This window comes from Apium graveolens, chromosome 2 (genome assembly GCF_009905375.1).
Source record: "Apium graveolens cultivar Ventura chromosome 2, ASM990537v1, whole genome shotgun sequence".
In the NCBI taxonomy this organism is placed as follows: domain Eukaryota; kingdom Viridiplantae; phylum Streptophyta; class Magnoliopsida; order Apiales; family Apiaceae; genus Apium; species Apium graveolens.
The window spans coordinates 13,730,688-13,802,776 of record NC_133648.1 but is presented as its reverse complement, the minus strand read 5'-3'; the positions used below and the strand labels follow the sequence as shown (position 1 = coordinate 13,802,776).

The window sequence follows — 72,089 nt, the reverse complement described above, 5'->3', positions numbered from 1 at the left end:
GTTTTGAGACGGTATATTGCAAATTTTTCTCATATCTGAAAAGATGAGTACTCGAAAAGTTAGTAGTATTAAGGTTCCTCAGTTTGATAAATCGAGATATAATCTATGAAAGAAGAAAATGCTTTCATATATTCGGGCTTCAAATCCAAATTATATGAAGGTATTGAGAAATGAAAGACATGTGCCTATGAAGGAGCATCCAGAGATCCCTGGATCCAGTATGTCATGTCCAGAATCAGAATGGACTATTGTTGATAAGGAATTGATTGTTTTGGATGAAGGCATGCAGCTTACTTTGGTGGATTCGATGGATGATGATATGAGTCACCAAATCATGGTCTGTTAAAGTGCCAAGCACATGTGGGATAGCAGAGAATTGCTTATGGAAAGAACTGAAGATGTCAGGAAAAATCGACCGGATATCTTGACTACACAATTTGAGGCTTTTAAGTCCTTTCCTGGAGAAAGCATAACACAAGTCTTCGACAGACTTAACAAATTGTTGAATGAATTGAGTATTCATGACAAGACTTACCCTCAAAGAGAAGTCAACAGGAAGTTTATGGTTGTCTTACCTCACCATCAAGAGAACAAAGCTTCATCTATTCGTGAATATGTTGATTTTGAGACCATGACACTTGAGAAGTTGTATGGTAAACTGAATACTCATGAAATGGAGCAGGAACAAAGGACAATCATCTATGGTGGTGGTACAGTTGATAGCAAGAATGTTGAACTACTCAAGACAACTGCTCTTGTAGCTAGTGAATTCAAAGAGCTTGACATTACTGCTGAAAAGCCTAAGTCTAAAGCCGCTGTGATGTTCAGTAACATCAGGTTTAGAAGGAAGCAAGGCTTTATGGGTTCTAGAAGCAGCAATCGTGGTCAAAGGTCAAGTTCATCTTTTGAATCTGGTCACAAGACATGGATGGTTGATGGAAATAAGTTCAGATGCTTTAACTGTGATGAGGTTGGGCACTTTTCCACTGAATGTAGAAAGTCTCAGCAAGCAAAGGATAAAGGAAATATTTATCAGAAGAAGGACACAGGTAGCTCAAGAAAGTACCGAATGAAATCTTACATAGCTGAAGGGAAGAGCTGGGATGACATTGATGATGAAGAAGAGAAAAATGAAAATCTTGCATTGATGGCAAAATCTTCTTCTAAGGTAAAATTCTCAATTGTTTGTGCTTTACCTCCTGATAATTTGTGTGATAATGAACACTGTGTTGCTTTTAGACAAACTGTCTTAGTGTACGAAATTGTAGTTTTTTATCACTATCTTAGGGCACAATACAAAATAAAGGAATGCATTGAGCAACATGATGCCTTAAAAGAAATGTATAGAAATGTTAGTATCTACTAGAATGTAATCTGGCTCATGTTGAGGACCTAAAAGTAGAACTAAAGAAGGTTAAAGATGAAAATGATAAGTTAGTTCTTGATAGGGTCGGTGTGAAAAATCTTAAGCAAACTAATGCTTATTTAGAGCTTAAGATTAAGAAGCACATTGAGACAGAGGAAGAGCTTAAGAGCAATAATGCAGAATTAGACATTAAATTGCATGCTTTTACTGATTTTGTAAATCTTGCTAAGAATCTCATAGCTTATTAAATAGTAGGTGGAAAGGTTGGGATAGATCTAGACTAAGACGAACATAGACAAGCTTCTATGAAACGAGTAGTTGAAAATGACCCTGTTGAGAAATTTGTGAATTCCCCTAGTACACCTCATGTTCTTAAAGAAGCTAAGAAGCCTCTATTTAAGAAAGCTATTGTTGAGCCTTTGTGGTGCCCTCCAAACCCGGGTCAGAAGTTTGGGGTCAACAACACATACACAATATATAAACCTGTATATGAAATATTATTTGCAATGACCCTACTTTACATAACCACGGATCGCAACAGGTTAAAGTATGAAAACAAGCCACAACTTAACTTTTATTACAACGTATCAAATCCCAACTAATTTAACTTACAACTGATAATGAAATCATTCTTACAATCTTACTATCTCGCTACCATAATAAGCTCCTGCTAGCTCACTCCAACTCAATCTGGAATCCTAGCTCGTGCATTGAACTGGGAAACCCCGCTATCAACTGTATCCTTCTTAACTGTATAATATATAAAAAGATTCGCAAGAGTGAGTTAACTAGCTCAGCAAGTCACACTAACAGTAACTGAGGTTAATCAATGATCAAATGAGATGATTCAGAGGAATCAAGTTTTTTTGTTAAACAATCATTAGAATTGGATATTCATTTTAAATTTTAAAACCAAGGTTAGGCTGTTAATCAGTCATGCACTAACCCCGAGCAAGGCACACGGCTCTGCTCTATAAACTGGAACACATTGGCCTAATTCGACCACGAATATGGTCTGACCACGAATTTGGTACACATAAAGAAAACTATGCAATTCTAAAGTAAATTAATATGAATAACAATATAACTTAGTAAAATAAGATCATAATCAACAGTGATGAAACATTTGTATAAAGGCATGATGCATTTCATGAGTATCACATGGGTGTATCAAAGTATGTATAAGAAATGGCCTTCAGCCTGTAGGAGAATTGGGTATTAGATGAACAATGATCTTACAAGGTTTAGTTCTTTGATGTCACAAGGTATGGTGGAGTATAAAAGTTTCTGTATGTTTAAGTAATTTTGTTCCAGTGTTTGGTATATGATGGGTATATATGTGTGGAGTAGTACCGTATTTGTGTGGTTTAGTATCTGGTAAATCAACAAGAAATGGTTTACAAAGAATAAGGCTGACGGCTCAAAGATCAAATGATGTGGCTCAGGTTCAAGGCTGAAGGATTCAAAGTACTTACAATATAAAACAGAACTATTTTGACTACTTAAAAATTTACCACGAGAGAATTTAGAAATATTTGCATTATATCTCGAAAAAGGTTTAGAAGTACTTGCCTTATCATAATGGATTCCAACTTCACTCGTACTTGTCTACTGACTTTATTCAATAACCACTCGTCTACTTTTCTATGCCTTGCTTCCATTCACTAATCACCTGCTGTATTTTCTACGCATCGATTTCATTTTCTGATCACCTGCTTCCCTTTTCTACGCCTTGTCAACTCTGTTAGGCATCATAAGTATCTATCAATATTCATCTCACATTATTCTAATTGTCACATGGATGTCATAAGGTTTCATCTACCCTTCGTTTCACTCAAATCCGATTTACGGATTAAAAGTTATGCTAAAACAGGTAAACACTGATCACATAGACCGACAGTCAAACAATTAAGTCACATATAGCACAGAGCACGTCAAACAATCAATGAAATTTTATTTATAAGGAAGTCTCGGGCCATAAACAGTCTGTCGGGTATTTAATATGATTTTTAAAATATTTTTCGGAGTCAAAACGGGTCATTGGATCAATTTTAAAACAATAAATAGGGTTCGGTTAGCCAAATCTGGCTTTAAAATAATTTTTTATTAATTATCGAGCCTGGAAAATAATTTAAAATAATATTTTAAAGCTCGAAACTATTTTTCGGAATTTTTAAATCATTTATAAATAATTAAATCTAATTAAATAATTAATTAAAATCAATTAATAATCAATTAATCAATTAATTATTAACAAAAATTAATTAACTAATTAATTCAGATTTATTTTTGAATTAAAAATAATTTTTAGAATTAAAATAATGTTTGGGATTTTCAGTAATTAAAAACGAATTTTTATAATTAAAATAAATAGAAAATATGATTTTTAAATAATTTATAAACAGGAATACTAATTTTGCAAAGTCTGGAAAGGTCAGGGACTAAACTGTTTCTCTTTCAAAACCACAGGTACTAAACTGAAATTTTTTACAGGGGTTTGCCGGAAAATGTCCTGTCTCGCCGGAGAAGACGATTCTGGCATCCTCACCCCACCATCACCTCCAGATTACAACTATGGCTCACCAGGAACATAACCCATCAATCAATTCATTCTAACAATCCCTGAGTTGGCCGGCAATTGGCCGAGAAGTTCGCCGATTTCCGGTGAACTCGAAGAAACTTCAAATGACAACTCCCTTCGAACCAGGGATCGTCTGTTAACATACGATACACCAATCGATTGCAAATTTCAATGGGAACAAAACCCACCCATCTAGAACATCTGTTAATCCCTAAATAAGAAACCCCCAAATTCAATCAAGAACATTCATATGGGTTATAAACCCTAATTTCAAAATTCGAAAATCAAACTCAATTTTGAACATGTTGTTGAACTCCAAATCAGTCATATGATATATCAAAATCATCAGGAAGAAAAGTTCTACAACATACAAGCATCAAATCATTCAAACAATCATCTGAACAGAAATTTATATTTTTAATCAAAATAATTCGAAATTAATAAAAATTATAGAAAAATACCCTTTGATTCTGCAGTTGAAAGGCTTATTGATTCTGATAGAACACCTCAAGGCCTTCGTTTTGAGTACTCGAGCTTTCCAATCGGAATCCGGTAACGCCTTGAAAATGCAGTTTGATTCTCAGAAGTTTATATGAATATAAGTATTTTCTCTGTAAAATTATATAATTTACTGGCTGCAAATGATTTTCTGTACGAAATAAAATACGGTAAAGGCTATTTATAATTACGGGAAATTAGTATCCCGCTGGATCATTCCGAATATAAAATAGTACGCTTATTTATAAAAACGAATCCAAACGGTACCGGTTTTCGCGATAATTATCCAGATATGTACAATTTGTACTGCGGTCTTGGTCTCAGCGCCTGGTTACACGTATTACGAGGTGATAATTATAATAGTTTAATAAAAAGATCCCGTTTATCAAAAATACGAGTTTTATTGATTTACCGAAACGAATATTGTATCGAAAATATTGCGTCGGGACCCGCACAGGACACACCGTACGCCGAATCGAAAATGTCGAAACATGGAAAATGCTCGTAATATTACAATTTGGTTAGGAAGGAGTTCTCGGAAGAGTTTCGGGTTATAAAAACGTAAAAATGGTTGAGGTCGGCTGGTTCCCGATTATATAAAATTGTTTGTAATTACTCGGAAAAAGAAATTATAAAATCCATAAATGTCCAATAAAATCATAAATCATCATAAAAATAAATAGGAAGATATGACAATTATCTATATTTTATTTTGGACATATAAAAATTAAAATACCCAAATTATATCATGTTTACATATCCAAACACAGATACCACTTCACAGATAATTACCAAAATTCATATAATAATCACATAATATTTATTATTAACAAAAATATAAACACGTCAAATCCTGGATATTACAGCCTTTTGATGAAAATAATCTTTATATTCATCATGATATGTTTATAGTATCTCGAGCTTTTTAGGAGACAAAAGGCAAAGAAACCTATGTTTGTTGCTAGTGATTCTAACTTATCTTTTGTCAGGCTAGGTTTTACTTCCAAGACTAAGAGAAATAGAAATAAAATTGGCAGGATAGGAGCTAATGGCCCTAGGAAGGTATGTAATAATTGTGGTTCTGCTGGTCACTGATAAGTGGATTTTATATCCACTTGGAACGCTTTATTACAAGCTTAAATTGGTGTTTTCGACTCAAGTTATTGGTATTTTGATGTGTTTTTGTGTTATTGCATTTCAGGTATCAGTTAAATGAAGAAATGAGCTGTTAAAGGAAATATGATAAAAAGTGATCATATTTGGAAGCCAAGACCATTGTCAAGTTGTAGAGAATCTCGTTAGCTTCGCGTGGGCAGTTGAATCGCCTAATTCTGACGAGTAGAACTCAAGTTATGGCCAAAACAAGATTCATCAGAATTTTTTCCAAACAGGCTCCAGGCGCCCGCCTGGGATGTGGGAAGGCCGCTTGGGAGCTGAGGCGCCCGCTTGGAGAGCTGAGGCGGCTGCCTGAGGCGCGGTTGGTCGCTGATTTCGCTGAAAAACCCTATTTGAGTGGAATTTGACAATTTTAAGGGTCGAGGTCCACTAGGGGCGTATATATACTTAAAAAACGGGTTTTTATCATCCGGGAAGATTGGGATACCAAGGAGAAGACCTAAAAGCACAAAACAACTCCGAAAAAGAAGATCTTGTTTTCAACTTGTGATTCTTTAAATTAGTTGTAACTTTGGATGTTTGTTTTCGTTCTTGTTGAACCTAGATCTCGTTTATTCGTACTTTAATTATTATTCAGTTTATTAAGACCTTGTTTATACCATGCTTTCATTAGAACCCATGGTGACGATGAGTTCAATTATGGGCTAATCGTTGTCATGGGATTCTAGCAGATTTACTTATGGATTTCAATAGTTAATTTTTTCGATATCTTGGTGTGTGGTGATTGATTGATATCCTAATATTGGTTGTGCTTGTTTGTATTATGTGCGTAGCTAACATATAAGATAGCGTGTTAATCTCTATTGAAGCGACAGTGAATATAGAGGTTTAGAACTTGCCATGCTAGCATAGGTTCATGTATTGTATGCATGATTAGTAGGTAATTTTAACCATCTTACTTACCCTATGTAATCACGATAGATAACTTGCGCATTAAACCGTTATATTGTCAAATTCTATAGACATATTGGGTCTCAATATAATTGGTGCCTATTCAGCTTCTATTTCTTTTGTGGATATCTGGTAGATAGGTACTCGTGCAACAAAAGTTGGCGTTTATCAGTTTCGTGTTATCTGATTAGTGTCATCACCATTACATGCTAAAGTTAAGAACAATAAGGTTATTAAATGAAGTAGTAATGAAGTTAGAATCCCATGTTTGTCATATAAGTAATTCAACCTCAGTTCTCTTAGTTAATATTATTTAGTATAATCTCTTAGTTAATAAAAACCCAATTTGTTATTTGTCTTAGCATTGAGCGATAACCATACATTGTTGCATAGGTGCATAAATTGAACTTAACCTAAACCAGTCTCTGTGGGAACGAATCTAATTTATATCTTATACTACTTGCGTGAATATTAGCGCGTGTTTTCACCCTAACAAGTTTTTGGCGCCGCTGCCGGGGACTCAATGTTAATTTTTAGTTTATGTGCTTGTCATCAGTGGTCGTTAAAGTTCACTGACTCAGACTCTTTTACTATCATAATTTATTTGTGTGTTTTCAGGTACTCAGTACAATGGGAGATCCAGCAGCACGAACGAAATCCTTGATGGATTTTTCTCAACCCAAGATCAATGACATTCAATCTAGCATTGTCAGGCCAGCTATCACAGCTAGTACCTTTGAGATTAAGCCTGGCATAATTCATTGGGTATAGAATTCAGTCCAGTTTGGGGGTTCTCCAATGGAAGATCCCAATATGCACATTAGGGATTTCATTGAGATTTGCGACACCTTCAAGTTCAACGGTGTTTCTGAAGATGCTATGAAGCTGAGACTGTTCCCATTCTCTCTGAGGGACAAGGCTAAGAGCTGGTTACACTCTCTACCATCTGGTTCGATTACTACTTGGGAAGATCTTGCTTAGAAGGTTCTTACTAAATTCTTCCCTATGGCGAAGACAGCTGCAATCAGGAATGCTCTTACTCAATTTGCGCAGCAATTAGGAGAATCTTTATATGAAGCTTGGGAGCGCTACAAGGAGATGCTTAGGAAGTATCCTCATCATGGAATGCCTGATTGGATGATCATCAATTATTTTTATAATGGGTTGGGAGCACAGTCGGAGCATTATGGGCAAAGAGCTATGAGGAAGCTTATGATCTAATTGAACTGATGGCTGTTAATGAATATCAGTATCCAACCCAGAGATGTCCACAGGGCAAGGTAGCAGGAGTTCTTGAAGTGGATACAGCTACGGCTATCACTACTCAACTAAAGGCGTTGTTTATAAAGATCGATTATCTGGCTAACTATGGTGTTAAATAGATAATTAGTGTTTGTGAGCTGTGTGCCGCTCCGCATGTGACGGAGCAATGCGGTATATCTGGTGACAGCTCAGTTTGTGAGCAACTTTCAGAGATCGCAGTAACCAGTTCCAGACACTTATCATCCTGACAATTGGAATCATCCTAACTTCAGTTGGAGCAACAATCAGAATGTGATGCAACAGCCGTTCCAGCATTTTGGAAATAAGCTATTCAACCCTCCTCGTTTTCAGCAACAAATTACACCAAAACAACAAACTCATGGTGCATGTCTATCTTCGAATTAAAAATCTGAATTGGAGGAGTTGAGGCTTATGTGCAAAAACCAGGCTCTTATATGCCAAAGCCAGGCTGTTTCTATCCAGAATCTGGAAAACCAAATAGGAAAAATTAATAACGCCTTATTGAATCGACTACCAGAAACGCTTCCTAGTGATACAGAAACAAATCCAGGCAAGAGGGAAGTTGAAGAACAGGTGAACGCCATCACCTTAAGGTCTGGAAAGGTCGCAAGCCCCCAAATTCAATAAGACGAAGAGCCTGAAAAATCTCAAGTTTCAGAAAATGCAGTTTTGGCTGAAGAAGAAGTGCAGAAGGAAGCGGAAGTGGAACCAAGGAAGACTATTGTTGAGCACACTCCTCCTGAGGGTAATACAGGGGAGAAATAGATCTATCCTCCACCTCCTTTTCCTAAGAAGCTGCAGAACAAAAAGTTGGATAAGTAGTTTGAGAAGTTTTTGGAGGTGTTCAAGAAACTTCATATCAACATACCTTTCGCTGAAGCTCTTGAACAGATGCCTAGCTATGCGAGGTTTATGAAAGGTATTCTCTCTCGGAAAGTGAAGCTCGATGACCTAGAGACCGTTGCTCTAACGGAGGAATGCAGTGCTGTGCTGCAACAGAAGTTGCCTCCGAAGCTTAAAGATCCTGGAAGCTTCACTATTCCTTGCACCATCGGAAACTTGTCATTCGACAAATGTTTATGTGATTTGGGAGCTAGCATCAATCTGATGCCCTTGTCTATCTTCAAGAAGCTTGGTCTGCCTGATCAGAAACCAACATACATGTCATTGCAACTAGCTGATCGTTCCATCGCTTATCCACGAGGTATAGTGGAGTGTTAGATATATTTGATAATGTCATGACTAATATGATTTATGTTTAGTTTTCAAATCTTACTTAAACAGGACAAATCAGTACTTAACTGAAATCAGTACTTATACTGAAGTCAGAACTTAAGTCATCAGTACTTAAGGTTCAAGAGATATTTATCAGAAGATAATATCAGGACTTAAAGGAAACGTTCAGATAAGGAAGGCGGCTGATTAAAGGAAGAGAAGATCGAGACAAACGTTAGAAGAGATATGCATGAAGAAGGAATTCTATGAAGAATAGAATACTTGGAAGAAAAGATAACTGATTGATATATTTTAGGAAGCAGAATTATATTCCATATCAATTAGCGATTATCTTGTAACTGTGTAGTATATAAACACAGACATAGGGTTTACACAATAAGTGTTATCATTATCGAGAATATTATTCATTGTAATCCTAGCAGCTCTCGTGACAATTGAAGTAAACGTAGGCTTAATGACTAAGAAGCAGCTTAAGCATAAGTTGAAAGATGTTAAGAATGCAAATAAGGTAAAATCACCTAGGAAAAATAGGAATGGAAAGGAAGGTGTGAATAAAAGCAATGATTATAAGCCTGTTCCTGATGCTCCTAGAAAAACGTGTCATAACTGTGGAAGTTCTAACCATCTGGCTTCTTTTTGCAGGAAGAATAAGAACATAAACTCCTTACCTTCAAAGTCAGGAGTTAAGAGTCAGTCTGTTAGATATAAGCCACAAGATCCTTGTTTTCATTGTGGTAGTTTATGGCATTCCATTTATACTTGTAAGGAATATCATAGTTTGTACTATGATTATTATCAATTAAAACCTTCTTTAAAGAAAGTTAGCATTGTTCCTTCTAGTATAAGTTCTGATACAAAGTCTGATAGTGTAAATGCTGATAAGAAAAATGTTAACATAAACTCTGATGCTAAATCCGCTGCAAATGTTAACAAACTTAATAAGGCCACATGATCCAAGCAAGTCTGGGTCCTTAAAACTAATCATTAGTGGTCGTTGTGATTGCAGGGCAACAGGAAAAACATCCTAGTTCTGGATAGTGGATGTTCAGGACATATGACTGGAAATAAAGCCCTGCTATCGGACTTTATGGAGAAGGCTGGCCCAAGTGTTTCTTATGGAGATGGCAACATTGGAAAAATATTGAGATATGGCAATATCAATCTTGGGAATGTCATAATTAAAGAAGTAGCTCTGGTCTCAGGACTTAAACACAATCTGTTGAGTGTTAGTCAAATCTGTGACAGAGGTTATCATGTGGATTTCTTTGAAGAATACTGTGAAGTTGTAAGTAAATCTACAGGCAAAGTTGTTCTGCAAGGTTACAGGCGTGGTAACATTTATGAAGCCAAGCTTTCAACAAGTACTGATGGTTCTGCAATCTGTCTGATAAGTAGAGCATCAATTGAAGAAAGCTGGAATTGGCACAAGAAACTCTCTCATTTAAATTTCAACAATATAAATGAACTAGTCAAGAAAGATCTTGTGAGAGGACTGCCAAAATCAGTATTTGCTCCTGATGGCCTTTGTGATTCCTGTTAGAAGGCTAAACAAAGGAAATCTTCATTCAAGAGCAAGACTGAATCATCAATTCTTGAGCCTTATCACCTACTACATGTTGATCTAGTTGGTCCAGTGAATGTCATGTCTATTGCAAAGAAGAAATATGCTATGGTCATAGTGGATGAGTTCACCAGATACACATGGGTGTATTTCTTGCACACTAAAACTGAAACTCCATCTATCTTGATTGATCATGTCAAGCAACTGGATAAATTGGTCAAAGATTCTATGAAGATAATAAGAAGTGATAATGGCACTGAGTTCAAGAATTTGATCATGGAAGAGTTCTGCAAAGACCATGGAATTAAGCAGGAATTCTCTGCTCCTGGAACTCCACGGAAAAATGGAGTTGTTGAAAGAAAGAATAGAACTCTCATTGAAGCTGCATGAACTATGCTTGATGAAGCAAAGCTTCCAACCTATTTTTGGGTTGAAACTGTGCAGATTGCTTGTTTTACTCAGAATGCAACACTCATTAACAAGCATGGAAAGACACCATATGAGATGGTGAAGAAAAAAAAACCAAATCTGAAGTATTTTCATGTATTTGGATGCAAGTGTTTTGTTCTTAAGACTCACCTTGAACAGCTATCCAAATTTGACTTAAAAGCTGATGAAGGAATTTTTGTTGGATATCCACTTTCCACAAAAGCCTTCAGAGTCTACAATTTAAGAACAAGGGTGGTCATGGAATCTATCAATGTCTCCTTTGATGATAAGAAGATTACTGGACTTGAAGATTTCAATGATCATGATCAGCTGAGATTTGAAAATAAAGACTTATATTCTGATACTGAAAATCCTGAAAGTCTAAATCCTGATAATGCAAACTCTGATGGATTAAACTCTGATGTTATTGAAACTGTGGTGACTACGTCAAAGGAAGATGCACCTGTGCAGGGGGAGCATACTGAAGATATATCCACATCTCAAGAAGCATCGGAACATACAACTGGCTCTTCAAGTTCTGATTCGTCATGTTTTGATAAGCCAAGTTCTGATAGTACTGAAAATCTAAATTCTGAAGAATCCAACTCAGAGAGCATAGTTTCAGGGGGAGCATCAGAAAATGAAATTGAAGACAGCATGGATCATGGGGGAGCATCCAGTTCTAGAGAAAACCTTCCATCTGCCAGAAAGTGGATTAAATCACATACACCTGATTTGATAATTGGAAATCCTGATATAGGTGTCAGAACTAGAACAGGTACTTCAAATGAATGTCTTTAAAATTCTTTTCTCTCTCAGACTGAGCCAAAGAAAGTGGAAGAAGCTCTTCAAGATGCAGATTGGGTGCAAGCAATGCAGGAAGAGTTGAATGAATTTGAAAGAAACAAAGTCTGGACCCTAGTGCCAAGACCAAAGAATAGATCTGTTGTTGGTACAAAGTGGGTGTTAAGAAATAAAACTGATAGTGATGGAATAATTACAAGGAATAAGGCAAGGTTGGTTGCAAAAGGATATTCTCAACATGAGGGAATTAATTATGATGAAACATTTGCACCAGTTGCTAGATTGGAAGCCATAAGGATATTTTTGGCTTATGCTGCTCACAAAAAGATTACTATCTTTCAAATGGATGTGAAAAGTGCTTTTCTTAATGGAGAATTGGAGGAGGAGGTATATGTGGAACAACCTCCAGGCTTTGTAGATCCCAAATATCCAGATCATGTCTACAGGCTTGATAAAGCACTTTATGGCCTTAAGCAAGCTCCAAGAGCATGGTATGAGACTTTAGCTCAGTTTCTTCTGGAAAGTGGATTTAACAGAGGAACTATAGACAAAACATTGTTCTACCTCAACCATGGAAAGGACTTACTTCTGGTTCAGATATATGTTGATGATATCATCTTTGGTTCTATAAATGACATACTTTGCAAAAAGTTTGCCAAACTGATGCAGTCAAGATATCAAATGAGTATGATGGGAGAACTTAGCTATTTTCTGGGCCTTCAAGTCAAGCAGAATGAAGAAGGCACAATTATTTTTCAAACCAAGTACACCAGAAACTTGCTGAAGAGATTTGGAATGCAAGATTGTACAAGTGCATCCACTCTCATGGCCACTGCAACAAAACTGGATAAGGATACTGGTAAATCAGTAGATATTACTAATTATAGAGGTATGATTGGCTCTTTACTTTATCTAACTGCTAGTAGACCTGATATCATGTATGCTACCTGTCTTTGTGCAAGATTTCAAGCAGATCCAAGAGAACCTCACTTAACAGCTGTGAAAAGAATATTCAAGTATCTTAAGGGAACAGCTGATCTGGGATTGTGGTATCCCAGAGAATCAGATTTTAAACTAATAGGTTACTCAGATGCAGATTTTGCAGGTTGTAAAATTGACAGGAAGAGCACAAGTGGAAGCTACCAATTTCTTGGGGGCAGATTGGTTTCTTGGTTTAGCAAGAAACAAAAGTCAATTTTCACATCAACTGCAGAAGCAGAATACATTGCTGCAGGAAGCTGCTGTACACAAATTCTTTGGATGAAGAATCAGTTACTGGATTATGGGTTAACATATTTTAAAATCCTTATTTATTGTGATAATCAAAGTGTTATTGCTATGACAGGTAATCCAATTCAACACTCAATGACAAAGCACATCAGCATTAGGTACCACTTTATAAGGGAACATGTGGATGAAGGTACAGTGGAATTGCACTTTGTTCCAAAAGATCAACAACTAGCAGATATCTTCACAAAACCACTATGTGAAGCTACTTTTACAAGATTGGTAAATGAACTTGGAATGGTTTCAGGTTCTTTCTCTAAATCTGCTTAGTTTTGTTTTGATGCATCAGACTTTATGATCAGTATTTACAGATATTACTCTCTTTGTGTATTCTGTGCCTAATTGAAAATTACTTAAGTACTGATTGTTGTCTGATGTGAATTTCTAAACTCTGATAGTGAAATGACTGTTTCTGTGACTATTCAATCCTATGAGGTTAACTGTGCTAGATGCTGACCAAGTAGCCTTCAATATACTAAAGATCCCATGTTTGAAGTAATTATTTATGTGGAAATCTCTTAACACAAGCAAACTCTGATATTGAGCTCAGTTCAATTTACTTTGTGTATCTTATTACTAAGTCAAAAACTAAAATAGTGCTTCTTATCTATTAAGTTCTGATGTTAGTAAATCTGATGGATGTACTAATTGCTGATAAACCTCACTTATCAAAAGAAAAAGTAAAAGAAAAGGGAATAAAAATCAGGTACTCCTTTGAGATCTAGAGTAAAAATGTGGAAGGGACGACCCAAGTGCATTGCTGGTATTAAGTAATATGCATCAGAAAAAGCAAAAATAAATATTTTTCTTGGTGACTTTTCACACTCTATGATTATTGGAGAAATACTCTGATAATAGCATAAATTCTGATAAGCAGTCGTGACTCACTTACACTGAGAAGCCACTGTAAAATGAAATTTCAAAAGATGCATAAAATACGCACAAAACAGTTGAGGTGGACTCATGCATGAACTCATTCAATAGTAGGCTTCAGAATAATGACAGATTTTAAGTAAAGTTCTTAGTTATGCCTTATTTCTAAGATGTACTGAAGTGAATCAGACTTTACTCTTTGTCTGATATTTAGCTTAATGCACACACTTACACTCCATATGAATGATAAAAAATACTGTGGCGATCAATGTTGTTTTAGATGAACAGTTTATGTGTCAGATTGCATAAATTCTGAGGACAGGTTCTGATGGAAGTTCTAATGATTAAGTTCTGAAGAACCGAAATCAGAATTTGTGTGAAGAATTACAGAAATAGGCATTCAACTTTTTGAGTTAAGAAATCATGTTCTGATGACTGTTAAGTTCTGATATAAGTCTAAGTGCTGATATTAAATTCTGATTCTTTACTTGACTTATTTGTGGTTAAAATATGAAATAGTCTTATTTTCAATCAGAATATGTTTGGGTGGAATATTAACAGTCAATACAATTAGGGTTAGTGGTACACTTCCATGCACAATAATATTTACTTGTTTCTTGTGCGCATTAAACCCTGTTTTACACTTCCAATGGCTGTTTTTATTCTCCTCAGTCTAGGGAGACGAGGTAGAATTATTTCTATCTGTCAGCATTAAATTTTCCTTGCGTCTCCTGGATATCTATTGCCTATATAAACCAACACTTCACTCCAGTCAGTACATCTCTCATTATCTCTCATTTTCTCTCATTTTCTCTCAAACTCTCAAGCTCTCACTCTCATCTATTTCTCTCTCATCACAATCATGGTGAACTACAACTTAGCTCTAAACTATGATACTTTCTCTCTCACCATGAGCTGTCCAGATTGACAGCAGGAATGGCATGTTACTTCCATTCCTGATGAGGTTTGGGACTCTGTTCCCCCAAGAGGTTCTGACAGACCTCTTGTTCTTCTATATGGATTACCATCGCCATATTGAGCCAATGGAAGGAGAACGGTTGGAAGCTCTTCGACAGCAGGAGCGAATCATCCGTCTCGCTGTTCTGTTTGTAGAAAGTAGGAAAAAGAAATAGAATTTATAGCTTAGGACACTCTTGTAATCTTTTGCTGTAATTTCCATTTCATGAATGTATTCTCTTAATATATTAATGGAATTTTTATATTTTTGCAAGATGTTGTCTCTGAGTTGTTTGAAATTCTGATGTGTTTTTTAAATCCTGATTTATCCATATTCTGATGACCATTTTATTACTAATACAAATCAAGTTCTGATTCTGACGTGGCAGTACCTGATTCCTTGATTTATTTTTTTTTGGTCATTCTCTCACTTGGTGTATTTTTACAGAATATTGGTTCCGTGGTAAAAATGATTTAATAAGTGGGAACAGTTTAAATTTTAAATTAAGACTGCATTACCTTGATTAATGGGATTACTTGGTAAGTGGAACGGTTTTTCCTTGAAAAACTGCATGTGATAAGTAATGATTACTGTTTTCCCGTGCCATTAATTATTCTTTACTGTTGCATGTCTGACAGGTGTCCAACGGTTACTTTTTCTACCGTGTATAAGTAAACGAGAGAGAAGATTGTAAAATCTTTTATTTACTTTCACACTTTATCTCTCTTTCTTTACTTCTATTCTCTCTCATCTCCTGACGTTGTTTTTCATACAAACATTTTATCAAACACCTTACAGGCAACCTTAATTCTCAATTTTTCTTATGGCACCTAAGGATTTGATCATAGATGGAGCCAAGTTCGTCCCCAACAACTATGCTACAATTTTAAATCATGATGAAGCTCCATCTGAGTTGCACTTTGTCCAAGATCTTCTAGCATACAGTGAAATTGGGTATGCATTGACCCAGCCTCAAGTCATTTCCAGCCAACAAGTTTTGACGTTTTGGCGGACTAGGCATTTTGACAATGGTGGTGCTACTGGTACTCCCAGTATTATTTTCAAAGTAAATGATGTTGAGTATGTGGTAACTCCTGGAGCAGTTCACAAAGCTCTACATTTACCAGAAGGCTGCATTTTCTCAACAGCGGAGGAACCAGTTCTACAGCAACTCATGGCAATTTGGGGTATGAGAAGAGTTTGGCCAAGCTTGGACAGTTGAAAAGAGCACATATCAGAAAGGAATGGAGCTTTTTCTTCGACTGCATCACTAAATCCTTCGGGAATAAGTGTTCCAACTTTGATGCCATTCCAATCATGAGTCAGCACATCGGGTATGCTATTATTCACCAAACTCATTTTAATTTTGCAAGTGATGTGCTAGGCTTTATTGGGGATAGGATGACAGAGGATAGATATATAGTTTACTTTGCTAGATTCTGTCAGCTTATATATACCTTTTGCTGTGCTAATGAACCCCAACCAGCCAGTTCTTTATTTCCACCTTTTAAACTTGCAAAATGTGCTTTTAATGACTTGGTAAATGATGACCTTAAGAAAAAGGTGGTTAGACCCTTACAGATACCTCAGTCTGTAAAACAGATCTTGGTAAATGCTGATCCTCTAACCTACAGATCTGTTTACCCTGATGTACAACCCACCACCACAACCCAGACAACTCAACAACCATCAGAACATACCACACATACACCTCACTATACTCAACCTTCTGTCAGAACACATCTCAAAACTTCACAAATACCTCAACCATCATCATCATCAGCACATACTGTGAAGCCTTCATCTTCCAAGCCCAAGAGACAAAGACTGTACCTCAAACACCACAGAAGAGAAGGAAGATTGTTCTGAGAGAAAAATCAGACAGTGAGGAACAGGTTCCTGTATCAGAACCTGTCATGAAAGAAGCTGAGAAGGTCTCTTCTCAGAAGGATACTGGTATTGGGGAATCTAAGCTTCTCAAAAGGCTTAGAAGAATGTCTTATGCTGAAACTCCCAAAGAATCTCCATCTTCAAAGAGATACAAGAAACAGAGAGCTCACAGGCCAGTTTTAGAGGATGAGGATGTAGCAGCTACGGAAGGAGATCAGGAATCTCTGATCTCAAAAGAGCCAGAAATTGCTACAGCTACTGCTTCTACACCTCTATTGTCACCAACTAAGGAAGCTGCTACAGATAAAGTAACTATACCACCCGTGTCTCCTATTCATGAACCAGTATCTACTGCTGACTCAGGCACAAATGCTGAAATTGATATTCACAACCTGGTTGTGCCTGAGGTTCTCTACTTAGAAGCTCCAACAGCTCAAATTAATCCATCAACAACACCACTTACTGATGCTAATGAAACTCCAGAATTGTCTACAACACCTTCTTTGCATCAAGATACTGATGATCAGAATATAGCTGAGCATCAGACCATGGATGTTGATCAGAACTTGGAAGCAGATCAGCACTTAGAGGATGATGTTGATACCTCAATAGCTTCTCATACTGTTCTTTTATCAGAAGATGCTGATTCTGTAAGTTCTGATGCTGCAAATGCTGATGATACACTGGTGATGCTGCTATAAATGCTGATGCTGATGAAGCTGGTCCTTCAGGACATGCACCTCAACAGACTGTTCCTAAATCTGAACTAGTCAAGAAGTTTGTTCGAGGAGAAGCACCAGTACCTTGGAGTGAAACTCCTAGAGGACAGGAGTGGACTAAGGAATATAACACAGTTACTTTTGTTCCATCTGAAACAATTCTTGCTGAGCACTTGGCAAAAGCTGATGAGATGCTAATTAATGATGATTTCAAGACACAGCTTCGAGTCACTGCATTGAGTACTAGACATCTGCAAGGTCTACATTCAACAACTCATGCAGAGGTACATAAAATTCAGGAAGAATTGCTCAAGCAAGAAATGACTAAGAAAATTGACAATAAAACTTTTTTCCAACCTACCTTTGATAGAGTTGCTTATATTGAGAAGACCCGAGAGAAGCAACAGTCTCAGATTGATGAAATATTGAAAAATCAAGCTTCTCAGCAATCTCAACTCGATGAAATCCAATCCTCAGTGGAATTGCTTGTCTCTCTTCTCTTACCTGTTGATGCCAAAAAGGGGGAGAAGGTAATTAAGTCCAAATACAAAACTGTTAAGACACTGAAGGGGAAGGATGATGAAAAAGATGACCAGGGAAACTCTGGAATGGGTGGAGGTCATGGTCAAGGTAGTGGTTTCTCATCAAGAAGAGCTGAAGCTACAAGTCATAGAACAAGTTCTGATACTGGAAAAAGAATTACTTCTAATACTGGTAAAAGAATAAGTTCTGATGAACTTTTGGATCTTGATGAAGAAATATCAAGACAGTTATTTCTGAAGGAAAATCCAGGAATGGACTTTGAGAGTCTGATGGAAGAAGAAACTAGACTTAAGTCAGAAAAAGTCAATTCTAAATCTGAAGCTTCTGTTGGTAAAAAGAAACTTCCTAAGGCCAAAGGCATTGTGATAAGAGAAAGGACAAATACTGAGACAACCAAGGCTAAATCACAATTGCAGATAGATCCAAGGTCCAAAGGCAAAGAAAAAGTTGTTGAACCTATAAAGGTTTATGTTCCTCCTGTGGATGAAGAAATTAGTGTTGAAGATGCTGATCTTACTCTGACTTCAAGGAAGATTTCTAAGACAACCTCTGACATGGCTCAAGTTATTCAGAGTCAAGAGATAGTTAGTTCTGATATTACAAAGAAGCAAGTAACCTCTGACATAGCTCAAGTTGACTTGATATCAGAAGATAAGGAAAAGGAAACCTCTGACATTGCTCGTTAAACCTTCAAAGATACTCCTACCAGGATTCACCAAAGCCAAACAGAATCAACCTTTGAAGACTGTATCAAGTGGTTTTGAAGCAAGAGTGGTTACTGGAAAGGAAGCAAGAGATAAATCTGGATTGGGTAGTGCTGATGAAAGAAGAGTACAGAACACAACCAATGATCCAACTTCCTTAAGTGAACCAGGTATTGGAGCAACTCCTGAAAGATTGAATCAACTAGAATCTATACAGATGGTTTACCATACCTACTTGAAAGAACACATCTTGTTGTACTTCATGACATATGGTAGGGTTTACCCTATAAGGGAAAATGCTATTCCACTGAAGTATTTTGAAGAATTGGAACATGTTTTATTTTGACTTCAAGTGAATAACAGAATAACAGAAACTGCTGCAAACTATTTGAAAACTCAAATTCAAAGACAGAAAAGGCTTTATTCTGTAAAATCTGACAGCACATATCTTCCAAAGTACAGAGATCACAAGGGTGATATTGTTGAGATGAAGCCTAACTCTGCTAAGATTATAACTACCTTTCTGGGTTACAAGGCTGTAGAAATCAATCTTGAGTCTGACAAGGCATATTTGATCAGACTGGATCAGGACATAAGGAAAGTTAGAATTAATGATCTCAGGGCTGTTATTTTCCAAATTGGTGAAGATTCTGCAGAGCTTAAAGATGCTAAAAGGAGGATGATTGATGAACTCAGATATGCTGAGAGATGTTTGTTAAAGAACTATCTCAGAACAACTCCTGACATCAGAAAGATCAGAAGGTGAAGCCAAGTCAAGATCTACAACTGCTCAAATTCTGATATCTATACAGACTGAAGTTGTTATCAGAAGTTAATGTTGGTAAAGCTTTAAGGACTGTAAGTTGTAGTTATCTAGTCAAATTCTCATGCATTTGTACTTAATGTTTTTGACATCATCAAATATCTGTTAAACTTGTATATTATGCTAATTTACAAGTTGGGGGAGATTGTTAGATATATTTGATAATGTCATGACTAATATGATTTATGTTTAGTTTTCAGATCTTACTTAAACAGGACAAATCAGTACTTAACTAAAATCAGTACTTATACTGAAGTCAGAACTTAAGTCATCAGTACTTAAGGTTCAGGAGATATTTATCAAAAGATAATATCAGGACTTAAAGGAAACGTTCAGATAAGGAAGGCGACTGATTAAAAGAAGAGAAGATCGAGATAAACGTAAGAAGAGATATGCATGAAGAAGAAATTCTATGAAGAATAGAATACTTGGAAGAAAAGATATCTGATTGATATATTTTAGGAAGCAGAATTATATTCCATATCAATTAGCGATTATCTTGTAACTGTGTAGTATATAAACACAGACATAGGGTTTACACAATAAGTGTTATCATTATCGAGAATATTATTCATTATAACCCTAGCAGCTCTCGTGATATTTGTTCATCACTGAGAGAGGACAGTTCCATACTGTAACAGAGTTTATTGCTTTGAATAAAGTCTATTTTCTGTTACTTGTGTTATTAGAATTTGATTTGATTGTGCTATACACTGTATTCACCCCCCTCTACAGTGTGTGTGACCTAACATGGAGGATGTTTTGGTCAAGGTGGACAAACTTATCTTTCCTGCTGACTTTGTAATTCTTGACTTTGAGGAGGATAAGAAGATTCCCATTATCTTGGGGAGACCATTCTTAGCTACTGGCCGAACTATGATTGATGTGCAAAAAGGAGAGCTTACGATGAAGGTTCACGATCAAAAGGTCACTTTTAATGTGTTCAAGGCAATAAAGTTACCCACAGTTAAAGAGGAGTGCTTTAAAGTAGAGTTGGTAGACTCTGTCGTGAATTCGGAACTTGGGTAATTGCCAAAGTCAGCGACCTTAGAGAGATCCTTAATGGGGAAATCAGTTATTGATGACTGGGAAGGAGCAGAGCAACTGCAGGTTTTGAATGTACCTCCATGGAAGAGGAAGTTGGATATTCCATTCGATTCTCTTGGGTTAGCAGAGCTGGAAATTTCTCAGGAACGTCTCGAGCCGTCAACTGAAGATGCTCCCATACTTGAGCTCAACCCACTACTAGATCACTTGAGTTATGCATTCTTAGGTGCATCCCCTGACAAGGGGTTGGGATATACTTTTGACGATGTGGAGGGTGACCGGCCGGTTTCTGCCGTGCATACAGAGGGTTCTTCTCATGCGCCACAGATAGTTGATAGGTTTGGTCTTGGTGATGAGCAGTACAGGCGAGTGACTAGGCGTATGGAGGCCATACATGACATTCACTATCATTTTGCTGCGGATTTGACACACGCTTTCGGTATTGTTGCCCGAGACACTGGTGGCGAGGTTGATTGGCCACCTGATCCTCCACCCGACGAGGGTGACTCTCCCGCTAATTAGGTATGCCTGAAATCCTTATTATTACCTTCAATGAGGACATTGAAAATTTTAAGTTTGGGGGTGATAATGTAAGGATTAGTAGTGTGTGTGTGTGTCCATATAGATTCATATAGATTCATATTGCATGTTTAATTGTAGTTCATTCATATTTTTGCATGATTTTTCATTTAGGACATATTTGTTTATTTTTATGTGATTTCATATAGTTGCATTTGTATGCAAATTTAGCATGATCCCTTACGATGAACTATGATATTTGATAAGTTGGGTTGATTTGAGTTTGGTGATGACGAATAGAGGGATATTTAAGTCCTAATGAATTGATTTGTATGCCAGAAACAAATATTTTCACAAAGTCTTATAGGGTTGCTTTTGATCTAGATCATGATCATACTTGTTTGTTGTTGAGATTTAATCACTTGGTTATATTTAGAATTTGTGATATTCTTGTAATGACGTAAAAATACTGATTTTTTTTATATGGAGAAAAAATTGGATTTTATTGCTAGTTGTTGTAAGGCTAGGCGTCAAATGGCTAGTAGTCGGCTCATAGTTTTATGAGTAGTCTAGGGTTAAATGAGATGGAGCGAAACGCACTCATTCAGATTAGAAAAAAGAAGTATGTGTTTATGCATAATTGATCAAGAGTGAGCTCTTTAATACTCGAGTTATTAAGTTCTAGGGGCCTTTATGCCTAGTGACCTAAGGCTTTTATAGTCTGGGATCCGCTAACCTAACGCTCGCTACATGGGTATTATTGTATAAGTCTTTTGGGACCTCATTCATTGCACGGTCAAATAAGCATCTTTGTTATGTGTTCAATAATAGTGTGAATCCTTGTATAACTCTAGTAGAAAGGAGGTGTTGTGAGTCATAATGTGTTTATTGTGTATTATATTTATAAACTTTTGATTGTTTCGATGATAGATAAGTTATGGTTATTGATCTAGTATCGAGAGATATCTATTCAGCATTCCACACACGCACGTTTCTGGTCTGTGAGTTGGTTTGTGGGATTTATTCGAATTCTGTTTTAAGTCATTGAATTCTTATAGGCATTGGCTTATTCATTTGGTTATGGTTTTACTAAGGGGATCGATTGCATTATCATTTAGTTGCATTCACGTAATTGCATTCATGCATTAGGTTTGTTTTGTAGTTTTGAGTCTGTTTATGCTTGAGAACAAATATCGATTCAAGTTTGGGGGTGTGATAAGTGGATTTTATATCCACTTGAAATGCTTTATTACAAGCTTAAATTGGTGTTTTGGACTCAAGTTGTTGGTATTTTGATGTGTTTTTATGTTATTGCATTTTAGGTATTAGTTAAATGAAGAAATGAGCTTTTAAAGTAAATATGATAAAAAGTGATCAGATTTGGAATCCAAGACCATTGTCAAGTTTTAGAGAATCTCGTTAGCTTCGCGTGGGCAGTTGAATCGCCTAATTCTGACGAGTAGAACTCAAGTTATGGCCAAAACAAGATTCATCAAAATTTTTTCCAAACAGGCTCCAGGCGCCCGCCTGGGATGTGGGGCGGCCGCTTGGGAGCTGAGGCGCCCGCTTGGAGAGCTGAGGCGGCCGCCTGAGGCGCGGCTGGTCGCTGATTTCGCTGAAAAACCCTATTTGAGTGGAATTTGACGATTTTAAGGGTCCAGGTCCACTAGGGGCGTATATATACTTAAAAAAAGGGTTTTCATCATCCGGGAAGATTGGGATACCAAGGAGAAGACCTAGAAGCACAAAACAACTTTGAAAAAGAAGATCTTGTTTTCAACTTGTGATTCTTTGAATTAGTTGTAACTTTCAATGCTCGTTTTCGTTCTTGTTGAACCTAGATCTCGTTTATTCGTACTTTAATTATTATTCAGTTTATTAAGACCTTGCTTATACCATGGTTTCATTGGAACCCATGGTGACGATGAGATCAATTATGGGCTAATCATTGTCATGGGATTCTAGCGGATTTACTTATGGATTTCAATAGTTAATTGTTTCGATATCTTGGTGTGTGGTGATTGATTGATATCCTAGTATTGGTTGTGCTTATTCGTCTTATGTGTGTAGCTAACATATAAGATAGCGTGTTAATCTCTATTGAAGCGACAGTGAATATAGAGGTTTAGAACTTGCCATGCTAGTATAGGTTCATGTATTGTATGCATGATTAGTAGGTAATTTTAACCATCTTACTTACCCTATGTAATTACGATAGATAACTTGTGTATTAAACCGTTATGTCGTCAAATTCTATAGACATATAGGGTCTCAATATAATTGGTGCCTATTCAGCTTCTATCTCTTTTGTGGATGTCTGGTAGAATGGTACTCGTGCAATGAAAGTTGGCGTTTATCAGTTTCGTGATATCAAATTAGGGTCATCACCATCACATGCTAAAGTTAAGAACAATAAGGATATTGAATGAAGTAGTAATGAAGTTAGAATCTCATGTTTGTCATATAAGTAATTCAACCTCAATTCTCTTAGTTAATGTTATTTAGTATAATCTCTTAGTTTAATAAAAACCCAATTTGTTATTTGTCTTAGCATTGAGCGATAACCATACATTGTTGCATAGGTGCATAAATTGAACTTAACCTAAACCAGTCTCTGTGGGAACGAATCTGATTTATATCTTATACTACTTACAAACGTGTATACTTGTGTGAATATTAGCGCGTGTTTTCGCCCTAACAGTCACCTCACTCATGCTTGTAGAAAGGTTAAAGTAGACAATGTTAAGAGTACTTATGTGGATAACATGCCTAACATTCCTAAAGTTTTTAAGTGTGATAAATCTGTTTGCATTCCATATGTTGTATCTTTCATGCACACTTATTTTGATTCCACACACTCACATAATAAATCTCATAATCATGATAAGCATGCTAGTAAGAACACTGGTAGATCAAAGACTGTAAGCCCTCCTCAAGCTAGAAAAGTGTCACATGTCACCAAGCACAAAAGCAAGTCTATTGGTGTTTCTGAAAGTGATAAGGAAACAGTCAATGATAAAGCATTAATTGCCAAGCCTTCTAATTCTGTGAAGAAAAATGTTAAAAATTCAAATGCTTCTAAGTCTTATGGACCCAACTTAGTTTAGATACCAAATAAAACTTAATCATCTTTATTTTCAGGGTATTAAGCAGAAAAAGGTCATGTAGATTCTGGACAATAGATGTTCAAGGCATATGACTCGAGATAGAACCCTGCTATCAAAGGTGGTTGAGAAAGCTGGCCCGATGGTTACTTTTGGAGATGACAACAAAGGTTATACTACGGGATATCGCTGTTTGGAAATTGGTAATGTCATCATTGAAGAAATCTCGATGGTTGAATGTATGCATAATCTCCTCGGTATTAGTCAATTATATGACAAAGGATGTGAAGTTTTGTTCAAGAAGGAGAAGTGTTTGATCTCTAATCAGAAAAATGAGAAGCTGGCTCTCATTAGAGTTAGAAAAGGTGATTTGTTTTTAGCTAACTGGAATTCTACTGATGGTCAAATAATGTGTTTTTACAGTAAATCCTCTCCAGATGAAAGTTGATTATGGCATAAGAAGCTCCCCCGCTTGAACTTCAAAACCATGAATTCTTTGGTTAAGAGGGAATTGGTGAGAGGTTTTCCTGAGTTGGAATTCAGTCATGATGGACTTTGTAAAGTATGTGAGAAGGGAAAGTCAAAGAGAGCATCACACAAGAAGAAGACAATGACTGACATCACTGAACCATTACAACTCCTTCACATGGATTTGTTTAGCCCTGTCAACGTCATGTCTATGTCAAGAAAGAAAATGGTTTAGTGATTGTTGATGACTATTATAGACACACGTGGGTGTTATTCTTACATTCAAAGATTAAAGTAGCTGATATGATTATTGATCATATCAACAAGATTGAGTTAGAAGCAGGAGTGCATGTGCGTACCATCAGATTAGATAATGGAACAGAATTCAGAAATGCAAAGTTGAATGATTTTTGTACCGAGAAGGGCATCTCAAGACAGTTTTCAACACCAAGGACACCGCAACATAATGGAGTGGTTAAGAGGAAGAATCGAATATTGGTTAAATCTGCAAGAACTATGCTTAATGAAGCCAATCTTCCTACCTACTTCTGGGCTGAAGCAGTTAACACTGCATGCTATACTCAAAATAGAGCCCTGATCAACAAGATGTATGAGAAGACCCCTTATAAGTTAATGGACAAAAAGAAACCATCAGTGAAATACTTTCACGTGTTTGGAGGAAAGTGCTTTGTGCTTAAGGACGATGAGCATCTAGGAAAGTTCGATGCTAAATCTGAAGAAGGTATCTTTCCGGGATATTCTCCGGAGTCAAAAGCCTACAGGGTATATGTGATTAGTGATCGAAAGGTTGTGGAAAGCCTTAATATAACTTTTGATGACGTAAAGCTCCCAAGTATTTAGAAGGAAGATAATGATGATAATCTTGATGTTGAAGATCTTTCTGATGATGAAGATGAACCTGAAGATGTTCCAGATAACAATGATAATGACAATGAGAATGATCCTGATGATCATAATTCTAAAGCAGATTTTGAAGGGAATGGTCATGAGACAAGTAATGATAGTCAAAATATCTCTGGGACTAGTCCTCAAGCTTCAGATTCTGGAGATCAAGCTAGCAACAACTCAGGGGGAGCAGAACAAGGATCTTCTAGTCAGAATCAACATAACTCTGGAAATGCTGAGTCATCAAGAGGTAACCTACCAAGAGAGAAAGTATGGAGTAAAGATCATCATTGGTATTTGGTACTTGGTGATCCAGATAGCGGAGTTCGGACTAGAAGAGCTACAGCGAATGAATGCTTTTATTCTAGGTTTCTATCTCAAATGGAAGTAAAGAAAGTAGATGAAGTTTTTGGAGATCCAGATTGGGTGATTGATATGCAAGAGGAATTTAATCAGTTCGAGAGATAAAAAGTTTAAAAGCTTGTAGCAAGGCCTAAAGATAAATCTGTGATTGGCACAAAATGGGTTTTCAGAAACAAGTTTGATAAAGATGGAATTGTAACAATGAACAATGTAAGGCTGGTTGCTAAGGGTTATTCTCAAGAAGAAGGGATTGATTATGATGAAACCTTTACACCAGTTGTTATACTTGAAGCCATCGGGATGTTTTTAGCATTCGCATCATATTCGAATTTCAAGGTATATCATATGGATGTGAAAAGTATTCTTCTGAATGGTGAGCTTGAAGAAGAGTTATATGTGGAGCAACCTCATGGCTTCATAGATCCTGAGTTTGAAGATTTTATCTATTTTCTCTTCAAGGCTCTTTATGGTCTAAAGCAAGCGCCGAGAACATGGTATGACTCTCTCTCAGAATTTCTTTTTAAAAATGGTTTCACTAGAGGTGTCATAGATAAAACTCTGTTTTATAAAAAGCATAAAAATAATATCATACTTGTGCAAGTCTATGTTGACGATATTATATCTGAATATACGAATGATGCACTTTGTGCAAGGTTTGCTAAGCTTATGCAGAGTAGGTATAAGATGAGTATGATGGGTGAGTTGAACTTCTTTCTTGGGCTTCAAGTAAATCAGAAGCGAGATGGTATCTTCATTTTTCAAACGAAGTACATCAGAGATCTTCTGAAGAAATATAAGTTGGAAAATTCAGCACCTGCAAAGACTCTGATGGCAACTGCCACAAAACTTAATCAAGACAAGTCTGATAAGAAGGTGGACATCACTAATTATTGAGGCATGATTGGATCACTACTCTACCTGACTACAAGTCGTCAATACCTTATGTTTGTAAAATGCTTGTGTGCACGGTTCCAAGCTGATCCGAAGGAATCTCATCTGATAGTTGTCAAAAGAATTTATAGATATCTGAAGGGTATACCTAATCTAGGTATCTAGTGTCCTAACGATACGAGCTTTGATCTCATCAGCTATACATATTCTGATTATACTGGTTGTAATATTGATCAGAAAAGTACTTCAGGAAGCTGTCAGTTTCTTGGAAGAAGATTGGTTTCTTGGTTTAGTAAGAAACAACATTCAGTTTTTACATCTACTGCTGAATCTGAATACATTGCTGCTAGAAGCTACTGTTCTCAATTTTTTTGGATGAGAAACCTACTTCAAGACTATGGACTTGACTTGAAGAGAATTTCTATCTACTGTGACAACACAAGTGCCATAGCAATCTCAAACAATCATGTTCAACACTCTGGGACCAAACACATTGATATAAGATATCATTTCATAAGAGAGCATATAATGAATAGTATTATGGAACTTAATTATGTTCCCACAATGGATCAAATTGCAGACATTTTCACAAAGCCACTTGATGAAGTTACCTTCAATAAATTATTTAGTGAACTTGGCATGTTGAATTTGTCCAATTAATTAGAAATCAGCAAATCAAATTTGATGCGGGTAAACTTTACTACCCCTGTGATGATGCTTTGAGAGGAAAGTAAGTTTACATATCTATTTTCTTTATACTTATCCATGTTTGTAAACTTGTTTGAAGCTAATTGATTACCATGTGTTACATATTATATGCTAGTGGTAAGTAAGTTAGAGTTTTTGAAGCAATATATAAGTTGTTTGAATGCTTGCATGATATATGTTTATCTTTGATGCAAACACATATTGATATTGATAGTTGTTTATGTTAGGAGTACAATATAATTGGTCCAGTCTTGTTGTAACTAATCAATTGGTGCAGACTTGTGGTATATATACTTTTAGAATAAATAATTGATTTTATGACTTGTATGTTAATCTTGTTGAACCTAACAATCTTGCATTGTTAAATATGATGATTTTGTTATACTTAATCTCTAACCTGGATATTAGATCCTGGTATGTTTGTAAATCTCTTATTACTTTATGCAAATCTTATAGTTTAGAACATCATTCATAACCCCCTTTGTAGTATCTATCTATATTGGACTAACATAAACTATTTTGAGCTAATGAGTTTTGATTGAGTAGTATTGTCAAAAAAATCACAAAGCATGATCATCCGAGACATTCTTCATGAATCCATATGGTGGTAAGTGAAGATAAATTTCTCTGGTTCTGAAATCACTCTGTTATTGATCATTAAATTCTCTAATATTATACTTCAGATAGTGATCTTCAACACCCTCAGTGGTTTTAGGAACTGACTATGAGCCTATCAAACTTTATGGGTTCTAACCCAATTCATTAGAACTAAACACTTCTCAAACAGTATTCATTTACCTTACTATGATATATCCTCATATTTTGCTCTGATTTATCTAATTTTCTTGAGATATTAACTTGGTGGTCAGATAAAATTACCACTTTTTATTGGAGTTGTGTTGAGAATGAGGGAGATAGTGCCAAGAAGCACCACATAAGGAAGGAAAGGTCAATCCTGCACCTCTGTCTCTCACAAAGTAGTGGAGTATCTATAACTTGAGATATCTGTAAGCCCATCTGTGTTATCATAAAAGAATATAGAGCTGAAAATGCATATAAATTGTTATTAGGTGCATTATCCCACCATAATGTTATCTATTAAAATTCACCTGTCATCCAGAGCATCTGAATGAGAGTCACTATCCCTTGATTTAAATATTTTTTATACCTATGTAAGATTCACACACACAAGGAAGGTATTGACGCAACAATTGTTGTTAAACTATATCAAGGTCACTGACAATGGTTGAATCTTGGATCATATTTCTACTCATTATCTCTGATATTGAATGAGAACTTATGATCCTGGAATGTTAAATCTGATAAATCTTCACAAACTTTAGAAGAAATCTTTTATCCCTAATGGCATATCATTGATCATTGAATATCTTCCCAGAATTCAAATCTGGAAATGATCTTGACTTTGGTCAAAATTGCAACTTGTAAATGAGGACTCAGATATTATCTGACGAGTTTATAAGGTATACTTCTTCATGGAAGTTGAGGGATATCAGGAATTTTTCCACTTAAAAGAATCCTAATATCCCCTCTCAGAAGGAACATTTCTGAATCTCTTGACTGAGAGTTTCTATCCATGAAGGTGGAAGGCAACTTTTCTATGAAAAGGGTTTTCTTGCAGGTACACTTGGATGTTTGGAGCTCTGAGTGAGTGACATACTATGAGACTGAGTGACAAACACTTGAGTGTAGAGTGGAATGAAACACAATGTGAGATCACCAAACATAAATCACATATTTGCACCGTGAGGAAATGGTTACCATAAATAATCTCTTCACTTGGTTGTTTGATCCTAAGATTTTACTCTGATATATTTTGAAGGATTACTCAACTAAGGGGGAGAGATTATGAAAAGATTATAAGGATTTGATAGTCTTTCTGAAACTAAAAAGGGGAGTTTCCAACTTTATTGTACTAAGGAGGGGATTCTTCATCTTAGGGGGGAGATTATGGTTTCAGTTCTGTATTCCAAAATATTTTCTATGAGTTTTATGGGAAGATCTGAAGATTATTGAAGATAGTATTTGGAAGACGTATATATCTGCAACTTTATATATGGGAGAAAAGAATCTGTTTTCTGCTGAAGCTGAAGGTTTATAAAATATGGGGTAGATATAAGATAACATTATTTCTAAGTCCATAAAATATTAGTTGAAAGCTGATTGAAGATTTATAATTGTGGTTAGTTGAGTTATCCTCCAAACTGTGGTTTCTCCAATATTATTTGACCGTCAGGTGTAATAGCCAAATAGGGGGAGATTGTTGAGCAAGATTGAAGCTGTATGTATAACTCAACAATACTGGTTTGGATAACTCAACATAGAACAAAGGACTTGAAAATAATCTATGTTCCACTAGAATCAGTACAGATTGTTTATTGGGTATATACATGATGGTTTTGGTAACTACAGTGAAAAAGACGTCAACAGAGATCCGTATGAAGTTCATTAACATGTTCAAGCAACGGAGAATTAAGGTTGAAGTCATTCAAAGCAATTATCAGGATCAGTGTGAAGACCTCAAGGATTCTAAGTGAAGTTGTTTGTATCTGGTTGAAGACTTACAATGATTTGAGAATATTATAGTACGAAGGTCTGAGAACGGAACTAGTCACCTGTGAATCAGACTATTGCACTAGGTCTCAGTGATTCATGAAAGGAAACTAAGTACTATCATTAGAAATATTTTTAAGTGAGGATTAGTATTTAGATATACAGGTTTTATGGTTTATACGAATACTCAAGAGAGAAGACTTGAAAACAGGACAACTTAGGGATTGCAATGCTTTATAAAAACCAAGTCAAAGTGATCATTACCTTGTAGTAAAAGTCACCATGGTCAGTGTATTGATTATTAGAAGCAATAGTCTTGAAGTATAGTTTAATATCTTAGTACAGGAATTGGTTTTGATTTAATAGGAGCATCTGGGAATAAATTAGAGCAAAAATGAAATCAAAAGTGTATGTTCATTACTCTTGTAGCAACTTAGAATTATTTACTTGATCAAAATAATTCTAAGGCTCTAACCGGTTCATACAAGGGAAGAGGGAACTTTAAAGTTATTTTAAGTCCTAAGTTATGCATACAAGGGCTCTAAGAGAGGTAGAACTCGCTACCTAGCTATACCAGGAGTACTTGGTCGCAAGTTAGAATGAGCTTATGAATAAATAAAACTCCCATGTGGCTATGGCCCACAATCTCATATTCCAAAGCCTCCAAGTAGCAAGGCAATTGCAACTTAGCTTGAAGAAGGCTATAAGGCTCGCAACTAACTTCCTACTTGCTGGTACCAATCGCCACTTAGTCACTACTAGGTGAATGAAGTCGCAACTAAGGAACTACAAGGGGGATGTTATTCGCAAGTTAGCAAAATGGCTAAGGTAAGCTTTCCCTTACCTTCTAGTCGCCAGTAATTTGTTTGAAAGCCTTGTAGTCGCCACTTGAATATATCCTAGCTTAAATTCCTTTATTGGACACTCTACTCGCAAGTAAGGAATTAAAATTTAAAAACAAGTGGTTTCAAAGTCTTCTAGTCGCAAGTAAGAAGGGAATGCTCTCAGGGGACGCAAGTTATATTGTTTTACAGGTTGTCAATTTAAAATGAATGGATGTAAAGCAGCCACGTGGTCCTTTCTCTCTCTACTCTACCTACCACCTATATAAACAATTCAGATGGAATTGAAATTGTATCTCTCCAACATTGAATAGTGCGAAGTTCTTGCAAAATATTCTCAGCATTTTGAAAAACTTGATTTGACAAGGAGAGTTCATGCCCATTTGTTTACTCACCATTTAAAGACTTACAAAGTTGATACACTCATCATTTAAAGTTTTTTTGATTGTATTTAATATCATTTGATAAGAGTTTTAGATCTTTATAGTGATAAGAAGAATCCTAGTTTGATAGCATATTGTGTTGGTTCTTTTTATACTTGTTGCTTCGAATCATTTGTATTCGGAGTTGTTAGCAAATCCTCTTGGTATCTTATACTTTGAATAAAAACATATTTTCCCAGAAATCTCTGTGTTTGTTTATTTCGTTTTCATAGTTTCATTATCCGCTTCATTTATTTATGAAAAATGAAAATATGCATTTAACCCCTCTGTATGTACCTTTTGGACCTAACATTTTAAACTCGAGTTTTGTTTACGAAAAATCATGTTCATTTAGTTATTTTAACTTTTAGCATAAAAATAAGGTAAATATTTTGATCTTTTAGAGTATGATTTTAAAAAAGATTATTGGGTAAGTTTTGACGTTTAAATCTTTTTATGCTTTCCGCTTAAGCTAAAAAATAGTTGTGAAACTCATGTTGAGCTATGTATCTACTTTCTTTGGAAACAATTTTTGAACAAAAATGCTTTAAAAATAATTGTTTTAGAAATTTATGGTTGATTTAAGTCATAGTCAATGAATTTACACTTATTTTATTATTAATTTATAATTTTTACCTCTCCTAAAAATTCGCGAGCATTTTCAAGTATGACAACCTTGATAAATAAATTATTTCAATTATTTACGAGAATGACTATTTTTCCAAAATTAAAAGTATATCATTTCGTTATATTTGAATATTAATTAATGAAAAAACATAAATTTATCATAAATTCCAGTGTATTTATATGAAAAGAAGTAAAATATCATGTAAAAACAAAGGTAAAATATCATGTAAAAGCATGATAAAACAAATGAAAACCCCTTGCAAGAAAAATAATTTTAGGGTTTTATTGAGTACAACTTTTAAACTCAAATTTTGTTTACTAACAATCATGTTCATTTACTTTATCATTCTCATTCATTTCTATACGCTTTTCTTTTTCTTTTTTTGGATATCTCATTCAGTTCTATACATTCCAACGCTTACCAAAAATAGTAAAAGTTTTATAATATAAATATTAACTACACTCACTTACGTCCATTACTTTCTTCAACAACTGACTTTATACATTAAATATTAATAGGATAGATAGGTCCCACTGTACCCATTTTATCACAACCTCCGTAACGAAGTCAAATGTATACATTCTAGTGAGACGGAGAGAGTAGGATTTTAACTTTTAGCATAAAAAATTAAGTAAATATTTTGATATTTTTAGAATATGATATTAAAAAAGGTTATTAGGTAAGTTTTTACGTTGAAATCATTTTATGCTTTCCGCTTAAGTTAAAAAATATATGTGAAACCCATGTTGAGTATGTATTACTTTCTCCAAATATAGTTTTTTGAAATATTATTATAAAAATTAGATGGTTTTTATAATATTATTAGAATTTAAAATAACTTATAATGTATTGGCCATTTTTTACATTATAATATAATATAAAATTTTATTATAATTTATAAATTGTCATTTATTTATTTTATAAATAAATTTTAATATTTTTTAATATTAAAAATATGAGATAATATCAATATATTTATATGTTACGAATAAGCAAATTATTTTTTTAACTGAAATGTAAATTCCCCAAACCTTCACGGGATCCTTTTTCCCCGTTCGGGTTCAGGGCGGGGATCGGGGAGGAAAAAAATCCTTATTCGGAGTTCGAAAGAGTCGGGAATCAGTATCAAATTCGGGGGTTGGGGTCGGGGTCGGGGGCGGGATACTACTCCCGATCCCGAAATGCCCATGTGCCCATCCCTAATGGTTATAGAAATTAGTCGATTTTTTAAAAATTATCGATATGTCGTTTAAAAATTGGTCAAAAATATTTAATCCGAGAGATAGATTTCAGATAAATTATTGATAAATCATATAAATTTTTTAAAAAATTATCCGATAAATTATAAACCTGTAAGTCAACTGAATAATTTCAATTTTCCAAATTCGTAATCGATGTTAGAAAGGCAACAAAAGCCAGCCAGCCAGCGACCAAATTTAAAAAATAGAAGCTCCCAAGAGGAGATTACTTGGGTGAACTTGCCCTGTTTGTTGACTTCCTAAGACACGACACAACACAACTCTCTCTCTCTCTCTCTCTCTCTCTCTCTCGATTAAGGTAACTCCTGAACTCTACTTCTAATCTCATCTATCTTTTTCATGTATCTATTTGTGTCTATGTTTTAATCTTTCAATTAATCTTACGATCTGTACAGTTTCTTATCATCCTATCGTTTAATTGCTGTTAAAGTATAGAATATAAATAAGAATTTTCATTTATTTATTAATTTTTAGCTAATTATTTGAGAAATTTAGGATATGCTTAAATTTTTACAGTTAAGGTTTTACTGACTGTTTATTTACCCACATGTATTCTCAATTAGGTTTTACTATACATGTTTGCATTTCAGTGAATTTCAATTTTTTTAATTTGATTAAAATGGTTGTGTATGTAAATTGTAATTTTTACAGGTTTCCGGAAGTTGTAGAGGTGTAGAATGCTGTATATACTAAGCACATTGGATTTTACGTGCGATATTAGGTGCCTTGTAGTTTGTTAGAGATTAAATGTAATTATTTGTTGTGTTTATGTGTTGCAGTTTTTGTGATGGGTACTGATTATCGAGTGAGTGTGGTTGCATTTTTTATGCTGTTGCTTTTGGCTCCAACTGTGTTTTCTTCATCCGGTGATGGATTGATTAGAGTTGGATTGAAGAAGAGGAAAGTGGATCATGTGAACCGTCTTGCTGGAGGTGTGAACTTGAATGAAGGTAATGCTGGGAGGAAGTATGGTCTTCGTGGTAATTTAGGGGATCCGGATGCTGATATTGTTGAGTTAAGGAATTATATGGATGCTCAGTATTACGGTGAGATTGGTATTGGTACCCCGCCTCAAAAGTTTACCGTGATTTTTGACACTGGAAGTTCTAATCTTTGGGTGCCTTCTGCAAAGTGCTATTTCTCAGTGAGTTTTTTTTATGTTCTAAAGATGGGAAAGGTTTATTTTCCTTGGTATTTCGTTTGCGGAACTTATATTTTGTATGTAAATGCAGGTTGCTTGCCTCTTCCATTCCAAGTATAAGTCTAGCCATTCAAGTACCTACAAAAAGAATGGTAAGGGTTTCATTCTGTTTTTATTAAATTCTTAATTGTCTTTAAAATGTTTTGTGTTTCTCATCAAATTAGTAGTAAATTTGGTAGAAGAACTAGGTGGTCCGTGGACAAATAGCGGTACAAGTATGCAAATTAAAGCAGAAATAGTTGTGCATATCACTTAATATTCTGTTCACATAGCATGAACTAAATCCATATACTTGAATTTGGGTGATGGTTTGCTTTTAGATTCCTTTAAATAACAAACATATTAGTTTAAATGACAAACATATTAGTGGATAGTTAAATATTTTGCTAATATTTTATAAAGAAAGGTTGAAGCTATGGTAAACACCAATTTTAATTTTTTTATCAAGCTCATATAGTACGAAAAGTGCATGTTGTGGTTATTTTTCTTGCAAATTTAGGTAGCTGAGTGGGTACTCTTTATCTCATTAACAAAATGAGTAGCTAAGACTTTGTCTATAAATTGATTAGTACACGCCTTATTTAGTAATATAGAAGATTACAAGCAGCAGAGACTACCATGTTCATACTTCTTTCTGACTATTTGGTTTATTATTTTAGTTTCTTGAAAATTTCTCCCGAGATTTGTAGGAAAAGAAATGAAATGTATAAGCCACTATAAAATCAATAAAAGCTTTAGTAAAGCGTTAGGGATCACACATGTTCTACATCCTAAAAATATCAATGCAGAATACTGTGGATGTACACAGGTGATAAGTATCAACTTTTTTCTATTCTGAACAGGCAAATCTGCTGCAATCCATTACGGAACTGGATCTATCTCTGGTTTCTTCAGCCAAGATAGTGTTGAAGTTGGTGATCTTGTTGTTAAGGAACAGGTAAGGCATTTCTTTTACCAAGTCATATTTGGATGGTTCTTATTATTTTTTTTTATTTACTTCTGATATTCATTCTATGGCATCACTGGTCGCCAGGATTTTATTGAGGCCACCAAAGAGCCAGGTGTCACATTCTTGGCAGCTAAGTTTGATGGCATTCTTGGACTTGGATTTCAAGAGATATCTGTTGGCAATGCAGTTCCTGTTTGGTAGGTCTATGTACCTACTACCATTATATTTGTTAACTTCGGTCTCTATTGAATTATATTAGGTCCCATATATGACCTTTTATTAAGTTTCTACTGCAATAGCAATACTGTAGCATAATTGCGGGCAATTTTTATTTTGTTTATGGTCTACAGTATCTTAAAGCTTAAGCTCTCGTAATACATATACCAGATACAGAGCTTCTCTGCCTCTTCTTTCTTTTTCTCAATCCCTCCCTTCTGTCTCTTCAAACTTGACATTTGACAATGTACCGATTTCCTTGGAAACAAGTTACTTTTGCTTTTCCCCAGAGCATATTTAGTTTTTATTGTAACTCAAATTCTAAGATGACCGTGATATTAAATTTGCAAATAGGTACTCTATGGTTAATCAAGGTCTCGTTAAAGAACCGGTTTTCTCATTTTGGCTTAATCGCAATGCGGAAGAGGGTGAAGGGGGTGAAATTGTTTTTGGTGGGGTTGATACGAATCATTTCAAGGGCGAGCACACATATGTTCCTGTGTCTCAGAAAGGATATTGGCAGGTGTGTCTTTAAAGTATTCCCCATAATTGTTTCCGTTTCCATCTTGCATCTGGTTTACTTTATTTCAGTATATTTATATAAGTTTTCATTTCTTTCAGTTTGACATGGGCGATGTACTAGTCGGTGGTGAATCGACTGGTAATCTTGTAGAACCTATTTTGTGCTGACTTGCTAAATAATGTTCATCATGTGTAAATTTATGTCTGTATGATTTTAGTCAGAAGTCTATGCTGGTTGTGGACCTGACTGATGCATGTTTGTTGTTTTCAGGATTTTGCTCTGACGGTTGTTCAGCAATTGCCGATTCTGGAACCTCTTTGTTGGCTGGACCAACTGTACGTATTTTATTGAACTTGAGAAATTAAAACTATAACCTATGATAAACAAAAATTTCTTGTAGTTGGTTGAATGCTAGTAGATTAATGTTGGAACAATGAGATTTTATTAATGGTAACCATAGCGGAACATGTCATGTATTTGTAGTTCTCTCGATTGAGATTGTATTTGCTATTACAAAGTATGTTGATTTATAAGCTTGTTTTGTGCACAGTTTGCATGGTAGTATTGCAATGTATGTTTTAAGCCATAGCTTTTGCGATTTTGCAATGTCTTTGTGAGTGATGACTTGAAAACTGGATTCATCTTCATTTTTTCTTATATGTGAGTACAAGCAAATTCTGCGTATGTGATTTCCCTTTTCTTTGTTTGGCACATTATAGAGTCTTATACATGCGTACTGCGTAGTGATAATTGTTGTCTTAACTTTGTATATAATGACTGATCACATTTTAAGTGCATGTTAACGTGTTGGTACATTTTTTTGTATTGATGTACTTTTATCTTTTATTTATTATTTTTATGTTGATGTACTTTTCTACCTAATAATTTAAAAACTCCGTGTGTCTGGTCTTCTATTATGCCCTCCAATGGTCAATTACAGTAAACGATATAGCATCCCATTTTTGATATCTGTGCTCATTGGTTCTGTTATAGTCACATCTTCAGTTTGTTTCGAGTCCATTATAATTTATCCTATATTAATGCTACTATTTGGCTGTACACATTGCAGACTGTGATTACTCAGATTAATCATGCAATTGGAGCTTCAGGAGTTATTAGCCAGGAATGCAAGTCTGTCGTTTCCCAGTATGGAAAGACCATATTGGACTTGCTGTTATCTGAGGTACATTACTATGTCTGAAACTTCACTTATTTTCCCTTGGCAATAATTAATATATTACTTTTTTCCAGCTGATTGTATAAGATATACTGGAAGTTGTTTTGTAAACATGCCTACATAGCATTTTGATTCTTGAATCCGTACGTTCTGGCTGATTATGACTAATTGGCTGTTTCTAATGGTGATCATAGGCGCAACCCCGGAAAATCTGCTCACAAATTGGCTTGTGCTCTTCGGGTAGTACTCATGATCGTAGGTCAGTTTCAACATGTTGCTTTAGTGATCATAAGAGTGATAGAAGTTGTAAACATCATTCAACTAATTACCAATATCATATATTTGCTATTACGTTGTTTACTGTAAACATGAACTGACCAGTTTTGCTTCTACCCTTGCCTACTACTTAAATAATATGGCTATAAAATGGTGACTAATATATAGTTGCACGGTACAGTATGATAATTGAAAGTGTGGTGGACATGAACTCTGGAAAATCTTCGAGTGGCCTGCATGATGAGATGTGTACTTTTTGTGAGATGACTGTTGTCTGGATGCAAAGTCAACTTAGTAGAAATCAGACAGAGGATAAAATTTTGGACTACATTAACGAGGTGAGTAGCTTTTAACTTCTCCCTCATCATTTGCTGCATACCGTCATACGTCAGAGGCTTAGGCACTTAACTCGACTGCAGCTCTGTAACCGACTTCCTAGCCCAATGGGGGAATCAGCTGTTGACTGCAACAGCCTCTCTTCAATGCCTTCTGTTACTTTCACACTTGGTGGAAAAACATTTGACCTCCCTGCAGATCAGGTAATTGCAAGATGCAACCATAGGCTTGAGATAATGTCACCTTAGTTATATTTCTTGCCATTAATTTTCACCCAAATTTTAAGTCCACGCCAAGGTTTGAGGAGTTGTCTGGCCCATTCAGTAATTTTTTTCAATATGCCTCGGGTAGAATTAGTAGCAAATAGGGACTGGTATTTTTGTGATGCTATTGTTATGTTAATTCTTGATATCTGATATCAGCTTTTAAGAATATTGTTCACAGTAGGTTGCACATAAAATGCCCACTAGGATCTTGATTGCGACTTGTGAGACTAGGGACCAGTTACGGCCAATTTTTTTTGTTTGGAACTTGCCAGTAGGAAATTAAAATTATCAAAATTTGGGTACCATATTTATATGATAATTTGGGTACCATGTGTATAATTTTCAATATATTGGCGGAGACTCTTTCCCATTTATTTTGACCACATATTCAATTTTATTGTGTCCCATATTATTGATTATTGAGGTAAATTAAGTTCAAAATTTGTTAATATTTGGCTATTGGGTTGAAATTTGAGGAATAATCCATATTTTTGTAATAAGGTCGTTTAATTTGATTGCAAAAAACATACAAGGAGAGAGTATCAGTATTTAAGTATGTTTGTGTAAAGTACATATGCGAACACCAAAGATAGTATGACTATTAAGTATGCTCGAACCATCTATGTTAATGTGGAAGTGTACACTATCTTGACATTTACTTCCATGATATCATATAAATACTTCTATGTTGAATGCACCCTGACTTTTTTCACTTTTTTCGCATTTTGCTTTTTATATTCGATGCTGGTGGCTATACGACTTACTAGTATGTCCTTAAAGTCGGTGAGGGTACAGCAGCACAATGCATCAGTGGGTTTACTGCTCTAGATGTTCCTCCTCCTCGCGGTCCATTGTGGTATATACCTCTTACTCGTGCTTTTCAAATATCAATGACATCCTGAATTGAATAAATTAACCTCTTATCTAAGTTCTCTGCACATCAACTCATTTTCCGGAAACATGACCAAATATGTTGTCAACATAAATCTCTAGCTCAATGATCCATTTGCATGGATGAAATATAGTGCTTTTCAAATATCAATGACATCCTGAATTGAATAAATTAACCTCTTATCTAAGTTCTCTGCACATCAACTCATTTTCCGGAAACATGACCAAATATGTTGTCAACATAAATCTCTAGCTCAATGATCCATTTGCATGGATGAAATATAGTCCCTTGTCGGAACTTAAAGTTTTATTTATCTTCAACCTGTATCTTATTTTGAAACAAATTACCTCCAAATTATTTTTATGTTTGGGGCTGGGTTGAGCAATTTAAAAATTCTGGCATTGTTTCTCTTATGCAGGATCTTGGGGGATGTTTTTATGGGAAAATACCACACAGTATTTGACTACGGGAACATGAAGGTGGGATTTGCCGAAGCAGCTTGAGCGTGTCATTTAACTTGTGTTTACATTTTGCTGAATCCGCTTGATTGTCCCTTCACAAATGTTTATATTTAAGTAACCCCGCTTTATGAATTTGCAACTGTGTGGGGGAGGCAGCTCGCTGTTGCACCAAACATGATTTGTACCTTTGAACTATTTCCTGTAAATATTGAAATACAAAAGCTTGCTAACTTATATGATAATAATACAGCGATTCCAACAAATCATCATTGCCTGCTCAATGCCCATCCATATCTTAATTTGGGAAAGCGACATTGTTTGTCCAAGGCTGGGTTTAAATACTAAGCCAATAAGTGTAGCAGCTACTGTCTAATTAAAGATACATAAGAGCCTGGTCCAATGGCCATGGCAATGACGTGAACTTTGCAATGTAGAGAGGTTAAAATTTAGAAGAGAAATTATATAAATGCAAATTTAGAAAAATAAAAAAAAGTTGTTCAACTGCTGGAACGTAGCTGATGCTGTCTTTTGGATACTCTTCGGCGTCGGGTGCTTAATTTTGTAGTTTCACAGTACTCATTTTTTTTCTAAAAAAAGTCTTCATTTATACATTTTGTAAGGCAACATTTTATGTACAACGATGAAAAATGGGAAATGTAGTAATAAAAAAATAAAGTAAAAACATACAAAATCAAGTCATTTGGTGATTACTTTTTTTTAGGTTTAATTATAATTTAACCCTTAAAGTATAGCATGATATTCACATTAATCCTTGAACAAAAAAATTATATATTTTGACCTCTTAGCTATATGTTGTGTACACTTTAACCCCTTGGCTGATTTTTTTCCAATATTACCCTTAAAGGTTGTATAATTCGACCCCCTGAACTATGAATTTTGTACACTTCAACCCTTTAATCATTTTATTTTACTTGTTTTGATTTTTACAAAAAAATTATTTAAAATTACTTAGAATCTAATTATTTATAATATTAGTTAGTTTATAAAATCAACTAAGTTTTAATTTATATTGGTAATAATTGCATATATCCGAAGATATTAATAGTATATTATAATTTTGCAAGTTTTCATTATAAGTAAAATTGATAATTATAGCCAGATTCACGGAAAGTAAACTAAATATAATAAATACGTAGTTAATTAGTATATTATACATTTATATATATTTTATATTATTTAAAATAAAAATGACAAGAAAATGATTGACGAACAATATTGCCTATCTGATTGCGGACATAATAACCCTTGAAGTTGAGGGCATTGTTGGAAGAAATTTTTACAAAAGGGTTAAAGTGAACAAATCTCATATTTGAAGGGTTAAAATATACGACTTTTTTCTTTAAGAGTGTCATACTTGAAGGGTTGAGTTATAATTAATCTTTTTCTTACTTAAACAGTGGTAAAAGAACTATCATGCATAATGCTTATTACTTGATCACATCATTGCACAAATCAGTGATCAATTCAAATAGTGTAACATGGTAATATTACACTCAATAACAGAATATGCAGCTGCCATATCAAGATGAACGGTCTCAAACGTTGCATAGCCTCTAGCAAACCGAAACTTTCCGGTGCCAGACACCACAGATACTTCTCTGACTCTTTCAAACTGAGGACTAGCTCCTTGTATTTCCAGAGTGCTGCCCTTGTATCCTTCATTAGTGAAAATAAGTGATATAAGTACATGAGTATTGGATCCGTCCAGAGCCGAGGTCACGTAAATGCCTTGAGCTCGTCCTACTGGTGTTGAGCTAGCATCGAGGGCCTCGGTTATGGGATCGTCTGTGCAGAATATTGTACCGAATTTATGGAAAGCCCAGTCACCATCGGAAGACACACCGGTTATCGGGATCAATGTAGCATTGGGACCATATGAGTAGTCTTGAATGTACAATGTCATACTGGTTTCTACTGGCTCCCCAAGTAGCTTTGAATCAATTGGCATGAAAGTGGCTAGAAGCAAAATTAAGGACAAAGATACAGCAAGTGCTGTGACATGGTTAGAAAATGCCATATGTATAGTTGTATTAAGTTATATGAAGAATATAAATTTACAAGTAAATGGAGATTTGGTATATCATTCAAGAGTAGCATGTACTTATATAGATGAAGGCATGTGATGGCTTGTGTTAATTTTTTGTAGTCAACAATTTTCTACCTTGATTCTTCTTTTTGGATGAATTCAGTATTTTAAAAGACGGGAATCGGAATTAGTCGGTAAAGGTAAAGACACCTTATAGTGATTAATCGAAACACTAATTTGGATGTGATTTTTAGAACGGAGGATGGATTAATGTCATCCTCTGTTATTATATCCTAATTTTTGTATTATACAGAAACGATAAATTAAAGAACAAAGAGAAGTTTGAGCAGTATAAAATCCTATCATTATTGTACAAACACAAGCAAACATATTTATCTAAATATATCCAAATTTTTGGCTGCATTGACTACTACAAATATAAAACATTTGAATATCTGGCTTCACACCTTGACAATGTTTTCAAATATATAAAAGATTGAAGTTATACAATTTTGAGAAGAATGATCAACTTAAAAGCAATTTTCCTAAATGTTACAATAACAGTTTATTCAAAGTTTCCTTACCACAAATCTGTCAAACCATGGAAAGGACTATCATTACTTTACACGTGAAAATTGCAAAAACTAAGGGTATAGTTCACAACACATGGTGATCAACAAACTCATGTTACACAGTATGGTTTGATCTGTCAATTTATCGATACTGGAAGAGAAGTTAAGTAAGCTGCTTCATGCAACATTGCAACATGTTAGATGGTGAGACCACATCAAGTTCATTGCCATCATGTAGTCGAGTTTAATAGCTTAATTAATAGCGGTCTAGTTGTCGTCCTAATGCCTGGCCACAGAGAAGAGCATTCTTCGGAATTGGATATTCATCTCTCCATGAATGTGCAGCTGAATAAACTCGGAGATAGAACTGCTGGCCTAAGTATTGTCTAGCCCAGTTCTCAGACCGTATGTTCCACATTCCTACATTGTCTAGTGGCATATAAACTGATGTCCATGATCTGGGATACACCTACAAAAATAAGATGCAATCTTGTAAGATTAGGTCGAAAAATGTAATATTCATCCAGTGAAAAAGTAATGTATACAAGATTTTTAGTGCTTTTAAGGAATAATCTGGACTGTCTATACTTATTTTCTACCTGGACAGTGCAGCGCGTGATGGCGTCTCTTAGGTTGTAGCTTGATCTGCTTGAAACTGACCACTGCCAGCGACCCATCCTGTTCATGTCGATATATTTAAATTCTTGCATGCACCAACAGAGACAAGTATGTATTTAAAATACAAGGAAATGAACTTACCCCACAACAAAGAAGAAGTGGCCATCAATGTGCCATGATTGCAGGGTGTCCCCTGAGTTCTCAAACACCACCTCTGCAAACCCTCTGAAATCAGCTGCCATGACAGATGTCCGAAGATAATTCCAACCACCACCAGGATTATCAGGAATGTTACCTAGGTTGAAAACCCCTGAAATGTTGAAATAATCTGCGAGCTTAAGTGGCGTGTCTGCAGGGATAAATGATACACCATTGACTGCATATCTCTGTTTCCCATTGATGATTGGAGCAGAATTCGCAAGCTTAATAGTACGCGTGATATTAACCCTGCCATAATGATAAGAGCCTTGAGGGTTAGGCCTCGGCCCACTAGCTGTTAAATTTTGCCTAAGAGATAAAGCCTGATTAAGCGACCATTCTATCTCAGTGGGTGGACCATCCGAGGGAGGACCAGTAACATTTTTCGTTGAGTTGCTATAATGTAGAATGGATGTTGTTGTGAGAATTTGAGAAGTGAAACACGTAGACACAACAATGTAATAGTCCTGACATGGCTGATCAGCTGTGACCAAAACTGAGTAGGATTGGCCCAAATGAATGTCAAGAGAAGAGTATGTATTTTGGAGAGTATGAGTTCCTTCTGTTTCAACCAAAAGCATCTTGTGTCCCTTTATTCTGAAATTGATTGAGGTGGTAAGTCCTACATTTGATAGCCTGAACCTGTAAGTCTTGCCTGCCCCACAAATATAAATTATAAGACCTCAAGCTGACAAGACATTTAAAAAAAGGCATGCAAAAACAATATATTTACCTTGATCGACAGTGAAACTGGATATATTGGTTGCGCAACCATTGATTAGAAGTCCAGCAGGGAAGGGAAGACCATGTCCACCGTCTAAAACTGCTTTTAAGTCCTACCATATTCAAGAAGTTCCAGTCAAAAAAATTGGAATGTGCTAGTTTAGACTAGGATATAAGGACTTTGAAGCATGTGATGGACCCATACAGTGTGATTTTGGATGAACCAATCACCAGAGAGTATGGTGAAATCTCCGGCAGGAGCTGGGAAAGGAACAGGAATCATTGGACGGCTAGAGATTGTGATTCCCCCAAATCCCCCAGCGGCCTTGTGGAAGGCAAGGGAAGGAAAGTAGAAGAAACTACCAATCTGATCTTTAAACTGTAGGATATAGGTGAAATTTTGTCCTGGTGGGATGGGGCAGTTTGTGCCATACACTCCATCCTGCCAAGAGTTTCTTCTTTGTTGTATTCCGTTCCTGCTCTCAAGTAAATTATAAAAAGTAATAAGTGAAAACTATATAGAATTATAGGCAACAAACTCAAACGGATGTATATTAAACATAAAAACAGAAGTAGCTAAGGAGAGGAGAAATGACCATGAGATGAGAAACGGTTCATCCAGATTGTTGATAATGTTGACAATCACATTGTCGTTGGTGACAGACTCAATATTTGGTCCTGGGAATTGCCCGTTTATCAAAATCCCCTGATCAACAGAAAGAGTTATTGATATACAAGTAGCCTCTAGATGTAAAAGGAGGGACGTGCTAAAAAAATGTGCAATTCTACCAGTTGTACCTGTTGTTTAACACCGAGGGGAAAAATATCACCATAAGTAATGTTCCAAGTGAAAAATCTGTAAGGGTCTTCCCCATTTATGGATTTCCATACAAGTGTTAATAGTACCAAAACGACACACCAATACTTTCCTTTACTCCTGTCTCTCATATCTGCAAAAATGAAGACTGGTTCAAGCTGTATTCACAATTGCTAAGAAAGAGAAGCTTTCTCTGTATTCATAAGTTTTAGAAGATGCTGAACAATTTTACAGATATATCAGACGTGACCTCGTCTTTATAGGACAAAAGTTCCCACTTCCCAGCTCCTTAATGAGTTTGTGAATCAGAATTAGCTGTAGTAACTTATAACAACTACCACCTTAGGCTTAGAGTATGAATCTATAAATTCAACACACATTGCTTTCATGTTTCATATGTAGTTTACATACAAATGCACTATTTACACATGGCGAGTTTTTTGACTTGATCCTCATAAACACATAACACAAAATGTAGTGTATGAAGGACAGATCACGGAAGCTAGTAAGTTGCAGATAATTAAAGTTTATAATGAGTAAAATAGAAACAACACTAAAAACAAGCTTAAATTTAGGAAATATGCACACACTTTACAAGGAGATAGATCATAGAAGAATAAGCAAAAGAAATTAAGCGTGACACATAACCTAAGCCTTATTTTTTGGAATAAGTGAAGTGGAGAATAGGTAAGAATTGGAGGACTGAAGCCAGCGTCTCAAATCACATTTCAAATATGAAATCTGCTTGTACTTTCGAAACCACTTATAGAATGGACTTTTCCATGATGATTTGGGGGTACACCTCTTTGTTAATATAATCATTAAAGTTAATCATAATTTAATTGAGGGATTTTTGTGGCGTGTCCATGGGCACACAATAACTACTGAGGGGTTGCCAAAATAGTTGTCAATCTTGTGATCTCATTCCTCATTTTATTTTCACTCAATTTAATATCAACTTGAAAACATTTTACTCCATTAGTTAGCAACATTTAGAAGCCTATTGACAATCATACGGCTCTAATAAATTGGCAACCAATGTTGTCATGCCCCGTAAGATTTGGCAACGCCTTGGCAGAGATGCTCTGATATTCATATGACAAATTTTGATCGACTATTTTCTTAATAATTACGTTATTAATAATAAGCGACATAACCATAGTCTTGTCACATATGCCGCAAATGAATGGAAATGAAGGCTAAATTTTAAGTACGCACAGGGAAGAGATGGGGGTGAGAATGTGAACCTGTGAAAGGTCTCGCTGAAAGGGAAAGGAGTCGCTCTGTGATCAGTTAGTTAAATTTGACAAGAATTCTATGAATATCAATTATGTTCTCGGTTTCTTGTTTATATGCAAAAATATCAGTTTACATGTCAGCTTAGTCAGTTAGTTACCAGATTATTGCTACTGTCTACTACTACACAGCGAACAATGAACTAGAAGCAACAAAAATTCAGCTACAAAATCTGGGTTTGAGGTCAGTGAGGTGTGTGCTTCCATGCTTTAACCTTACATTTTCGAGAAAATAAAGTCTGAGATTTATCAGAATTTTACTATGGAGATGGTCAAATGAGCTCAGCTAGCACAATTTTTAACAGTTGTGGAATTAACAGCTGAAGTGTAATTGTGGAATTAAGTTTGCTGATAGGTTTGATCCAGTTTTAGCTAATTTTCATTTGGCGAAATTTCTGATAGTGACATCTCTGTAGATGACGTTTTGCTTAAAAATTAGACCAATATTATTTACTCAAATATATACAATTATGCTAGTAAGAAAGAGAGAGGAAGAGGAGAAGATAGATGAGAGAAGTATCTATCTATCTATCTATCCAATGTGAAATGTGAAACAAGTGAGCAAATAAGGCGGGGGATAGAAAACGTATCATGCAACACTCAAGCCTGGGCGATATATATGTATGCTTACGCCTATAAATTCATACAACTCCCCTCTCCTTTCATCTTTCACTTGTAATAATATTTTCTTCCATTTTTCTCTCTTTCCTCCTTCCCTTCCTCCTCTCAAACTTTCTTTCCTTCTTCACTTAAATCACTTCATAATAGACAAATCAAAGTCTCCTCCTCCTGCCCTCTAGCTAGTCAGCCTTCTAAGTTTTCGAAAAAACGTTCATAGCAAGTCATAGAAATAGATATCGAAAAAAGAAAATCGATGGTGTCACAAGGTGGAAGGGGTACTGGAGAGGGAGTAGGACATATGCAGGTGTTAAAGAAAGGGCCATGGACAGCAGCTGAGGACGCTGTGTTGTTGGAGTACGTAAAGAGGCAAGGAGAGGGCAACTGGAATGCTGTGCAGAAGCATTCGGGGTTGCACAGATGTGGCAAGAGTTGTCGTCTCAGATGGGCTAACCATTTAAGGCCTTTTCTCAAGAAAGGTCCTTTCACTCCTGATGAAGAGAAAACTATCATTGATCTTCATTCCAAGATCGGAAATAAATGGGCTCGTATGGCTGCTCAGGTAATCTTTCATTAATATCATCCATATCTTGTCCGACTAAACCTTCTAAATTTCTTAAAGTTATACGTTACCTTCTTGGATATATTCACTACAAGAAAAATGGACATTTCTGGCCGACTCATTTTCGGCTGCTAATATTATTAAGAACCGCCTTCACTTCCAATCATATCTATTTTGTTGATCCGCCTTCACTTCCAATCATCTATTTTGTTGCTTGAATCAACCAGAGTACCCACCAAATAAAAAATTTATATAAAAGTTTTTGAAAATTCCCTATAATTTTCAATCTTTCTTCTTTTGGCTGAAACAATAAACTGTCATAGGGCAATACATGTTGAGCTTTTTATAAAACTTGTACCATAAATAGTAATTTTTGAATCCTAGGCATCAAATTTCTTGAAAAATATTAGTTCTAAATCTTGTTTTGGTCCAATCACCCATTCACACTAGACTGTTAACTATAAATAGTAACTTGCTCACGTATATTCTGCACTGCAGCTCCCTGGAAGAACTGATAACGAGATTAAAAATTATTGGAACACAAGGCTAAAGAGACGTCAGCGAGCTGGTTTACCAGTTTACCCTATGGATTTGCTCCAACAACAATACAGCCATCAGCCTCCTAATATCTCCGTATCTCCATCCTCCTCCTTTGCCACTATTATATCTGCCGCGGCTGCCTCATCACCTTCAATGTCTCATCAAAATCATCAACGTTTCCAGAACCAAAATTCCCTAAATTTTATGAATAATTGCACACCACTCGATCTTCTAAACTACCCTTCGTACTGCAATAACATGAATGGTACCAACTCCAATATCCCATTCCTTCCCCGCGGGCTAATTAACAATCATGGTTTTTTACTCAGAAATTCACCATTATTCAATCAATCATTTTCGGGGAAATTTCTGTCATTTGATGCTAATCTTGGCCATAACAGTACTCGTCCTGATCCATTTTCTGCTAGTACTACTAACACTATTAGCACCTCAATTGATCCGATGAGATTATCTGGTATGGGCACAGATAACAATGAGCTGCCTTCAATCCAAAATACAATACAAACTTCTAATAATTCGGGGTACATGGAAAGCGATGATGTGATGGGTGGAGCATCAAGTGGTGGTGATGAAGTATGTAATAAGATTGCAAGAGGCGCTAGTGGCTTACTAGGTGATCTACTCCAGGAGTCTCAAGATATCAAGCGTTGCGAGGATAGTGAGGATTATAAGGACATAAATGGACAAGAAGACCGACTATCTGAAGATGCTTTTCAAGATTTTAAGAGTTGCAACATTGGCCTCACGAGCTATCCTAAACATGAAGCACATAGTGGAGTTTCCATGTCAGATCATTCTATCAATGGTTAGTATAATTACATAGTTGAACTTATAATCATTTGTTGCAAATAAATTTGAATTCATTTTTAATGGCGTTGCATTGTTGATATGTAGGAACGAATCATGAAAAGGCAAATGTAGCAGATGAGATGAATATCATGGATGATGATCTTCTGCGTTTACTGGACTGCCCTTCACCGGCGTGCATTCCAGATTGGTATGACGTTGGCAGCAGTACTAATACAAGTAACTATTCGAGCAGAGAACCATCAAATGTTACAACTAGTTACTTATGCAATGTAAAAAAAGATGAAGATGTTGATTGGGACGAGAATTATTGCTGCTGGAATAACATGCCTCCTGTTCTTAATTCTTAGCTACTAGCAACATTCCTTTCATCTAGCTGAACTTCATTACTCTATTATTTGCTACCTCCTTTGTTGTAACAGTATTAGCAATTTTAAGTTTTTAGAAGAATGCTTGTGTCAGACAGTTGTTCTCCCCATTTCACTTTCATTGTAGCAAGCTTGTTTCTTCCCTGGAAAATTTGTCCTTTGCCATTAGATTGCAATTTCTCTACATTGACCAAGTAATAGGTAATATGGTTGTCTAAACTGTGCATTAGCAACTCTGTTTAAGAACATTAGCGACTCTCTTTGAAGACTCTTGATTTTTTTAAAATGGACGAAAACAAGTAATAAAAAGATAAATGTGTTAAATATTAAAGTGATCTTAAGAAAAATGTCATATATCATTTTTGTCACAAATCTTAACCGTATCATTTGAATAGTGAACTCATAATAAATATTAATATTATTGAGTTTCACATATATTTATTAAATGTTACCACAAAATAGTTATAAACCCTAATATTTAAGATAATATTTCTAAATTTTATACAGTCTATATACTAATTATTTTTATTTAAATAAAAATAAAATACCTATAAATTTAAAAATAAATAGTAGATATATATTTAGAAACCTAAGTATATTATCTAATATAGTATAATTTATAACTTTTTATTGGGCTGGAGTAACATTCAAAAAAAATATATATATAACTTTATAAAAAGAGTAATGCTACAGGTACAAAAATAATTCCCAAAATAACTTTCAAAAAACATATGGTATGTTATAATTGTGGGACCATCTTTAATTCAAAGATAAAATATTTTCATCTCATTTTTATAGTTAACATTTTGGGGTGAAAGTGTATCAAATTTGCATTCATCACTATCTATTTTAGTTCTTTTAAGGAGAAAAAGTGAAATTAATTTACCTACTCTTTACTTTCTTTTCTTTTAAAACTGAGAATAAGGATAAGGGAGAAATTGAAAAGATAGAGAAAACTAAAATTTATCCTACAATAAATTGTTATATTTAAAAGTTTAATGTATCCAATAATAAATTAAATAATTGATTTAGACTCTCTTTTGCATTAAAACTATGTAACTCGCTAAATATTCAAAAACATTTTTACCTAACAATTGAGCTATATTTTAATATCCTACCCAATGATCTTACAATATGCATCTCTCAAATTTTCATTCTAATTCTACTTTTATCAAAATATGCATGTCTCTGATTTTTAACATATAACAAAGTTGAAATTATGAAAATGATATTGTTTTAAGTTTAAAATTGTTTAGCTTTGTTATCAATATATATTAAAGGTGTTATTTTAAGTAATGTAACACTCACTACAAGAAAATAGGGTAAAACGGACCGGACATAACCGACCGACGTCGATTTGGTCACCTTAAAACTGACAGACGTCAGTGGTCGGTTATATGCCAACTAAACGACACTGTATCGATGGCGTGGCACACATAAAACCGACCATCCACTAGTGGTCGGTTTTACTGGAAAAAAATGACACCGTTTTGCTGATGAGTCACTTTTAAAACCGACCACCTACATGTGGTCGGTTATATCCACAAATTCTGCAGGTTAAAACCGACCATATCTAGTGGTCGGTTTTGTAGAATAATAAAAAATTAATTTAAAGTACAAAAAAAAGTACCCGTTACAGAGAAAACGGTGTCGTTTTATTCTTCTGCCTAAAACCGACCGCAGACGGTCAGTTTTAACCTATTTTTTTAATTTTTTTATTATATCCCTCATTTCTTGATTTTGGGCAAAAAATTAACAAGACACAAGTGATTGGGGATTGAAGTGGAGGAGTTTTAGAAAATTGTAAGTTCCTTCTATATTTTGTAATTAATGTGTGTGTGTGTTTATGTTGGTGTATGTATTAAATGTTGTTGTATGTATTTAATATTTTTATTTTTTTATATAATGTTCGTTGTGAAAATTGAAGTTTGGTGGTAGATAATTTGTAAGTTAGTTTTATTTATTGTAATTATAGTGTGTGTGTGTGTTTTATGAAATACGTGAATAATTATGAGATTAATGATAAATTATTTGTTAAATATGTTTTTTTAATTTAAAAAAATATTATTGTAGATGAAAACCATTGATCGAAGTTGGATTGGTAATCAATTGCAAAGCGATAAAATTTCATTGACCCCGGAATATAGAATTGGTGTAGAAATTTTTTTAAAATTTGCTAGCGAAAATGGAATGGAAGATGGTACAATGAAGTGTCCGTGTAAACATTGTAAAAATTTGAATTGGTTAAATATTGATGATGTTAGATTTCATTTGCTCATTAAAGGAATGCTTGAGGGTTATACCGTGTGGATGTCGCACTGTGAAAAAATAGGAAGAAAACGTAGTCGAACATCAAATCACCGTTATTGTGTTCGGGAACCTTCGAGAGTAGAATAACCGGTAGATTTGAATGTGATGTTACATGATTTAACCGGTGAAAATTATTAATTTTATGAAAGTACGGATACGGGAACTATGAATGTCAAGAAGCTCCAAATGATAGTGCTAAAAAATTGTACGAGGTTATTGTTGAAAATGGAGCACCTAGCGAAAATGGAATGGAAGATGGTACAATGAAGTGTCCGTGTAAACATTGTAAAAATTTGAATTGGTTAAAGATTGATGATGTTAGATTTCATTTGCTCACTAAAAGGATGCTTGAGGGTTATACCGTGTGGATGTCGCACGGTGAAAAAATAAGAAGAAAACGTAGTCGAACATCACATCACCGTTATTGTGTTCGGGAACCTTCGAGAGTAGAATAACCGGTATATTTGAATGCGATGTTACATGATTTAACCGGTGAAAATTATCAATTTTATGAAAGTACGGATACGGGAACTATGAATGTCAAGAAGCTCCAAATGATAGTGCTAAAAAATTGTACGAGGTTATTGTTGAAAATGGAGCACCTATTTATCTCGGCAATACAAATTACACAAGATTAAGCTTTACCACCAAATTATTCGATTCGAACCCGAATGATCCGACTCGGCACATGACAAATGCGGAGGAGCGAGAATGGCGAGAAAGGCGACCTCGATCACATTCGAGTGGCATATATGGAGAGAAACCGTCATTGAAGCCATATCGCATTGATATCTCCGATGGACAGTAAGTTAAAAAGTTTTAAATTGCATTATTCCTATATGTTTATATTTTTGGTTCATTGTTCAATATTGTTATGTGAATTGTTAATGTTTATTGTTTTCTTTTGTTTAAATATAGTATTGAAGATGATACGGCTAAGAAAACACTTTTGGCTATGATTCGGGAGAAGTGGCCTCTTGGGCGTTACACTTATACCGATATCGAAGAACGTCACCCGGGTTGTTTGATTGCAAGAGTTGAGGACTTTCAAGTACGTTAAAATTCAATTTTTTTTTATAATTGTCATTTATTTCTTGATTTTATGATGCATTTATCTTTGTTTTCTTTTTTTTGCAATTTTAGCAATATTATAGGAATCTTAAGGGGTAAATCCGTTCAAAGGCCCAAAAAATTGTGGAAGATCACATTAAAGTGACGATAAAAAGGACTTTGAACGAGTTTAAGAAGAGGGTGGAGCGAAAAGCAAGGGAGGAGGGCGTGGGCAAGTTTGTCTTTGAAGCCGCCTTATTGGTCTGTTCCTTTTTGGAAGAACCTTTTGGAGTATTGGGAGAAGAACGAAGGACACTTGCACCAGTCATCGGTTGGATCCGCCAACCGACAACAAGTTGAAAGATTGCATGATCCTGGTGCAAGGTCATTCAATAAAGTTCGGGAGGTAATATTATCATATTCCATCACACACACATACATACACGTTCACCATATTATTATATTCCATCTCACACACATACATATTTAATATAAGTTTATTTAATATTTTGAAAGGTAATGACGACCAAAAATAAGAAAAAGCCGACGAAACTCGAGGTGTGGGATAAATGTCATAGGAAAGTTGGATCCGATCCGGAAAATCCCGTCTACACTACATCGGCCGCCATGCGTATTGCGGTAAATGCATTTTATGTGATTTTATGACCATTTATGTGATTTTAAATGCATCTTTAATAAGTGAATTTATATGTATTTTCATGTGATTATAAATGCATTTTTATGTGTTTTTATGACAATTTTATGTGATTTTAAATGCATATTAAATAAGTGAATTTATATGTATTTTTATGTGATTTTAAATGCATTTTTATGTGATTTTATGACTATTTTATGTAATTTTAAATGCATCTTTAATAAGTGAATTTATATGTATTTTCATGTGATTTTAAATGCATTTTTATGTGATTTTATGACCATTTTATGTGATTTTAAATGCATCTTTAATAAGTGAATTTATATGTATTTTCATGTAATTTTAAATGCATTTTTATGTGATTTTAAATGCATTTTTAATAAGTGAATTTATATGTATTTTCACGTAATTTTAAATATATTTGTATGTGATTTTATATGCATTTTTATGTGATTTTAAATGCATCGTTAATATGTGATTTTATATGTATTTATGTGATTTTAAATGCATTTTTATATGTGAATTTATATGCATTTTTATGTGATTTTAAATACATCATTAATATGTGATTTTATATGTATTTATGTGATTTTAAATGTATTTTTATATGTGATTTATATGCATTTTTATTTGATTTTAAATACATCGTTAATTGTTTTAAATGAATTTGTAGGAACGATATGTCGCCATTCTCGAGCGCATGCCCGTGGAGGTTACACAAACGGGTGATCGCGATGAGCCGTGGGATTGGTGGATGAAAGCCTTGGAGGTCCCCCAAGGTACAAGGCCGAAAACGAATTATGTGGTGTGGTTCCCCAATGCTCAGGCCACTGATCGTTTACCTACACTTACTACCCGGTACCGAGATTCCACACGGAATGAAGCAGGCTCATCCTCATCCGCTCCGAGACAACGTGAAGCCATCCCCGACAATGTATATCTTGCCATCATGAGGAATGTGCTTACGGAGATTCATGTTAATCCAAATCGTTTTGCTCGCCAACTTTTCGATGCGGGGATAACTACATTCGCACGAACCGCTCTCGAGGTCTCGGATCCATCCTCCGATCCTAGCCAAAGGTTGCAATGGAATAACCTTATCGGTGGCGAGATCGTGCATATTGTGGGCTCCTTGATTGAAGATATCGTCCAAAAGACGGAAACTCGTGTTGCGGAGGTATAATTCTTGACCTTCTTGTTTATTTATTTATTTTCATTCACATGTAAATTTTGTTTCTTCTTTTTAACTAGTTTAATTAAACTTATGTATTTAGGAAAACAATCGGCGTGCAATGGAAGTCGATAAGGATTACACGTCCGAGGATGAGGCCTCCGATGATGAGGACTTTGATGATGGCGGCGGTGATGGCGGTGGTGATGGCGGTGATCGCGGTGGATCGTCCGATGTTGATTTGTCGGATTAGTTTACATTGATCGATTTTAAGACTATTGTAATTTGCTACTTTGATGGTTATGGGAAGTAAATTTAATACGTTGTTATGGTTTGATACTTTGTCGGTTATTTAAGATTGCTTATTATGTAATGATATGGTATGATCCTCCGGTTATCGGAGTTTGTAAATGATTTCGTTGGATTTAATTACTACTGTTTAATCATTAAATTTACTAGTTTGGTGGAATGATTTTGAGTAGTATAGGTTATTGATTGGATTGGAGATTTGGTTGTGAATATTGTTTGGTTGTGAATATTATTTGGTTGTTTGATTTGGTTTTGTATAGGGACTGCAGAAAAACCTGTAATTTTTTTTTTTTTAAAATCAGACCTTAAAACCGACCGAAAATAGGCATAACCGACCACTTTTGACCATTACAAAACCCCGAAAACCGACCGTCAGGTGACATAACCGACCATATTCTTCATAAAACCGACCGTCTCCTTCAGAGGGTGGTCGGTCTTAAGACGGTCGGTTATGACATTTAAATTAGCTTCTGAAATAAAACCGCCCGATTTGCACACTTTGACCACGGTCGGTTATGAGTTCCAGTCAACTTCTTAAAAACAGACATAACCGACCACCAACGGTCGGCACGTGTACACAGTGACCCCACATTTGAATAAAATGCCCAGGCACTTAACCGACCACTATATTGGTCGGTTATGAGGGTTAAACCCGACCAAAAGTCATAACCGACCAGGTTAAAATCGATCATGCCCCGTGGTCGGTTATGACTATTTTAACCAACCATATTGCCTCTTAACCGACCGTAAAAAACGGTCGGTTTTGTCCTGTTTTCTTGTAGTGACGGTAACTCATGCAAAAAGACCATTAAATACATTAAGGCAAACTACGTGGGAAAATTGTCACCCTAAGACTCAAACTCGTGCATATTCAATCAGAATATATACAAACTCATAAAAGATTTCTTGTAATTTAATAAATATTCTTAACATATAATTGTTTGTCTAAAAACCACGTGATATTAGGGAACTATCAAGCTAAATTTGTGTAGATATCCCCCGACATAAAAGTACATTTTTAGGTAAAGGCTTTGAAGAATTAGATGATTAAAAGTTTTTTTTTCATTTATCTTAACATCAACCGAATAAAAACATTTCTCGCGCTCTTAGGTTTCTAAAATTCACTAGAAAATAATACATTTAAATAATTCTTCTAATTTGATTATAAATCTCAGTTAATTAAAAAAAATTATTCTTTCGATCAGATGTTCGAATCCCGAGAGAATAACTTATGATTCACATACTTTTGCAGACTATTGAAAAAAAACTCAATATATAAAATTCAAATTATTGACTTTCTCATTGAAATGAGTAACATTTAATTATGTATACTTTGAATTAATTTACAAATACAAATTTTTTTTGTTGATGTGTTTCTAATTAATTATGGAATAATTTAAAAGAATAACCTAATAATAATGCTTAAAAAAATTAATTTTGTATGTTTCAATCATTTTGTATGAATATTTTAATGTTAAACTGTTTCAACTCATTCGCAGTTCTAGAAGTATAGACCATCTTTCTGATCCTAATTCCTAACTGACTTTTTTTTATGCAAGGTCATTCAATTTTACGCGCAGAGAAAGGAACGGAGGATGAGATAGGAGGCTGCAGCTTGTGAGAGAAGATGCTTGTCAAGCATGATCCTGCAGGTTCTATCTGCCCGATCTTAACATCTACACATAATTAAAAGTGATAAAATGACGTAAATATATTCTCTTTATAAATAGTAGTATACTATTAATAGTAGCTTGCTGAGCAGGAGATGAAATTATAAAATTCATGAATTGATTTGATATTTGTGTGCCATACTTTAAAAACGTAACAGCCCTCGCTACAAATGTGAAGGATATTGCTTTTTCCAATCCCTTTGAAGCCCTCATGCTGCCTTTTTCTCAAAGTGTTTGCAAGTAGCAAGCTTTACTAGGATTCTTTCCATCTTTTCAGATTTGGTTTTGTTATCTCTGAAAAAGTCTAGCCAGCTTTGAGAGTTTTATGAATTTTTAAGTTATAGTTTTCATTTATATATACTAGTCTGTAACACGGGACCGAAATTAAAAAAATAATAGTATCATATTATTATTTGCATAAAACTGAAACTTATAATTCGTGAAAAAACAGATCTAAATATAAGTAAATATATGTTAATAATATATGTTATAATATAAGTAAATAATTTTCAGTTTATAAGTTAACAAATGTTACTAAAATCATTTGCTATTACTTAATTATTTTTAAAATAATACTATAGAAAATAAAGTTTACATAGAATAAAAGTCAATTCGTATTAATAGTTTACATTGTAGTTAGTAGTTTTTCAAAATAAAAGTAAATATATGTTATTTTACTTAATTTAATGTAACTTAATAAATTTTTAATATAATTTATAAATAAATAAAGTTTAAAGAGAATATAAGTCAATTCGTGTAAGTAGTTTGTAGTTTTTCTAAAATTAAAAATAAATATAAGGTATTTTACTTAATTTAACGTAACTTAATAAATTTTTAATATAATTTACAAATCGTTTAAAAAATATTTTTATTTTATAAATTAAAAAGACGATTGGATGAACACTAACAAAAAATAGAAGATGAGTTGTGTTAAAAATAAAGTTGATAAAGAATAAAAGTCAACTTATATCGAGTATGTACCAAAATTTGGTATTTTGATACTTTTAGCACCAAATTATAAATGGTTTTATTTATTAAGAAAGAATATAGATTTTTAATAATTAGGCTTATATGTATTGTTGTCAAAAATTTTGGATAAGCAATAATGACGACAAAAGATGAATTTTTATCACTTGCAATATCTAATCTCTGTAGCTATTTGCCATATTTTATTAGTTTAGAAATGAAGAAATTGAATTATATGTATCTGCTTTAGTTATAAACCACAATTGGGGGAATGTATCAAGAAACTTCAAGATATTGAAATATATGAGTTCTTTTTACTTATTTGGATATCAATTAAAGTACTCAAGATCGATTTCTTTTGCATGAAACCTAATGGTAAGATATCTAGAAAAATGGTAAGGATAAGACCAAGTTTAATGCTAGAATTAATATGACGATCATTATCGCAATAAATTGTACTAGAAAGTATTTTATGATATTTCTTCCGTCGCAATTTATATATTTTGTTTGACTTCTTATAATTAAATTGACTCAACTTTGATAATTAATAAAATTTATTTTTTCATTATTTTGAAAAAGTGAAAAATACATATTGAAGTAGATTAAATATATTTTATAATGATATAATTTTTATAAATATTTTTGATCATTTATTATGTGAAATTTTCAGTTAAAATTAGTTCAGTTTGATCTTAAAAAGACAAAAATGACAGATAAATTGAAACGGACTAAAGTAAAACTCACACTTTTTAAAACTTACATTTTATTTATAATTTGTTGACGTGTACAGATGATTGTATCGGATATGCATCTTACATTTCAATGTTTGATTTATGTTTTATGGAGGAATTATTAGTACACCCAAGTGTAGAAGGCACTTGCATCATACCGGTCTACAATAATGTTATAATACGTCATATATACATGTACAAACGAAGCTAGGCAATATCCTCATAATACAATTTATAAAAATTATTAGACCGATTCAATATCAATATTTATATATATACTCATAAATAATACTAGTAGAATGAGAGAAGAGAGAACCGATTGCGTGATGTGCTGCTGGATACATTGCACTGGTCTACAGTATTGCTAACTTTAGTAATTTTAGCTGACGGCTAATGCTTTTACATACCCCCATCTCTCAATTTGATATACTTGCTCTGCATAATGCATTTGACGTGCATTTATAAATTTTTTTATACACTTTTCGTTTTCTTATCTTATTGATCAAGGCCCGCATCACATGTATTCCGCCATTCAGGAAGTTCAAAGCACCACTTATGTTTAGGGAAGATCGAGCAAGTTTTATTTTTTAATAATTAGTAATATAGCTTGATGGAGGAGGCCATTGCATAAGTTATAGCAGGTAAAAATGAACGGAAAAGGCTTCTACGAAGTTGGGAGCACGGTAGGTAGTTGGTAGCAATAATTATGACATAAACTGAACGTTAAGGTGGTCGGATTAGGTAGTCTATTTTGTTGATCAGAAACATCCGTAGTTTTAGAGATTGTCGGGTTAGATTGTCGTGGGCAAAGTTAAATGAGTTCTAAAATGTGGACTTCACAACAAGTTTAATTTGGTACCTTCCTGAAACACAATCGACTGTGAACTCTGACTTTGATATGTCGGATATAGAATGGTCGTAAATGACTATGTTTCCGTTTGTTACAGTGTATATATACCACCTTCAAGTCGTAATTTGAAATTTATATGCGGTTAAATATTTGATTAAAGAAATATAGTTTTAATTTCAAATATAATAAAAATAATTAATTTCGATAAACATTATCTCCCAATATCTATAGTAAATTCGATATGGACACATATTATGAACCACTTCCCTAACTTTATGCTAGAATAGATGTGTGTTGGGCTTGTTCATCCTGTCAACATTGTTGATCTTGTCGACCTTATTGATCTTGTCGGTCTTGCAAATCTTGTTGATCTCCTTGTGACCTTGTCACCTCCAAACTCCCCTGAAACGGAAATGATAACGGGGGTTATGACCCAATAAGCACCTCCGACGTGAGAATAAGTATTCGGTAGGAGAGAGTCATAATATAAGTATGTGATTGTGTGTGTATTTCTTAAAGAGAGAAAGTAAAGAGAAGGTAGAACAAACTTATCAAAAATTGAATGTAGTAGAAATGTAATGAATTTGTGAACCCCTGCATTGAAGTGACTATGGGGTATATATAGGCACATATCGGGTGTGGGGCACATGACATCTTGTCCACGTGGGGGGACAAGGGCTATAAAACAGGATCTTGGTCGGGGGTCAGTGTCAACCTTGTATCAATTATGCATGTCCCAATGTTCAGATCATGTGTTTATATTAGTTTTGTTACGGGTGTTAACGTATTGTCCTTTTCCGTTTTGTCTTGCACCTTGTCTTGTCCATTTCTGTGTTGTCTTGCTCATACATGTCAACATCTTGTGGAACTTGTTTATTATGTGGACCTTATACGTTGTATGAACTTTGTACGCAATGTGGACCTTGCAGGCCTTGTTCTAGAATTGGGCTTGACAATTATTTGGAAGTTGGGCTTTTTAGAAATCATATATTATCATTTGCCTACCAAATAAATGGTGGCTATGAGTTTTTTTCGAGAGGATGTATTGGTCCGGGAGGACTTTGTTGATCTGATTGGTCTTTTACAAAAAAATTATGTCCCTACTTAAACTTGGATAGGTCCGAGAACTTAAGTAGAGTTTTTGTTCGCGAGGACGAGATGATCTGAGGGGACCTTGTTGACCCTGAGAGAGGTTCTTTAAAAAATTTGTTGCCCCCGCTTAAGTTTGGATAGGTCCATGTACTTAAGTAGAAGTTTTATCCGAGAGCACAAGGTGATATGAGAGGGTCTTGGTGCCTCCGAGAGGGGTTTTCTAAAAAACTTATTTATCGCCACTTAAGTTTGCTTAGGTCCAAGGATTTAAGTAAGAGTTTTGTCGAAGAATACAAGGTGATTCAAAAGGGACTTGTTGGCCCGAGAGGATTTTGTACAAATTTTGTTTCCCTCCACTTAAGTTTGGATAGGTTCAAGTACTTAAGTAGAATTTTTATCCAAGAGGACAAAGTGATCTGAGTGGACCCTGTTGACCCCGAGAGGGATTTTGTAGAATATTTTTTTCCCTTCACTTAAATTTGGATAGGTCCAAGGGATTAAGTAGGAGTTTTATCCAAGAGGACAAGGTGATTCGAGGGGACCTTGTTGACCCCGATAGGGATTTTGTACAAAGTTTGTTGCCACCACTTAAGCTTAGATAGGTTCATGAACTTAAGTGAGAGTTTTTTCCAAGAGGACAAGGTAATCTGAGGAGATCTTGTTAACCCCGAGAGGGATTTTGTAGAAAATTTATTGCCCCCGCTAAATTTTGGTTAGGTCCAAGGATATAAGTAGGAGTTTTATCTAAGAGGACATGGTGATCTGAGGATATCTTGTTGACCTAAGGTTTACTGTAAAAAAATTGTTTTCCCCACTTAAGTTTGGATAGGCTGTTAGTCCCTTAACAATATGACAAGAATTACAGAAGGGGGGTTGAATGGAATTCTTGAAACTTTTTCTCTAAATAAAAATGTTCTAACTCGAATCTATATATAAGTGTGAATTAATTAGCACAATGCGGAATAGTTACTTAAATGAATCAAAACACAAGTAATTAAAAACAAGAGTCTTTAAAAACTTTTTGGTGGATTTGAATGATTCCACCAGAGATATATATTATATATCGAGAGAACTCTGTGTGCAAAATGCTCACAGCTGCTTACAAATATTGAACAACTAAGAGTACAGAGAAATGTTAAGAATTCTGCTTACAAATGTTTCTCTGCTTGTATCTTAGATTCGATAGTTCCTTAGTTGCTACTTCTTAGTTTATATATATTACCAAGATTACAAAGTAATGAGACATGATAATAAAACAAAAACTACCTAGTCTATTACAATGCTACTTCATTACTCTATTCCAGCATCTTTGAATATCTTCATAATAGCATGGAAATGGCAATGCTTCTTTGTTCTCGAAAATCCAGTTGAATAGGCTACCACATTCCATTTGCATCCACTCGACGCATGTGATTGTGTTGTCACTGTCAACAGATATTTGAATTCTTTATCCGTCGGGTTCATAATCATCCATCGAGATATTGATCATCCGTTCGAATTCATTATTTGTTCATCCGTCGGGTAGCAATCAGGCACTTGACTTTGTTTCACTTATGCAGAATTACAAGACATCATCTATGTACAGTTAATCAACCTATTCTGCATATCTAACTAAAGTCATCATGACTTAAGTACTACTACAGATTCTAAACAATGTGTATGCAGAAATGTGTTACAGACTTATTGTTACATAAGCTACTCACTCGATGGATAATAAGTCATCATCCGTCGGGACTATTTGAGTCATTCGTCGGGACTATAAACCTTATCCGTCGAGTGCTACATAATTTAACTAAGTAAAATCTACCAAGGTGTTTTGTTAATAAAATCATCAAGTACACAACATATACACAACAATCTCCCCCAATTTATGTATACTGGAATTGTAGCCATAAATTAAGAGATACTTGATGATAACAAAACACCTTAAAAATAAAACTTTTAAAAGACAGTAGATAATACTAAAAAGTGCTTCAATTAACAAAATGTACAAAGTTTTGCTCACAGTCATTTTCAAGATGCTCCTCTTGCCTGAGCAGATCTATCTAATTCCTTGAAGGTCTGGATCTCTTTCCAAGCATTCTGTTATTTTCTTCAATCTGATTTTGGAGCTGCCTGTGGAATTCCAGTTCATTAGATTCTGAGAGATTTAGATTTCCTTGCATTTCCAAAAGAGTCTCATTGCTGGAGATGCTCAATTGGTCTTCTAATCTGAAAAATCTTCTCACACCTTTGTCATCCATGAACTTCATCATCCAGTAGGGCCTTAGATGCACTATTCTCCCTGTGTAAGGGATGATTAGAGTCTTTGGGAGTGCATCTTTAGCTCTAACACTCCTTAGCTCTTCAATCTTCTTCAGTACCAATCTTCTTGCAGTAATATTGAACCCAAAGTTCTTCTTGAAGGATGAATAAACTTTAATCAGTATAGCTTGGCTTTCTTGAAGGATCCTGTGAAGTGGCCTCTGAATCTCCTTTCCTCCTTTGTACTTGAACACTAACCTTTCAGGTAGGTTTCTGTATGCATCAATTCCTCTCACTTCATCTAGTTCATCTAGATAGAGGTTTAGATCAGAAAATTTTTTGATGTCACACAAGTACATGTAATCTCCCTTACTGACTTTAGATTGAGCTTTGACTAGAGATTTAAATTTGAGAGGTGACAACTTCACTTTCTTGACTGCTCTTGACTTTGTTCTCTTTGGCTTGTTAAGGATTGGCAAATAGAAGTCAGGAATTGGTATGTTCTTCCATTCTACTGGTTCATCCTTAGGCACTATAGGTTCACCATGGATGTTCCTGTAATGATCCACCACTTTGATATCTTCAAATACCACAGAGGGTTTTGATGCTTGAGTTGTATTTGGAGTGGATTCCTTGGGAAACTGATTCTCCAATTCCTTATCAACCATGTCCAGTTTCCTTTTAGTTCTTTTAGCCAATTCCTTGATTCTTGGAGATTTCTTCTATTGTTCAACTTGCTTCTTTGATTCAATAACTTCAAATGGCTGAGAAGGAATTTGTTGTGATGAATTTACAGCATGTAGCTTGGCCAAGATAGCAATTTGCTCTTTCTTTTGTTTAGTCTTTTTAGCATCCAGAGCAGCTTGCTTCTTTTCCAGCTTCAATCTAGCCTTTTCTTCTCTCTTTGTTTGAGCAAATTGAGGATGTCCAGCCACCACACAAATTTCTTTCCCATTCCTGAAAATTTTAGCTATTCTCCTTTTTGAAGCTGAATCAGCTGGATCTTTGTAGAAAGCAATTGATCTTGACATAAGTTTCTTTTCATCAGGTTTAGGTGTCTCATACACAGTATCCAAAGGGTTCTTCAATGATGATTTTGAGTAGTTTACCCTTGGCTTCAGAATTATTTCAGCCTTTGGAGATTTGATGCAGGATGGTTGTCCTCTTTCCAGATAGTTCATATTCATCTCATTCATACTAATTTGCTTGACTTAAGAGTGATGGATGGTTGGCTTAACTGGCTCCTTGACAAGTTCAAACTTCTTCTATATTTCCTCATCAATCTTCTCCCAGTTGACTAAACTCAACTTCTCCTTATCAGCTGTTTTTATGTTGGCTGCTGCTGCATTGATCAGATCAATACTGTCTGTAACTGGTGGCTTTGAGATAGTAATTGAAGGCACAATTACTTTACAGATAACAATCTGAAGCCTCTCCCCCTCACTTGGTCCTTTCTCCCCCTTTTTGTTATCATCAAGTTGAGTAGAGGAGGAGGTTTGAGCAACCACCAATTTTTGAAGTAGATCTGTCTGTTTGGCTTGATGAAGATGAATGGCTATTAAAGATGCTTCCATGGCTGACATTCTTGTGTCCAAGGCATCTATCTTGTTTGCAAGATCAGAATTTTTTCTTAATTGCCTCTTGATGTCAAGTATTGTAGCTTCTGGAAGTTTAGAATCTAGCTTGTCTGAAATGGCCTTCTTCATCTCATCAATATCACCCTTCATGGTGATGACATCCCTAGCATGCTGGAAGCCCTGGATTTGTTGAAGTTGAGAGAGGCTAGATGTGCCTAAAGGAGCTTCTTGATACTAGCATTAGTAGTGGTTTGAAGAGCAGTATTTGTCTGATTCATTAGTTGGATCAGGGTAGTCTTGAAGTAGTGTTCATCACAATGCTTTGAGAATGCCCATGATGGCATACCTGATCTTGAACTTGAGCCTACTTCTCCCCCTATGTCCATTGCCTCATTTTCACTATCCTCACTCCCATCACCAAATAAATTAGCTGATCCACCAGTCTCATAGTCCACATCACCAGCTGTAGAAGGTAAAGTTGTGATGGCATCCTTAGCTCTCCCATCATAGACTGTGTGGTATGCACCAAATTCAGCATTCTTTCTGCATTGCCATTGCCCTGTTCAGCTAGAAATTGATAAGCTGGAACAGGGTGAGTAAATGCCTCAGCATCAAGGGAGGTGGAATCTATAACAGCTTTAGGATGCTGAGATAGTCCCTCCCTGTCTGCATCCTGGACATTCATTGACTCACTAGCAATGACAACCATCCTTATAGCTCCAGTACCTGCATTTCTCTCATTTTCTCTCTTTTGTTGCATCAGGGTCTCACCCTGGCTCCCCACTCTCACACCCTCACCTTCACCTACTAAGGTGGAACTCCTCTCACTCTCTTTTGCCAATCCTGAAGAAATGAATTGCATAGTTTCACTCATTTCCTCTCCTTTTTCCTGAGAGCAACCCAGACTCTCACTCAAAATACTCTTCCCTCTCAATCCTAAGAGTAACTGTACAACCACTAAATCTTCTACACTTAAAATAAATAAAGTTTGAAGCTGTGCAGAGATACTCGACGGATGAGTGATATCCATCGAGTGAGTGGTGTTGCTATCCGACGGATAACTGCTGTTAAGCTTATCCGTCGGGATACAATCACTACTCGACGGATGAGCAATATCCATCGAGAGAGTAGAAATGAATGAACTGGGAAAAAAACTATTGTTGACTCTGTGCTGATTGAAGATATTTTGGGCACAGATGATACAACAGTTCCTGAAAGAATTGGCAAGTGAGCCAACAAATTATCTAAAAGATGATGCTCACTTGCACTAGATTTTGGCTTCCCAACAGAGTTAAAGAAGGGGAATCAGGGATTGATGTGTTTATCATATCCGCATCCAGAGAATTTGTTGGTGAGTTTGGTGTTTGAGGTGCTTCTATAACTAGAGATTTTGGCTGTGACTCCATATTTATTGGAGCCACATTAAACTGAATTTGTGAAGGTGCAGTGACTGCATCTTTTGCAGCAGTTTGCACAGTGTGTGTACCCTGTGCATCCCCAATGGTTTTAGACTTCTTCTTTCTAGCATAAGTTTGGGGTGAGCTTGTGTCCCTAACCCTCTTGGCCTGTGCTCTTGGTTGAGAGCTTTGTTCAATAACTACATCCTTTTGGGAGGATGCAGCTAGAAATGAGCTTTTATCCTTTTTAAGCACTGCAGTTTGTTGGGAAACTGCAGTGTGGCTAGGCTGAGATCCACTCAACTCTCCAACCTTATTCTTGGGGTTTCTTTTATGTTCACCCCTTCCCTCACCTATCTTGCCCTCCTTCACACTCCCCTCTTTGGTTTTAGTGGATTTTTCAACTGCCATCTTTTGGGAGATACCAGAGGGGGCTTTCTTTGATTTGGGTTTAAAAAAATTTGCAGTTTTGGTAGCTTGGGTAGGCAACTGTTGGGTCATTGACACAGTTGCCATAGCCATACTGGAACTCAAAGAAATTGTTGAGGTTGGAATAGTTGTAGGGATAAATGAACTTACCTCACTTACCTGAGGTGCTTGCATTATAGGAAAATAGAACAATGGCACATCCTTGTGATGATTGGCCCTGTTCAAATCTGCAATGATCCTTCTCTCTTGAACCCGGCAATCTAGTTTGTTGTTAGGGTTCTCAAGCACAATCTCTTCACAGAGGTGGTTAGCTAACATCATAAAGAATCTAGCATAATACACATTTTTACCTCTTTTATTTAACTCTCCTAATTTAAAGCCTAACTCAAACAAGATAAGATCACTGAAATTATAGAATTTATCTGTAACTAGCATATTAAGCATGAATATATTGACTGAATCAAAATTACTGATTTTTCCTGAAAAGACCTTTGTCACAACATCACACATAAAACTTCATTCTTTCCCAAGACCCATTATCCTAATGTCACTTAACTTAGAAGTAGAAAGAGCATAGTTCATGGAATTAAGCATATTGATTATATCAATGTCAGTGTGTGGTGAGGTCACAGTGTTATCAGGAATCTTGAAACATGCTTTTATAACATCACTATTAATACATAACTCTTTACCTTTAATGGTGAGTGTGATTGTCTTATCTGTTGAGTTGTAGGTAGCAGTGATCCACATCTCTTCAACAACTACACAGAAGATTGTGGGTGATTCCAGCATGGCATAATTGAGCTTGCAATTCTTCACAAAGTCCATCATCTTGTGATAGTCACCAGATTGTTGAATACCCTTGTTCACTAGTGCAGTGAAATTGTTCTTCTCATAAATGAACCCAGTTTGAGATATAAACTTTACAACAGGTGCCATTGTTAGAGAATAAGAGCTTGAAGAGAAAGAGAGTAAGTGCTTTGAGAGAGAATGAAATTAGAGCAGTTGAATTGAGAATGATAAAAGAAAAGTGATTGAAATGAAATATGCTTTTATACTATCTCAAAAATAACTGTTAAAAAATAATAAAGTAAAATAAAGTAACCAATAGAAATTGCCTAAAATAGCCGTTAAAAAAAATAAACTGTAAAAATTCCACCCATTATCCGTCGTGTTATGCTTACAAACTATAAGTATACTCGATGGATAATGTACAAGGAATTAACGGCTGAGATTAAGACAATTCGACGGATGAGGATAAACTGTTATCCGTCGGGTCATAAAATATTCCAGAAAAAATAATTGATTTTTATTAGCAAATAGTATATCGACGGATGATCAAACTCGATGGATAAAGATCATCCGTCGAGATGTAAACTTTGACTTAGTCAAAATTTCATCCAAGACTGAAAAATCAATTAAATTTCTGGCTGTATTTCAACTTGCAAATTAACTCATATAGATTTAAGAATAATTAAGCATACCTAACTCACTTACCAACCTTAAATAGGTGGATTCATCTAGTGGCTTGGTAAAGATATCTGCAAGCTGCTTCTCACTTGGAACAAAATGTAGCTCCACAGTACCATTCAATACATGTTCCCTTATGAAGTGGTACTTGATATCTATGTGCTTTGTCCTTGAGTGTTGTACTGGATTTTCAGTGATGGCAATTGCACTTGTGTTATCACAGAAAATAGGAATCCTCTCAACTTGCAAACCATAGTCTAGCAATTGATTTTTTATACATAATATCAGTGCACAGCAACTGCCAGCAGCAATATATTCAGCTTCAGCTGTAGAAGTAGAAACTGAGTTTTGCTTTTTACTGAACCAGGACACAAGCTTGTTTCCTAAAAATTGATATGTTCCTGTTGTACTTTTTCTATCAATTCTACAACTTGCATAATCTGCATCTGAATAACCAATTAGATCAAAACCAGAATCTCTAGGGTACCAAATGCCAAGTTTTGGTGTTCTCTTGAGATATCTGAAAATTCTCTTAATAGCTATTAAGTGAGATTCTTTAGGATCGACCTGAAATCTAGCACATAAACATGTAGCAAATATTATATCTGGCCTACTAGCTGTAAAGTACAAAAGTGAGCCAACCATGCCCCTATAACTTGAAATGTCCACAGACTTTTCAGTAGTGTTTAATTCAAGCTTAGTTGCAGTGCCCATGGGAGTTTTTGCAGATGAGCAATCCACTAGATCAAACTACTTTAAAAGATCAAAAATGTATTTAGTTTGACTAATGAATATTCCATCACTAACTTGCTTAACTTGTAAACCAAGAAAGTAAGTCAGTTCTCCCATCATACTCATTTCATACTTACTTTGCATCAATTTGGCAAACTTTTTGCAAAATTTCTCATCTGTAGAGCCAAAAATAATATCATCTACATAAATTTGAACAAGTATACTAGAGCCATTAACATTTCTGAAAAATAAAGTTTTATCTACCGTACCTCTTGTGAAGTGATTTTCCAAAAGGAACTTTGATAAAGTGTCATACCAGGCTCTAGGTGCTTGCTTCAGTCCATAAAGTGCTTTCAAAAAATAATAGACATGTTCTGGAAAATTTGGATCTTCAAAACCAGGAGGTTGACTGACATAGACTTCCTCCTCTAAATCTCCATTCAGAAAGGCACTTTTGACATCCATTTGATAGACCTTGAAATTGGCATGGGCTGCATAGGCTAAGAAAATTCTGATGACTTCAAGTCTTGCAACAGGAGCAAATGTTTCATCAAAATCTATTCCCTCTTGTTGACAATAGCCCTAAACAACCAATCCAGCTTTGTTCCTGACTACTATGCCATTTTCATCCATCTTGTTTCTGAATACCCATTTGGTGTCTATTGGATTCTTTCCTTTAGGCTTGGGCACCAGCTTCCATACATTATTCCTTTCAAATTGGTTTAGCTCCTCCTGCATAGCTAAAATCCAATCAGGATCTAACAAAGCTTCTTCTACCTTCTTTGGCTCTTCCTTGGAAAGAAAGCTAATGTATAGACATTCTTCTTGAGTTGATCTCCTTGTTTGAAATCTAGAAGAAACATCACCAATAATAAGCTCAAAGGGGTGATCTTTTGTCCATTTTCTTTGTTGAGGTAGATTAGCTCTAGATGAAGAGGCCTCATTGTTATCTTGATGTGTGATTGAGTTTTGATTGTTAGATACTCCCCCTGAGTTTATGGATCTTTGATTTGAGAAAGGGGAAATTTCTACAGGTGATCTATCTTGATTTCCAGCTTCTCTTGATAACCCGACGGAGGGTGAGTTTTGAGTACCGACGGATGAGGCTGGTTGTCTCCCAACGGATAACGCAGATTGCCTCCCGACGGATTAAGCATTATGCAACTCGACAGATGTTGAGTTTTGTGCTTCATTGGTAGTGTATTATTTTGCATTATCCTTAGATACAGTTTCTTGATCACTTTCATCATCACTATCATCACTAACCATCTCCACATTGTCGAATTTGAGGCTCTCATGGTAATCTCCATCTTGCAGTCCTTCAATCTTTTTATCATCAAACACAACATGCATTGATTCTACAGTAATGTAGGTTCTTAGATTGTAGACTCTATATGCTTTACCAACAGCATATCCAACAAAAATTCCTTCATCTGCTTTAGCATCAAACTTCCCATTTTGATCAGTTTGATTTCTCAGAATATAGCACTTGCAGCCAAAGACATGAAGAAAATTTAGAGTTGGCTTCTTATTCTTGAACAATTGATATGGAATCATGCATCTTGTTTGATTAACCACAGAAATATTCTGAGTGTAGTTTGCAGTATTAATAGCTTCAGCCCAGAAATATGTTGGCAGTTTAGATTCTTTAAGCATTGTTCTTGCAGCTTCAATAAGTGATCTGTTCTTCCTTTCCACTACTCCATTCTGTTATGGAGTTCTTGCTGCTGAAAATTCATGCAGAATCCCATTTTCCTCACAAAATGATCTCATGACAGAATTCTTGAACTCAGTTCCATTGTCACTCCTGATTCTTCTAACCTTGAAATCAGGATGATTATTGACTTGCCTTATGTGATTGATGATGATTTCACTTGCCTCATCTTTAGACTTTAGGAAATATGTCCAAGAGAACTTTGAGAAATCATCTACAATTACTAGGCAAAATCTTTTTCTTGAGATAGACAACACATTGACTGGTCCAAACAAATCCATGTGTAGCAGTTACAAAGGTTCTTCAATTATTGAATCAAGTTTCTTCCTGAATGATGCTTTAATCTGCTTCCCTTTTTGGCAGGCATCACACAGTCCATCCTTAGAAAACTCCACTAGAGGAATGCCTATAACCAGTTCTTTCTTTACTAGCTTATTCATAGTCTTGAAGTTTAAATGAGATAGCTTCTTGTGCCATAGCCAACTTTCATCCTGACTTGCTTTACTGAGAAGACAAGTAACAGATTCTGCATTAGATGAGTTGAAATCAGCTAGGTACACATTTCCTTTTCTCATACCAGTGAGAACCACTTTGTTGCTTCTTTTATTAGTCACAACACAGGCTTCTGAGTTGAAGGTTACTGAGTTGCCTTTATCACAAAGCTGGCTGATACTCAACAAATTGTGTTTGAGACCATCCACTAAGGCAACCTCCTCAATGATGACATTGTCCTTTGAAATCAAGCCAAATCCCACAGTATAACCCTTGCTGTCATCTCCAAAAGTAATACTTAGGCCAGCTCTCTCCTTAAACTCTGTGAGCAGGGTAGAATCACCAGTCATGTGTCTTGAACAATCATTATCCCAGTACCACAGATTCTTCCTGTTTCCCTGCACACATCAAAATCAAATCAAGTTGATTTTGGTACCCAAGTTTCCTTGGATCCTGCCTTGTTAACTTTCTTTTTCTGTTTCTTGGGCTTTATCTCATTTGACTTGGGGATATTAGATTCATCCTTGGTCATTTGAGTTGGGCCTTTGAAACCATTCATTACAACAGAATTATCATGCATATTATAATCAACGGGGAATGGCATGCTATTAGTAAACATGTTATTCCAGTATGGCATGCTAAATGGCATTTGTGGCATAATAAATCCTAAATGCAGCATAATAAGGATTAGGTGCAAATGGCATGTTAGCAAACTGTGCATTCATATTCTGTGTAGACATAGCATTCATAGGCATGGGAGGCATGGCATTCATATTAGGAAATTGAGGTGGCACAAATATGGAAGTAGGCATGGCAGATTTGCAGTTAACAGACAAATGATTTACACTACCACACTTGACATAGATTTTTCCAGGAGCATATTTATCAGGTGTGTAGTTATTGTGTTTGTTAATCCCTACTTTACCATTTCTATTGTTTTTCTTTTTAGTCTCTATTTTTACCTCAATCTTTTCAAGTCTGTCACTTAACTGTTTGACAGTCATGTGACCAACATTAGCCTTTTTCCCTTTCTTAACTTAACTCGATTCTCCTGAAACAAAGTTCTTGGAAATAGGCCCATACTTCTCATTCAGCTTAACAAGTTTGGCATTACTGATAGGCTTGCTCACAGCCGACGGATGAGGATTTTCATCATTCGACTGATAACCCTTTTTGTTATCCGACGGATGATCCTCATCATCCGTCGGGTCTACATCTGTTAGCACTCCATCTACCAAATTTGGTTCTAGTTTCTCTTTGTTCTTTTTCCAGGCTGCATCACAGAAAGACTCAATTCCTTGAACTTTGGTGATTTGAGCATGGACATCCCTGGATGTTTTCTGTTTCTTAATCACCTCTTATTCATGTTCAAGCTGCTTCTTTAGGATTTCTTCTTTCTTCAAGGACTCAGTTAATTCCTTCTTGGCAATCTTACACTCAATTCTTAAATTTTCAAAATCAATGAACTGAGACTCAAGCACATTATTTCTCTCACTCAAAAACAAATTGTTTTCTTTGATTTTAGCATTTTCTTTAGTAAAAGACTTAAGTGTAACACACAAATGATATAACTCTGTAGACATGTCATATATGACATCATTACACTCAGCTTTAGATAAATGTGCAAGGTTTGTAGTAATTACCTGATTACTTGAAGAACTTGTTTCTGTCTCATCAGACTTGGCCATTAGGGCTAGATTAACATAGCTGACATGTGGCGCCCTCCAAACCCGGGTCAGAAGTTTGGGGTCCACACACACACCTTATTTATAACCTGCTTATAACAATACTAAAGATAATAATAATATGCAATGACCCTACTTACCAACTACCACGTATAGCACATAATACATCACGTAATCAATGATATATCATTTATAAAGAAGTCTCGGGTCATAAATATGTTTTCGGGTATTTAAAATGATTTTTAAAGTATTTTTCAGAATTAATACGGGTCGTTGGATCAATTTCGGGTTAATAAACAGGGTTTGGTTGGCCAATTCTGGCTCCGAAACAATTTTGTAATAATTATCGAGACTTGGAAATAATTTAGAATAATATTTTAAAGCTCAAAACTATTTTTCGGAATTTTTAAATCATTTTTAAATAATTAAATCTAATTAAATAATTAATTAGAATCAATTAATAATTAATTAAATCAATTAATCAATTAATTTTTGAATTAATTGACCAATTAATCAATTAAAAATCAACTGAAATTAATTAAATAATTAATTCAGATTTATTTTTGAATTAAAAATAATTTTCGGAATTAAAATACTAATTTTTAGAATTTTCAGAATTTAAAAATGAATTTTTATAATAAAAATAAATAGGAAATAAGATTTTTAAACATTTTATAAACAGGAATCCTATTTTTGAAAACTTTACAAACT

The 72,089-nt window shown here is 35.2% G+C and overlaps 4 protein-coding genes and 1 non-coding gene across 5 annotated transcripts; 2 read left to right on the top strand and 3 right to left on the bottom strand.

The window, feature by feature from the left end:
• Positions 1-7,532: 7,532 nt before the first annotated feature.
• LOC141710181 (small nucleolar RNA R71) lies at positions 7,533-7,639 on the bottom strand. The gene has a single exon (XR_012570713.1). It is a non-coding gene; the product is annotated as a small nucleolar RNA R71 (small nucleolar RNA).
• Positions 7,640-33,495: 25,856 nt separating this feature from the next.
• On the top strand, positions 33,496-39,911 carry LOC141707002 (cyprosin-like). The gene is made up of 14 exons (XM_074509939.1): positions 33,496-33,649; positions 34,131-34,495; positions 34,584-34,644; positions 35,395-35,489; positions 35,586-35,698; positions 36,072-36,240; positions 36,339-36,378; positions 36,511-36,575; positions 37,310-37,423; positions 37,612-37,676; positions 37,875-38,031; positions 38,113-38,232; positions 39,063-39,151; positions 39,606-39,911. Exons 2-14 carry the CDS (start codon positions 34,139-34,141, stop codon positions 39,688-39,690), a joined length of 1,530 nt encoding a protein of 509 aa, XP_074366040.1. The 5' UTR covers positions 33,496-33,649; positions 34,131-34,138; the 3' UTR covers positions 39,691-39,911.
• A 1,217-nt stretch (positions 39,912-41,128) lies between these two features.
• Positions 41,129-41,686, bottom strand: LOC141685665 (dirigent protein 22-like). Its single transcript, XM_074490758.1, has one exon. The coding sequence runs from the start codon at positions 41,684-41,686 to the stop codon at positions 41,129-41,131; it is 558 nt and encodes a 185-aa protein (XP_074346859.1).
• Positions 41,687-42,160: 474 nt separating this feature from the next.
• Positions 42,161-45,089, bottom strand: LOC141705820 (L-ascorbate oxidase homolog). The gene is made up of 8 exons (XM_074508709.1): positions 44,874-45,089; positions 44,605-44,756; positions 44,403-44,512; positions 44,012-44,282; positions 43,817-43,919; positions 43,027-43,738; positions 42,867-42,945; positions 42,161-42,736 (listed from the first exon to the last, which is right to left on the bottom strand). The coding sequence occupies exons 2-8, from the start codon at positions 44,752-44,754 to the stop codon at positions 42,524-42,526; spliced, it is 1,638 nt and encodes a 545-aa protein (XP_074364810.1). The 5' UTR covers positions 44,755-44,756; positions 44,874-45,089; the 3' UTR covers positions 42,161-42,523.
• Positions 45,090-46,474: 1,385 nt separating this feature from the next.
• LOC141707001 (uncharacterized) lies at positions 46,475-49,033 on the top strand. The gene is made up of 3 exons (XM_074509938.1): positions 46,475-47,098; positions 47,597-48,464; positions 48,554-49,033. The coding sequence occupies exons 1-3, from the start codon at positions 46,793-46,795 to the stop codon at positions 48,814-48,816; spliced, it is 1,437 nt and encodes a 478-aa protein (XP_074366039.1). The 5' UTR covers positions 46,475-46,792; the 3' UTR covers positions 48,817-49,033.
• Positions 49,034-72,089: the final 23,056 nt, after the last annotated feature.

Coding starts and splice junctions, on each gene's coding strand:
- LOC141705820 (XM_074508709.1), bottom strand. CDS start 44,754: ATGAGAGACAGGAGTAAAGGAAAGTATTGGTGTGTCGTTTTGGTACTA. Junction 44,283..44,402: donor GAACCGTTTCTCATCTCATG/GTCATTTCTCCT, acceptor ACTTGAGAGCAG/GAACGGAATACAACAAAGAA. Junction 43,920..44,011: donor GGTTCATCCAAAATCACACT/GTATGGGTCCAT, acceptor TGAATATGGTAG/GACTTAAAAGCAGTTTTAGA.
- LOC141707002 (XM_074509939.1), top strand. CDS start 34,139: ATGGGTACTGATTATCGAGTGAGTGTGGTTGCATTTTTTATGCTGTTG. Junction 34,496..34,583: donor CTGCAAAGTGCTATTTCTCA/GTGAGTTTTTTT, acceptor ATGTAAATGCAG/GTTGCTTGCCTCTTCCATTC. Junction 37,424..37,611: donor TGGACTTGCTGTTATCTGAG/GTACATTACTAT, acceptor TGGTGATCATAG/GCGCAACCCCGGAAAATCTG.
- LOC141707001 (XM_074509938.1), top strand. CDS start 46,793: ATGGTGTCACAAGGTGGAAGGGGTACTGGAGAGGGAGTAGGACATATG. Junction 47,099..47,596: donor GGGCTCGTATGGCTGCTCAG/GTAATCTTTCAT, acceptor TCTGCACTGCAG/CTCCCTGGAAGAACTGATAA. Junction 48,465..48,553: donor GTCAGATCATTCTATCAATG/GTTAGTATAATT, acceptor GTTGATATGTAG/GAACGAATCATGAAAAGGCA.
- LOC141685665 (XM_074490758.1), bottom strand. CDS start 41,686: ATGGCATTTTCTAACCATGTCACAGCACTTGCTGTATCTTTGTCCTTA.